This window comes from Carassius carassius, chromosome 48 (assembly GCF_963082965.1).
Source record: "Carassius carassius chromosome 48, fCarCar2.1, whole genome shotgun sequence".
Taxonomy (NCBI): Eukaryota; Metazoa; Chordata; class Actinopteri; order Cypriniformes; family Cyprinidae; genus Carassius; species Carassius carassius.
The window spans coordinates 7,720,444-7,787,520 of record NC_081802.1 but is presented as its reverse complement, the minus strand read 5'-3'; the positions used below and the strand labels follow the sequence as shown (position 1 = coordinate 7,787,520).

General features: G+C 35.6%; 4 protein-coding genes and 1 long non-coding RNA gene across 7 annotated transcripts; 4 read left to right on the top strand and 1 right to left on the bottom strand.

Annotated features, from left to right (window-relative positions):
* Positions 1-21,003: 21,003 nt before the first annotated feature.
* Positions 21,004-22,699, top strand: LOC132131179 (large ribosomal subunit protein mL54-like). Its single transcript, XM_059543171.1, has 3 exons — positions 21,004-21,381; positions 21,618-21,774; positions 22,239-22,699. Exons 1-3 carry the CDS (start codon positions 21,261-21,263, stop codon positions 22,369-22,371), a joined length of 411 nt encoding a protein of 136 aa, XP_059399154.1. The 5' UTR covers positions 21,004-21,260; the 3' UTR covers positions 22,372-22,699.
* A 204-nt stretch (positions 22,700-22,903) lies between these two features.
* On the top strand, positions 22,904-31,906 carry LOC132131513 (mucosa-associated lymphoid tissue lymphoma translocation protein 1 homolog). Its single transcript, XM_059543556.1, has 18 exons — positions 22,904-23,102; positions 23,204-23,274; positions 24,558-24,709; positions 24,870-25,036; positions 25,193-25,323; positions 25,402-25,552; positions 25,632-25,819; positions 25,905-26,001; positions 26,101-26,145; positions 26,229-26,270; positions 26,363-26,566; positions 26,698-26,875; positions 26,959-27,033; positions 27,109-27,236; positions 27,394-27,543; positions 27,655-27,812; positions 29,840-29,977; positions 31,413-31,906. Exons 3-18 carry the CDS (start codon positions 24,573-24,575, stop codon positions 31,842-31,844), a joined length of 2,421 nt encoding a protein of 806 aa, XP_059399539.1. The 5' UTR covers positions 22,904-23,102; positions 23,204-23,274; positions 24,558-24,572; the 3' UTR covers positions 31,845-31,906.
* An 832-nt stretch (positions 31,907-32,738) lies between these two features.
* On the top strand, positions 32,739-41,926 carry LOC132131848 (scaffold attachment factor B2-like). 3 transcript variants are annotated; one of them, XM_059543984.1, is made up of 21 exons: positions 32,739-33,041; positions 36,028-36,115; positions 36,401-36,459; positions 36,563-36,790; positions 36,869-36,922; positions 37,008-37,053; positions 37,820-38,261; positions 38,614-38,660; positions 38,736-38,833; positions 38,920-39,069; positions 39,402-39,499; positions 39,585-39,628; positions 39,718-39,800; positions 39,889-40,034; positions 40,144-40,440; positions 40,624-40,758; positions 40,848-40,890; positions 40,974-41,074; positions 41,170-41,228; positions 41,308-41,362; positions 41,469-41,926. In XM_059543984.1, exons 1-21 carry the CDS (start codon positions 32,889-32,891, stop codon positions 41,587-41,589), a joined length of 2,547 nt encoding a protein of 848 aa, XP_059399967.1. In that variant the 5' UTR covers positions 32,739-32,888; the 3' UTR covers positions 41,590-41,926. The 3 variants fall into 3 exon arrangements, with proteins under 3 accessions (XP_059399967.1, XP_059399966.1, XP_059399965.1); XM_059543983.1 differs by having other exon boundaries at positions 37,005-37,053; positions 38,617-38,660; XM_059543982.1 differs by having other exon boundaries at positions 37,005-37,053.
* Positions 41,927-42,231: 305 nt separating this feature from the next.
* LOC132131849 (uncharacterized) lies at positions 42,232-45,738 on the top strand. Its single transcript, XR_009428959.1, has 2 exons — positions 42,232-44,053; positions 44,509-45,738. It is a non-coding gene; the product is annotated as an uncharacterized LOC132131849 (long non-coding RNA).
* Positions 45,739-60,160: 14,422 nt separating this feature from the next.
* LOC132131191 (lipoprotein lipase-like) lies at positions 60,161-64,727 on the bottom strand. Its single transcript, XM_059543189.1, has 10 exons — positions 64,540-64,727; positions 63,315-63,499; positions 63,043-63,222; positions 62,839-62,950; positions 62,528-62,761; positions 61,900-62,142; positions 61,383-61,503; positions 61,093-61,299; positions 60,610-60,705; positions 60,161-60,507 (listed from the first exon to the last, which is right to left on the bottom strand). Exons 1-10 carry the CDS (start codon positions 64,640-64,642, stop codon positions 60,483-60,485), a joined length of 1,506 nt encoding a protein of 501 aa, XP_059399172.1. The 5' UTR covers positions 64,643-64,727; the 3' UTR covers positions 60,161-60,482.
* Positions 64,728-67,077: the final 2,350 nt, after the last annotated feature.

Sequence of the window (67,077 nt, the reverse complement as noted above, 5' to 3'; positions counted from 1 at the left end):
GCAATCACTGAATTTTTTATTTATTATTATTTTTATTTTGTTCAATCACTGAATTTTTTATTTATTACTGTTATTTTGTTCAGAACAGTTTCAATTGTTTTTTTTTGTGCTTTATATTAAATATTAGTTTTAAATTAATCAAGAAGCGTCCTTCTCAAATGCAATATGAAATATTTTTACAAGTTTAACTTGTGTTGAAAAGTCTCAATTTCTTTTATATTTATAAACATTTTATTAATATGTTTTAAATGTAATTTAGAAGCCTCTTTCTCTAAAGCAATTGCTGAATCTAATATTAAGATATGTAAAAAAATCTATTCATTATCAATAATGCGATTTTAAAATAAATTCATACATTATTTTTTTTTTTACGTAAGTCTTTCTCTAAAACATTTATTTTTATGTAATTTAATTTATTTATTTTAGTGTAAGCAAGAAGCCTTTTTTCGCTAAAGCAATTACTGAATGTCTGCAATGACTGAAAATAACCCAGAACTCCTTTGATTAAAACGTTTGGACCACCATCGTATCAGATTTATCTCCAGAGTCATCTGCTGAGCTATAAATCGCACTGAACCGCTTCATATGTTCCCAATGTATTAAGCAGTTACTGCTAACCTTTGCAAAATGGATCGTTTCAATGTTTCAGTTTGATTTATTCCCTCGTGATGCAATGTTTTGCAGTTGTGAAAGGTTAAAAACTTTGCAAATCATGTACAAGGTAACTAACTGCACATTGGAGACTGGCTCATCCTAAAAAAATACTTGTGATAAAGACGGTTGGCAAGGCAAGGTGAGTTATAACGGCATTTATCCTCTGCAAATGTTGCACAATTCTTGTGTAAAATAATTTTAGAAAGAAAAGCCTGCTGTTTCTTGGCCCCAAGTACTTTTCGATCTCCAAATAAGATCGAAAGACTTCACCTAACATTTGTTAAAACCGGCTCATGAAGAATTCCCTGCAGTTAAACAGCCAGCCTTTTCATCTCCACTCATGACCTGCTTTAAACTTGCCTTTTTCAAGAATGATTTGTCAAAGGCTGATGCTGGCCAAGCTTTTCATTTCTATCCTCAGGACGGCCCATTTCTTTCCTGAAGTCAGCCAGCCTTTTCATTTTAGCCTTGATGCACTGACCACACCGCTCGTGTGAGATTTTCCTTCAAATTGCAGACTCCGTCAATATGGATGGATAGATGGATGATAGATGGATAGACAAACAGGTAGATGTATGGATGGATAATGCATAGGTAGATAGATGGACAGACAGACGGATGGATGGACAAAATGAGGAATGGGTAGATGGATGTATGGATGGTGTTCGTCGGATGTATGTTATGGTTAGTAGGATAGATAGATAGATAGATAGATAGATAGATAGATAGATAGATAGATTTGACTGCTCCTGACCTGCTTTAAACTCATCTTTTTTAAGAGTGATTTTTCAAAGGCTCAGCACTGGTCAAGTTTTTCATTTCTCTCCTCAGGACGGCCCTCAACTCTCGACTGTGACATCAGCTAGCCTTTTCATTTCAGCCTAGCGCAGCATGGCCTAAATGCACCGACAGCACTGCTCGTATGTGATTTTCCTTCAAATTGCAGACTCTGTCAACGCTTCAGTGGCAAGTTACTAACCTAAAATGACATGCTTGTTTCAAATAGTGTAATTAGATGATTGGGGGGTTTGCATGTGTTGTTTAATGTGTGGCCTATGAGTGTGACAGGACAGAGGGGGATGCTGGGAGCTTGTGGTCGGCTGATGTTGACATGTGGCGCTCCATTATAGAGAGCCACCATCTGCCGCTGCCTGCCAGAGCAAGAGCGCTCGTGCTGAAGCTCTTATTCACTCCCACATGTCTTGCTCAACAGTGACCTTAAGCCGGCTGGGATGAGTCGCTCTGGAAGGAATGCAGGTACGGCACCTTCGTCTAGACAGCAGGTTCTGCTGATCCCACGTCTGCTGCTTTCCCAGATCTCCTGCAAGGCTTTCATTCCTGAGTCAACTCCATCCTCCGACGGATCACAGACAGGTGTTTTACAGCCAAGATAAGACATACAAGATAAGTACATACAAGAGGGGTGCAAAATGTCTTTAAAATTATTTTATCTCTATAAATGTATTTTATATTCATTTATTTTAAGTTTAACTAAAATGCCAACATCCAAATGCCAATCATAAATTTTTTAATTAATTTTATATTAATTATCATTATTTATTTATTTTAAAATATATGTCATATTTTTATTTATTATTTCAATTAATTAAATTAACTAAAAGGTTACATGTGCAGCATATTTCTTAATCTGAAAATTATCTAAGAGTTCCCCAATGGCTTTAAAGTAAAACATTTTACTGGTTTTAATTAAAATGTTAAAATGAATATTTAAAAAAATATATTTATTCCCTTTTTATTATTTATTTTATATTACAGTTTAAAAAAAAGTTATTAATTTATTTTCAATTAACATAAATTAAAATCTTAATTTGTAGCATCATTTTATTCAGGACCTTGCCAAAACGCCTTTGGAATCCAATAAACAGATTTGTTTTAGAGATTTATAGAGCCAAATAAGTAACCTAAGAGTGCACTTTGTTTTTGTAATGCATATTACATTAATAAAGAAAAAAAAAACAGCTTGAAAACAATGTTTTTGTAATTTGCGCAGACTTATGAGACGTGTAGTAGGGCCTTTGAATATTGATCTTGGCATTACAAAGTTTGACTGTCCCACAGATAAATATTGGATTATTGGATGCATATTAAGAATCTGTGCTAATCTTTAAGATGGACTGTTATGGTGTGATCTATGTACTTTCATGAGACATTCTCAGTCTTCCCACTGCATCTTTTATTTTAAATCAGAAACGCTATGGGCTGTTATACGTCACTGAAAGCTATAGGTGTGCTACAAGCACGAGGCATTAAATCGAAGCATTTGTGTAAAAATACTTCGCAGATCATGTGTTGATTTGCTAAGCCTGGAGGAATTCCAGAACAGGTGTTTGACGTGCAAAAGTCAACAGGATGATAAAACAAGCACAATGCTATGAATATTTGTAAGTGTATTCTTTGGTTGCTGGCCCATGAGATTAAGGTAGACTTTCACTGGAAGAACCAGATCGAGAACAAACAAACGTAACAGTTTCTCGTGGGAATCTTCAACACGGCGGCGGCACGTTTGTTCTCTCAGCCTGTCGTGTAAACGAGCTGAAAATCATACTAATATGGTTATCGGTTTGTGCTGAGGGAATAATATTAGTGTCTTTGGCTCAATAAAAATCAGTTTGTTGTTTCAGTGACGTAAGGTGAGGTCTTCTCGGTCAGATTATGTCCCGTTCTTCATAGAGTGTTCTTTTGAAGCATGCAATTTTCGGAGGGAAAATCAAACACTTGCGGAATGTTCCTCACCGCGCCGCGTTATTTTTCCATGTTCTTAGCGAGAGCTCATGTGTAGATCAAACTGGAGCTAATTCTCTGCTTCAGATTGTAGTAGAATTTGAAAAAACCAAAACAAAACAAAAACATATTGGAGCCCCCTCATACCTACTGTTATATTCTTGGTAGCAGGTCATATGCCCACGAGAGCCGCTGGATGTTGAGGGCTTTGTGTTGTTGCTGTAATTGAAGAACTGAAGGGTCTCTGAAATAACAGGTGCAAGATGTGTCCATCTTTAACATCTATTTATTTTCAGCAGCCTTGCACCCTGCTAGTCTGGTTTCTACTTGAGAAAGAAAAAAAGAAGAAAAAGAAAATCAGTGGCGCACAGCTATTACAGGACAGGCGGAAAACATGTTAACTGGATTACTCCGTGTCAACATGATTGTATCTTTTTTGATGTCTGAGATTGATTATGGTGCATAAAAAGAAGACGGCATTCCAAGCTGACTGGCAGACATCTGGTAAACAAAACATGCAAAGCTAATCCGAGACAAAGCTCCACGGGGAACATCAATTTGCAATATTCGAGAGTTTGCCTTTTCTGATTTTGCAAACCCAGCTGTGTGTATGCACTTCATTAATAACCGTGTTACCGACCACAAAATCATGTTTTCATGACTATGGGCTGCTTTCTCTCTTTCTCATGATACTAACTGGACTTTTCCATTTATATTATATATATATTTATTAACCAACTTTTGGTGCTTTTGGCAGAGTGGGCAGGTGCCAAATCCTGAATGAAATCGGTGAAATCGGTATGTTCACAAAGTTACTTTTGACTGGACTTCTAGCAACTTGGGCTATGAGCTTCTCCACCCTTCCTTCAGACTCTAGGACCTTGGTTTCCAAATGAAATACAAAGCTTGCTCTCATCTGGGACATCTCAAAAGAGGTCTTTGGACCATTGAGCAACAGTCCAGATCTTCTTCTCCTTAGCCCAGGTAAGACGCTTCTGGCGTTGTCTGTGGTTCAGAAGTGGCTTAACAAGAGGAATAAGACAACTGTACTCAAATTCCTTGACACGTCTGTATGCCTTGACCCCAGCCTCAGTCCAGACCTTGTGAAGTTCACTCAAATTCTTGAATTGATTTTGCTTGACAATCCTCATAAGGCTGCGGTTCTCTCGGTTGGTTGTGCATCTTTTTCTTCCACACGTTTTCCTTTCATTTTTCTGTTAACATGCTTTGATACAGCACTCTGTGAACAGCCAGCTTCTTTGGCAATGAATGTTTGTGGCTTACCCTCCTTGTGAAGGGTGTCAGTGATTGTCTTCTGGACAGCTGTCAGATCAGCAGTCCTTCCCATGATTGTGTAGCCTAGTGAACCAAACTGAGAGACCATTTTGAAGGCTCAGGAAACATTTGCAGGTGTTTTGAGTTGATTAGCTAATTGGCATGTCATCATATTCTAATTTGTTGAGATTGTGAATTGGTGGGTTTTTGTTAAATGTGAGCCAAAATAATCACAATTAAAAGACATTTTCCACGACATTCTAATTTATTGATATGCACCTGTATATATATATGTATATTGTAAATTGTAAATGTTTATGGAGAGAGAAAGAGAGAGAGAGAGACGAATAGATAGATATTACTTTTTTGCTATGTTTCTTTTTTTTTAAACACCACAAAAAGCTGAAAACATGAATGCACCACTATAAAGAATTGTCAAAAATGCTGTTAAAACTTTTTTGTGCTTTGCATTTTTCAGATTCCTTATTCCCAGAGAGCCATCTCTGCAGTGAACTGTGAGAGTTTTGTCGTATGAATTCAGGTTGATGTTGTTTTGTGCACCTTACGGCTTTGACAGCTGCTCACCCAGAGGGAGGGAAAGACCCGCTTTCATCCTTGGATGTTCACCTGACCCTTTTCGTAATGTAATAAAGCCTAGTAATGTTTACAGTATTGGTTTTGCTTCAGAGAATCCTAAAAATTTGTCTTCCAAGCGGGAGGTTGTACTTTTGACCTCATATAAGGTAATATGCTTTGATTAGTTTCACATGTGCTCTTTTTTTCTTCCCCTCTTTTTGGGAACAAAATAATTGAAGAACTTTAGAGGTTTTAAATTCAGAGACTGTTAAAAACAGTCTGTTATTTCTAACAGGTGATTTTTGTACTAATATACTATTTATAATGGTATAACTATCTGGTTTATTTAGACATTTCTGAGTTTACAGGACCAGAGGTTTTCCTAAAGGCTTTCCTAAAGCAAATCATATGGACCACAAGGGTAAACCTAACAGTGAACACTGGTTTGGCTCTTAAACTCATGGTGTTTGTTAAATAGTCGAGGAGTCCTGTTTCACCCATTCTCGTGATATTTTAAAACAGACATTCCGTTAACGTTATCAGGGTGTTTGACTTCCTTTAACACAGTAGGTTTGGATTCAAACGATCTGTTTTGGTCGAGATGCGGCCCACATCACAGACTATCACATCCAATCTGAAACTCCAAGGGCTGATTTGTTGCCGGGATTCACCAGTTCTCAAACTAGCAGCTCTTAAAGGGACAAAAGAAAGAAAGAAAGAAAGAAAGAAAGAAATAAAGAAAGAAAGAAAGAAAAACAAATAATTAAAAATACTTACAAATAATTATTATTTTAATTATTAACCCCCCCAAAAAGGTTTTCTAGAGGCTTGGGATGGCATTAGGGTCAGTAAATAAATAAAGTTGCTATATAAAGTAGAAACAATGAATAAGAAACAATGTATGTATAAAATATTTACTGTATGATATACATACACCTACTATATATATATATATGAGATAAAGAGGGGAAAGAGAAAATTAAGATAAATATCTCTTTTTTTCATCCATTTTGGAGATATTGTAAGCAGCTAGAATAACTTTAAAATATCTCCTTTTGTTTTCCACAAAAAAAAAGTCATTAGAAGTTTGGAACGACATGAAGGTGAGTAATTAATGACAATTTTCATTTTGGTGTTAACTAACCCTTTATACTGCAGGTGTTTGATCTAATAAGGCAACTGGACTGGTTGTCCAAACCAGACAGTGTTTCCACTCGATTGCCACGTTTATGGATCACTGAAAAGCTGCACCCTAAGTGACCCGCACATACTGTCTTTTGATTGTTCCCAGCCTCTAAGAACTTGTTTGGCGAGAGGATGAGTTAAGATTAGAACAGGAATTGGAACGCAGCCACCACGATTACCTGTCTCAGGTAGGAACTGTCTGTACGCAGATTCCACAATGGCCTGCGGCATCCGTGGCCTCGTATGATCTCTGCTAAAAACACAAACCGCATGGAACAGGATGTCCCTGCTTTCTTTGAGCTGAATACATGAATGAACATGTCAGGCATTATGCGAACAAGTCCATTGAGGTTTGTTCTGATCTTCTGTAGCCTGCATGCCAAATGTCCAATGCTATTTGAAAGTGAAGTGAAAGTGACATGGCGTGTAATATTGCAATATTGGAATTTGTGCTTTGCATTTAACCCATCACAAGTGCACAAACACAGTAGTGAGTGGTGAACATACACTGTGAACACACACCCGAAGCAGTGGGCAGCCATTTTTTTAGGTTTTTTGAGCCTTGCTCAAGGGTCTCACCTCGTGGTATTGAGGGTGGTAGAGAGCATTGGTCATTCACTCCCCCCACCTACAATCCCTACCTAACCTTTGGGTTACAAGTCTGAATCTCTAACCACTAGGCCACGACTGCCCCTTATGGTATTTTACTAATGGATACAAGTGTTTTAAAAATTAATGGTAAATATGAGTACTTGAGTGGTTTGAGAAAACAAACTTTAGTGAACTGATTATGCCGGAACAGCGTTCCGGATCATCCTGGCCTAGTTTAACCCTTGGCCATATGTCAGTACACATTTTTGAGAGGTTATGTTTACACACCATTTGTTTAATGGCAATGCATCAGATGGGAAACAGTGTCTTCCCTTAGAATACCATAAAGCTTAATCATTAGTAGTTAGGTGGAATCTACTATCACTATGTCATCTCTAAATCCCCTAGTTGGCGTACAGCTTAAAGATAAGGCATGTTCCCTCCTTAGTGCAAGGATATTGATTAAACACTTAGTTTCTTTATTTGAACAGTGAGTCACCCGTGGCCAAGATAAATGTTTAAAGCAACAATGTCAATATGCACTGCAACATTTGACTTGAACATGAGATAACAGTGTTTTGAAAGATGAATCGATTAGCAATCCCTAACTGCATTTTATTAAATCATATCATAATCGGTGGCTGCTAATGCGCTAATAGTGTTGTTGAAACTTAAAGTGCTGAACTTTGTTGTGTAAGTCAGACTTATGATTATACTGAAGAAGCAAGCAATTGCTCACAACACTTTAGCAAATATCAAGAACATTCTTAGCATTACAACTGTGCATAATGCTTTTGGAAGTTAGGGTTATATTCTATAGCGTGTGTGATATTTATAGGAATGCAAAGAGGGTGTGTTTTAATTAGCATGTCATTTGAATCTTTTGACAGAAGTTAAACATATGTACTGTACGCCTTCCATCTGATGTGCTATACCATTGGTTTATATAGGCTATTTTGAGCTATCTTTATGTGGCAAATGTTATATTTAAGTTTTCTTTCATTAAAAACCCCCCTCTCCCCCTCATACACTCATCTGGGGCCCTTTCTTGTGTCGAACGTACCCTCTTATTTAAAGGGAATAATCTGTAAATTGCATGCTGGTTTAGACTTAATCATAACAACTCAAAGTAAATAGGTCACAATAAGTGCTTCTTTCTTTCTTTACCACCCCCCTCACCTCCTCCTTTGAGTTAAATGGAAAGCACATGTGTCTCCAGGGTTTATTTTTACTCCCCTTTAAAGCAGTTAGAGGGCCTAAAAACCACTTCATGGCTTTAAAGGAGAGTGGTCGCTAAGCAGAGGGGACGAAATTACGGGACAGAGCGCACATGTCACCCTGGTGGTTTTCTTGCATTCCACTGAGGGAAGTATTAAAGGCGGCAGATGGGGACGTGGAGCTGCAGAAAGCATGAGGAATATAGACGTGGTTAGCATTAGCATTAGCGACATCCCTCAGGTGCGCGCATGGACTGTGACCTTTTATTTGAGCCAATCTCTGTAAACTGTTGTCGCAAAGAACACAGCTAGAAACCTTTATGGCTACTTAGAATAGGCCATGAAGACTGTCCCATTAAAATATTTGCAGATTAGCTTCGCTAAACATTCCTAGCATGCAATGACTTTCAGCTATTTGTGTGTTAAGTGTGTTCTTAGTGTTTGGTAGTGTGTTCTGGGCAATCGCAAGGTGGTTGCTAAAGTGTTGTTTTGCTAAGGTTTATGGTTTCTGGGTGATTTAGCAACTGGGGATTATGAGTAATTTTTAGCATGTTTAACACTGGAGGAACATTTTCATTCTTATAACTATTGATGAAAGTACCAGCTTTTTTTTGTGTTCACACCTAAGGAACCGGGAATCATTTTTGTTATAGGAACGTCTTTTGGGGTAACTAAATAAGCTCCTACTTCAGGTCTAGACCAGCACAATATGAACCACCAGTGACGTAAGTGTATGTTGATTTGCCAAACGCAGGGTTTTCTTGGTGTTTGATAGGGTGTTTTAGGTGATCATTAGGCGGTTTCTAGAATATTCTGTAGCCTATGGTTTTTACCATGTTGCTATGGGTGTATTTGATGTTTCCTAGAGCGTTGCTACAGTGTTCTGGGTGATTGCTATATTTGCTTTAAGCTGATGCTATAACAAGTTGGCTTAATACCAGTATCAACATTGTATTTTGAATTGTTGACTCATTTCTCACGGACAGATAAATTCAAACTTGCGTAGCTAGAAGCTTTTGTCCTCGCATATTTGCACACAGTGTGTTTCAGCCTTAAAATGCACTCTGAAATTATAAAATAATCTTACTTTATAATTTTATCTTCTTTATTGCTTCTCTTGAAGTGTCTTCTTTTCACAGGTCTGTTGCAGTCATGTCAGGTGAAACATTCACCTATTTGCTATTTTCCAGTAAATAGCTCCAGGCTAAAGTCTGAATTCTGAGCCTTTAACATTTTCCTTTACAATACCTTGTAGAGTCACGCACATCTATGTCATAGATGAAATATTCAAATAGGATCTGTTTTAAAAAAAAAATCTTGTTACTGACATCAGTCAATACCACTGTGCTGCTCTTGTTGAGGAATGGCTGCCTGCTTGCGTCACAAAACCAGGTGTGCTCACACACAAGGATTTCCCTAAAAAAAAAAAAAAACATGGTTGCTAGGCAATGTGTCAGAGAATAACAAACAGCAGGACTCCCAAGCACACTATAGAAAGCCAAAAGGCACTTGATGTCCCATGCAACTCAATACGTAAGTGATTGTAGCAAAAGTAAACACAGGGCCATGAGAAATACCAGCACTTTCGTAACTGGGATTTTATAAAAAATTTTAATCTATTTTTCTTTTTTTGGTTTCTAAAACAGACTAATGTTTTCTGCAAGGCTGGGTTACATCAACTAACCAAAATGATATATGCTAACAAAAACAATGAAAACTGATAACTTCAAAAGTTGCTGAAAAAGGAACAAAATTTTTATGTCGAATTCAACCCTGAAATTCTTTTGTAAACATCCAATGTAGCATCTAGCTCAAGGCCACGTGGGATGCTAACATGCTAGTAATATAGCATCATAAATGTTATGCTTAGCTTATAAGCAATGTGTGCTGCAGTAAACGACAATGCAATTCAATGCATTAAAAAACAAGCAAACTACCTTAGCCTCTTTAGCTCAGGTATTTATTTCAAGCTAATTTCTTTTGTTTTTGGACTACACTAGGGAAGTCGTAATTTAGGTTTGAGTGTTTAGTGTTTTTTCAGTCATTTCATTCACACAAACATTTTTCTTGGGGTCTAATGTGCCTTTACTCGAAAGGTTAATCTTACCGCCAGCTGCTAGTGACCAACCTGAGTAAGAAGGAGATTTCAAGTAGTGTGTGGGGAAGAGTGACCTCTACAGGACTGTTTTGGTTATGGAATGTTATTCTGTTTACTGTTTTTCTACACAGATATTGGACATTAAGTGTGCAAACCTTTTATTGCTAAGTCTTTACTACTAAAAACGAAGCAAGATAAAATGCTATTGTCTTACGTGTGGGCAACCTGGTGTTGGGAAACTAAACGTGTCTCGCCATAATCCCCTCATTACTCTGAAGTATCAGACAAGGCGTTTACTGAAAGCTCTTCATCTTGTCTCGCTTGTGAAGAAACATGGCTATCTGTGCATGTGTGATACAGCTGCATTGACCACAAGCACCTCACATACCGAAGTGAGCCGCTGAGATTAGATAACCACACAATACTTGGGGGAAACGTCTGCTTGACAAAGTTCTACTCAAACAATCACAATCCCAGTATCAGACAGGCAAACACTGGGTCCTGACTTCTGAGATTTTCAGTGGTGCTCCTCGGGGAATATTTTAACAAGGTCAAAGTGTCAAGTGCAACTTCGACTGCTTTAAAAGAATGGTTAAAAAAATTTAGTTTTCAATATTGGATATTTAATTGCATAATTATTTCGCCTGTTTTTACATTTAGATCGACTCTAATGCCATTGAATATCCATTGTTCATGCTGTCTATAATAATAATAATTTTTTTTATTAATGCTTGAACAACAAACACAAAACAAAAGTGCCAAGGGTATACACACACACACACACAAAAACATAAAAAATACATATTAAGTATACATGTATATTTAAAACCAGCAAATAAATTAAAATGAAATAATGAAAGGCCTTACTAAATCACTATAACTTATATATACTTATATATATATATCAAATAAATACACAGTTTTTACACCTTTTTTTGTTTGTACTCTCCGTAATGGTGGTATATAATGATGTTGTGATGCCCTAATTCACTTGTTTTATGTAAAACTAGCATTTAAAATGATTTAAGTTGTTAGTTTTTTCTATTATTTATTTAGATTTTTAAAATAAATAAATAAAATCCAAGTATGTTTTATCGATTTTAATGGCCATGATACATTTTTTTTGTGTGTGTGTATGTTTCTCCTCAACTTTTTGGTACTTTTCAAATAATTTTGCATATAATGTTTTTAATTTATGAGATTTTTAATGTCTTTGTCATCACAACACTCACATGTGACTGTGTGTTATAATGTTGTGATGCACAAATGCACTTACATTCCTTTTACAATGAATGAATGAAATAAAATATTAATACTTATTCATAAATCATTATGTTTCAATTGATTGGTTATCGGCCGTAACATTTCTTTGGCATTTTCCCTCTACTTTTAGGTGCTTTGCCATTTTTATTTGCAGATTTTAGTTGTTAGTGTTTCATTTATATTCTTTTAGATAACTAATAAATGCATTTTAATGCATTTTATTGTTGCAATTCATTGGTTATTGGTCATAGCATGGTTTATAATAAATTATTATTATAAATTATGGGTTTATGGGTAGGGATTGGGTTAAGTCTATAGTCAGAATAAGTCAGAATATGTTGATCCAGGAACATATAGAAAGACATGCAGTTTGTTAGCAATACCATGTGTAGAAGATGAACCAGGTGAATTCACACAGAAACTTGCTAATTTTGACCCCTTTGTGTTTGGACCGTACCCTCCCAATCATTGTGTCCTGTCCTTATTTTGTGTAAAGAGAAGAGCCTGGCAGACAGTAGTTTTAAGCCACTTCCTCAACCACATTCCAGCACTGCTAAAAACGCCACTTCAGAGCGCAGGAGGTGACATCAACTGAATGCGGGCTGCTGACCTCAGCTCCTGAAATAGCCCTCCATGGTTAGCTGGAAGGAAAGGCGCTTGTAGGTCATTTTCCCCCAATTCATCCTTACATATTTCAGCTTGGATTCTTTCTGACTTAAAGGGATAGTAGAATCAAAAAATTTAAATAGATGTTTATCTGCTTACCCCCAGGGCATCCAAGATTGACACTCCTAATTGAGATTGTAGATAGAGTGTCAGTGGTCCAGTTGAGAGATAGGTGGCGATAATGCTCTCATAGATTTTGTTACCATTTGCCATGCATTGTACAACTGAGAGACTGCAACGACTGAAGCTAAAAATCATAGTTTGTGTTCTGCTGAAGAAACAAAGTCACCTACATCTTGGATGCCCTGGGGGTAAGCAGATAAACATCTAAAAAAATTTTGGGGTGAACTATCCCTTTAAGCAAACTCATTTGGTGTTGCACAGTTAAGGATGTGCGAACTGATTCACCCATATAGAAAATATTTCTATTAGGGAAAAAATATGTGTGTTATGAATAATCCACACATTATCTTGCTATGATTTCTTTGTTATGTATTAGATCTTGGCTAGGCCACAGCTGGCTGGCTAATGCTTTTAAACACAATGTAAATTGCAGTGGAAGGATAGATTGGGGAGAATCAGAACATTATTTTGGATCCAAAACATATGTAAATAAGAAATTAGTGTGTTCAGCACCTCCTCAAAGCCCAGTGCAACAATCAATCTCACAGCAATCAAGCCAAAATGAAACAATGCCCAGATGGAGTTGAGCAAAGGCCATTCATCATGTAGTTAAAATCCAAACATGTCATTAGCAGAGACAATAGCTAGAAGTGTCAAAAACAAGCCAACTTCTATACCTTTAAATACGTTTAAATGCAACATCTTGGGGTGTTAACTAGTTAACTAGTTGATAAGAATTTTGAATAGCTTTAGCAATATGATTTTCAGCTAAGCTGGTCAGGCTCATCAAGTTTATGATGATTCTAAAGGGATTTTAGGCCCTCTTTATTATTGTTTGTTTACTTATTTTTAGTCTTTCCACTTCAATACCAGCTAGCGTAACCAAGACCATCAAACCACCTTTGTCTACATTAAATTATGATTAGCAGGATAACCTTTGGGATTCATTTTTAGGTAACAAGCTAATTGGAAATGCGATCCTCTACCTACAATTTACCAAAACACGAATAAAATACCTATACACACAATTTGCTTCAGTGTCCAGCTGAAATGAACACTAGGGGCACATAAATTATGAAATTATAAATTACCAAATACTTATTTTCATTTGTTTCCTTGTACAATAATATGTTATGACCTAAAAACACTTAATATAGTGCATGATTTCTTATGTCTATGGCTTTTTTAGCATAGTAAACTTGCTCGGTAGCTCACCTGGTACAGCACTGTATAAGTCACACTTAAACAGCAAAGTCTTGTAGAAGCTAGATTAAATGATATGATTGCTTCAGCAAATGTATTTTTATCTCACGTTTTGCTAATACTGTCGGTTAGGTTTAGGTTAGAGTTTACTGTGTTACAACATTTTCAAACATGATGAACTTTTAAGCATTGACATTTAATTTCCAAACTGCAAAACATACAAAGATCAACTGCCAGATTCATGTTCATCTATTTCGGATAAAACTGAAAGCGTTTTTTGGCCACTAAACATTTCACTTTTTGTCATTAAATATGCAAGAAGCAATGTAATATCTTTTAAGCGAAATGTCGGCACAATCCGCCTGGATTCGTTTTAGGATAAACAAGGGACTTTCTGTTTTTCGAAGCAAGCATATCCAGATGTATACATTAGTATCTGCATTCTCATGCTCACTAGCAGGCTAACTAGTCTAGTAGACACAGAAACCACATTTTCATACCTGGCTAACAGTGTAACAACATCTGGAGATTTTATTTTTTACATATGCAGGACACGCAGGGCTCTTATTTTGTATCATCTCATAATCATACTTGAAGACATGTTAACAAGATCTGCTGGTAAGAGTTGGGAGGGAACAGCTGTATTGAATTTCAGGCTTTAGTTTCGAGCCAGGTCGTTAGAATTATCTGCATTGGGATCTGGAGACCAGCATTGGAGGTGAACCTGATGTCCGGCCCAGGCTCAAACAATGGGCCACGTGCGCATGTTTGCCATTGGATTTGTCACAACGAGAACAAACCAGCTGTTGGAGGAGAGCATGTGGGGAAGGTTATATTAGATCAAGTGTGCAGCTTTTGCCGTGTAACAATAACAACGAAAGTTTACCATTAGGTTTTAATAGCGCTGTAGTGTGGAGGATTATGTGTTGACAGTTATTCCCTTATAGGCTTAAGGATATCTGGCTCTCGTTTGCTTATAAAATATGTGTGTTTGAGAACAATTAAGGGCATATGTGGACACTAATGCTATGGAGATTTTAGAAACAACTTCATTTTATGTTCATATATCCATCATGTTCATAGAATTACATCAGTTATTGGGTACATTTCTAATAGATGATTTTAAACTAGGCATTTTTCCCCGTGTGTCTAGACAATGGGTCTAAATTGCTGTTTCCTCTAAGGATCCTCTAAAATGACTGTCTGCTGAGCCATCAAACAATCCGTCTTCCTGGAGGGGTTGCGAGACTATAACATTAAAAAGGGTCAAATAGGATGGTTTAGTGTGCAGGGGGTTTGTAGCCATAATTGGTAGGTAGAGTTTAGGAGCCTCAACTAGATGATGGAGGAAGGTTTGTAATTTGGCCCCATACCACAATCCTCCCCGCAACCCAGTACAAAGCTTTTATGGGGAAAATGAGGGATGGGTCAGAAAATGCACATGCAGATGATGATATCTTGTGTTTGCATTATTGCAAGCAGTTTGTAATGTATTAGGTGCTATACAGTTGGCGTAAATGCTGTAAGGTCACAATTAAAGCAATAGTTCACCTACAATTAGAATTCTGTCATTATTTACTCACCTGCATGCAGTTTTGGGGAAAGTTACTTTTAAAAGTAATGCATTACAATAATGTGTTACTCCCTAAAAAAGTAACTAATTACATTACTCAGTTACTTTTTATGGAAAGTTATGTGTTTCTTCATCGATCTGCAGTGATTTGTTTTGTGATTTGTTTACTTTGCAGTGAATAAACAATTAACAATTTTAGCGTGACTTTTCGCTTTAATGCAAACAACCTGAAGCTCTGGCTCAAGAAAACCTGTTATTCTTTTAAAGATTTAGATTTTGCAACAGACTGCGACAAAATCACCATAGCGCAGCTGACTACAATATTAAATCAAGTTCTGTCCGCCTCAAGCTGCTCTAGGTCTGCGAAAGATTTGAAAACATGTGGCGGTCGTCCTCGTTTTTATTGAATTAGCGCCGACAGTAAATCAAAAACAATTTGAGCCATAAGCTGTTGTTTGATTGTTACTTGTTTTGCCATAAATTAAAGCATGATAAGCTTTGATTTTATGCCTGCCAATGTAAAATAACTTTTCACTGAGCGTTTTCTCATATGTGTATTATTATCATATCACAATTTCAGTATTACTGAGGCATGAAACTGGAACATAAACATTGAGTCGTGTGTTTAGAGTCCCACAGGGCCGCACAACGTTCGTCATCAGTGACCCTTAAGTTGTAAAGTTCAATACTATTGGCAGGTTCTCCATCTGCATGAAAAGGCTCACAATATTACGCCCTTATTCCCTTCAAGCTTTCAGCATTTTCTCTCCATTGTTTTCTTCGCTTGATGGTTATTGCAAGAGATAACATCAACGTCTGCTTTTTGAGTGTTTTCTTTTTCTGTAACCATTTGGTCTCTTCGATACAGTCCTGACCTCTCTCGCTCGTTGTCACAGGGCAAACGTCGACTCTGGTTATGAATTATGTCCGTAACTCACCGGGACTTCCCTCTCCGGTCACTTAAATCAACTTTTATCAAAGTTAGACTCTGACAGGAATTCCATTGGGATTAGTTTGTCAGTGAAAAAAAAAAAGAGCAAAAACAAGCAGAGACTTAAGTGCCAGCAGTTTATCTACAGTGTGCTGTCCTACCTAACATAATTAAAATGGAAGAAATGTCGGTGAATCAAATTAGATTTATAATTAAATAATAACTGTATTATTTTAATTATTTATTCATATTTATTGGATATCAGTTAATAATACATTTATAAATAAATGGAGTAAACATAAAATTATTTGTAATAAATATTTATTACTTTATGAACTACCGATTAACTGTAAATAATACATTTATAAATAAATGTATGTTTACATTTTATTTATTTCAAAATTACACTTATTTATGATTTATTGCCTTATTTTATAATAAATTAATAGATGTACTGAATAATCATTAGTAAAGAATACGTTTATAAATAAATGTATGAATACAAAAACATGTATTATGTTCATAATTATTTATTACTTTCGATTTTACAATTAAATATATTTATTAATCAGCAAATTCATAAACAAATGTATTTATAAATCATGTTATGTATAACAAAATAACATTGATTATTTTAATAATTATTTGTTAATTAATAATAAATTGATAAATGCATTGATTATCAATAAATACATTTAGAAAATGTTATCTATAGCAAAACCCCACCTTATGTTTTTTAATACTTTTACTTCATAATGAATTTAAAAAATGCATTTATTTATCAGTAAACAATATATTTAAAAATAAATATATTTTTAAAAATCATTACTTGATTTTATGAAACATTAAAAAATTCATTATTTATCAGTAAATAATGCATTAATTTATTTATAAATGTGTTATTTATAACAAAATAATATGTATTGTTTTTAATACTTATATATTAGATTATTTTTATTCGTTTTATTTACTGATGTGGATCCTGTTCTGAAACCCTTCTGTTTTCCACTGAGGCTTGTATCTCAGTTACAGCACTTTCATTATGTCTGTGGGTTCGAGCTCTGTGTTTAGCCCATGTGGCCCGTAAAGGCAGCATGCTCATGATTACAGACCATCTTGGGTGATGAGTTTTGTGGACTCATCAGGGGGTTAAGACTGATCCTTGAATTGCAAAGCGGGACAGTAGAAGTGCCCCCTTCAGTACAAAAGAATAGTATGCTGAAAATGTCAGTCATGCTTAATGTATAACAGCATTTCATAATTTTTTTCAGCAGTTGTGAAGGTAACAAACAGCTTGGGTTGTACAAATTGAAGCACATGCACTTCTCTCTACTTTCAAACTGAAATCTTGCAGATATATAAAAAAAGCTGAAAACGTTTCCTAGGATCTAAAATTAAAACTGGCAGCTTCTAATGGGAATTTCCATTGTGACATTCTAGACAGTTGCATAATTTAGTAATAACTGAAGTAATTGCAAGCTGCCTTCAGCTCTTTGATGTATTTAATTGAACTGAAAATTAAAACGCCACAAACTGTACTAGCCGAAAGCTAACCTGTGTATTAAATCTTAAAGATAAGACGAGCACAATATAAGACAAAGAGTTACATCAGCTTAGCAGTTGAACCTTATGAAGTCAGACGTTAGATAACATCAATACATTCTCATCAGAACCATATGTGACATCATTGCAGTGTCACAGACCCAGAGAATCCACAGCAACGGTAATTTATGACTAGCGTCTAATTAAGGTGCAGCGTCTGGGGTTTTGTGAATATTGGCTCAGGGGAGGTTTAGTGCACGGAAAACCTCAAATAAACAACACCAATATAAAGTAACACAAATTATGCAATTGATATATTAGAACAGTAATTTATGACTAGATTTCTAATTAAAGTGTAGTGTCTGAGGTTTTGTAAATATATTGACTCGAGAGGAAATGTTGTAAAACACAATTCAATTACATTAATAAATAAATGTATTTTTCTATTAAGCCATCAAAAAGTGTTTTACAAAAATAAACAAATCAAACAAAAGAGCACAAGAGGATGAAAATAAGAACCAGCAATAATTATCATAATCTATCTTTAAAAACAAAAATGTTTTTAAATGCTTTTGAAAACTGCCAAGAAACTGTGCTTCCCAAATTTCATCTGGAAGTTGAACAATTTAGTGAACAATGAGACTCACTCTGACTATGTTTAAAATGAATATACATTTGTGTGTTGTCGGCATAAAAGTGATACTTGATATCCATTTCATAAAAGTTATTGTTTAATGTTATAGTAAGTTTGTCATTTTGTAAATAATTCACAAACACAGCCAGTCAAATATTTGTCTTGCATGTCCACTCAGCAGATTGCGGTGTTTACTATTTTTTGACGACTCATTAATGTATTATAAACAGCTAAATAATCTTGCACATTGCAACATAGGCCTTATTTGTGAGTATATCCTGTGGTGCAGCTTTGATAGGCTCGGTTTATGAGGGAGAAGCCTAACTAACAAGAGGATTGTGTGGTTTTCCGTGTTTCATGTTTGTTCAGAGCACACTCACAAATCGCCCGACCTGCATAAGAGCTGGTAGAAGATCCTTATGAAATAAGATTTCACTGACTGAACATACCTAATGGACTAGGGTAAAAAAAAAAAAAAGTATTCTGTTGCCCACAAATACAGACTAGTAGATGTACATTAGATCAGTTCTGCTAGACTAGTGAATGTCTCAATTAGAGGAAACTACAAGAAATCAAGCAAAGTCACTGGCCACGGGTGAATAAAAGAAAAGGAGGAGGGACAGGAAGACACGACTGAAATGTAAAATACGTGATTGCAAGAAAAAGCCACTATGCTTCAGTTCAGGCACAACCTGTTTTTATACAGTCTATGGTTATAACCAATCCAACAGTGCCTTCTGCAGGATTTTTGGCCATACAGCATAATACAGCGTTTATCTGCTATTATACTTTGATTATACTTCATTTTATTCTTTTATATTAAAAATTGCTAAGGATCATCACTATAAAGGACGTCCCATTGTTTCTTTAAAAAAAAGAAAACACAGTAGGGCAAACGACCAGGCTAGGAGTCAATGCTGATTTAATGGTGATTCTGTTATCATGGCATTCGATTAAAATCATACACTTACACAAAACATTGTTTTCCAGTGCATAGGTTGCACGCTGGTTATGTATGTTCTGACTATCATTTCCTTCCATTTTAAAGTTATCCTTGTTCACTAGAAACATCATATCGTTATATGACACATGAATGTCTTTTTCTCCTTTCTTGGGCGACCATATTACACATATCTCACAGTTCTTACGTTTAGTAATGTAATAATCTTTTCGTTCATCCTTGATAGAAAAGGCAGTTCTACTGATGCAACCCATTCCAAGTAGCTGTTGAAATCAGTTGTGCTCTGGACAACATTTGTAGCATTTTCTTTTTTGGCGTTATCAGATTTAGATTGTGTAAAGTCAAGCTGCAACTGCAAATTCTGTCAGGTACTTTAAAAATCATAAATGTGATTTACATAGTTACAGGATTCCATATTTTCCATTTAAGAATTCCATGCTTTTCCAGACTACAAAACCTTTTGTGTGTCATCGGCATAAAAGTGATACCCAATTTCGTAAGAAATGACCAATCAGGAATAAATAAAAACTAAAAAGGGCCCTAAAATTGATCCCTTGGGAATGCCAGTAGAAACCCAATATCACACTTGTATTCCCCTACAACAACAAACTGTCTGTGTCCGGTCATATATATATATATATATATATATATATATATATATATATATATATATATATATATATATATATATATATATATATAATTATATACTATAGTATAATTATATTATATATTAATACCTGTTAAACAGTGTGTCTCCAGACTTCTCTTTTTTTCAGACCATATTTCATAGTAGAAAACCAATGATAATGGATAGTAATGATTAAAGTTCTGGTTATCAGTGTGACAATAATCGCAATTTTGGATTCAGTCTTGCATTTAAATATTTCGCGCTCTTATGAAACTCCTGTTAAAATCAAAGAATCTCTCTATATTGCACATTTAATCATTTCGTTACATCGTGTTTACATTTCATTGGTTATAATGAAAAGATTCATATCCATGCAAAACTCTAAAGCACTGTAAATTTTACATTTGTGACTAACAATGTCACAAATGATAACTTAAACTTGACTGAACAACAGTTGCACATTTTCATAATCTGATTACACTGCTGAAGATGTAATTTGTAGTAATCAATTACTTTTTTTTTTTGCATATCTTAACACTGATCCACTGTTGTTGATTTGTGAGCTCCTAGCATGCATTGCAGCATAAATAAATGATGCCGTTATTTTGTGCTGTTTGCTGACTTTATTTATATGTGAAACAACCAGTAAACCAACAGTGCCTTGTGCTTTTACAGAGTAATATTTCAAATGTGTTTTGGGGCCACCATAACAATTCAGAAATATTCAGACTAAATGCAAAACATAAAACACTTGGACTGTTTATTTGGCGGTCAAGCCTTACAATAAACAAAACCCAATCAAAATCTTAAATAGTTTAATCAAAAGCTGCAAAATACAAATTTTAAATCGAAATATACAGTGAATAATTTCAGTACTTATCAAATGGAAAATGAAAACGGAGCAAAAAAAATTAACCCTGGACTTTGTTGAAGAGTAAGCAAGAAGCATGTATGGTAACATCAGGGCAGATGATTTTGCTCTGAATGCACCCAGTCGAAAATCCATAGATATTTATTTCGTCCAGCTGACTTTGGGAATGTCGTAATGCTCTGTCAGTGCATCCAGGTGTCTGTTGAAATCCTGTAACACACAAAAAAAGATGTTATTCTCCCCCCCCCCCCCCCCTCCCCAATTATGTGTTAACTTTTTTTATTTCATTTCTTTTATATTTTACATCTTCTTGGTTCAGATTGTGTAACACTGTATGTTTACAAATTATTATTGTGCTGCTTGATATAGAGCGCTGATGGAAACAGTTAGGTTTGAGCCAACAGGCCTCCATTTTGGATCTAGACTGTGTGTAAAGTGCGCATGCGTGTTGCAGTTTCACCCGGAAGGACGTCTTACATACATGTACAGTTCAGACAGCATTGTGGAATAGCTGAAGAGGCACAATGGCAAAAAGCGTACTTCAATGTTTTAAGAGGATAAACTTGCCTGTTTTTAATGCTTATAACGATCTTTTTGGTAACACTTTACGGATTCAGTCCCGTAGTTACGCTAGTAAGAAACCAGGTAAGATGTGCTGTCTAACGCATTTTTTATTTGCATTCATACAATGTCAACTTTACCCTGCAACTTCTGACCTTGTAGAACAAATTTTAAAATTATTAAGAATCTATTTGTCTTATATTATATTATAGAATGTTGTTATTTTTTTTATTTATATTCATATTTCATATGACATTTTAACATTATAAAATATGTAAATAGCAATTTTTATGAAGTATTATTCTTGCTTTTTTTTAAAGTAACTAAAGGCAAAGGTAAAGGAATGGTAAAGGAAGTTTTTAAGGGTCCAGAAGTCTGTAAGGATCCAGTGAGACTTTGCACTCATGCAAGTGGAGTCAACATCTTCAAACAAGGAGAGGATCCTCTTATTAAACCCAAGGAAGAATATCCAGAATGGTATGATGGTGTATTTTACTTTGTGCTTTTATAATGCATTTACTTATGGAAGCTTGTTTCCACACAGAAACAAAATACAAATAAAAATATATAAATGAAGTTTTTGTATCTCACAATTCAGACTTTTTTACTATCTCACAATTCCAAATTGACTTTTTTTTTACATCTTGCAATTTTTTCCCCCTCACAATCCTGAGTTGAGTTTACGTCTCACAATTCAAATTTTTGTTTCCACCACCGAATAAAAAAGGTCATTATGAATTTTCTTTGTTTACAACTGCAGATGTATATCTTACAATTCAGACTTTTATTCTCTCAATTAGGAGGGAAAAAGTCAGAATTGTGAGATAAAATAAAAAATTGCCTTTTTTTATTATCCAGTGGTGAAAACAATATTTAAAATTTACTGCATCTCAAGCTACAAAAACACCATGCTTGTATCTCAAGTTGTCCTGTACCTTCAGGTTGTTTGAGTTGGACCTCGGTCAACCCAAAAAACTCAACGAACTGGAACCAGACACTCGCGAATACTGGAAGCTTTTAAGGAAGGAGCATATTTGGAGACACAATAAACTGCATAAAGGCAAAAAGATGTAGAGACTTTGGACATAATCATGCATATTTGAGAGCAAGGCCTGGGTGAACCTTCTGCCTTCCCAGCATTCACAGCGGACATTACCTGAGGTGCATTTTCTCTGCTGAGTGGACTTCAGATATGGAGAAGTTAATCTTCTTTTCAAGTGTAACAAACAAATTAGTGCTGACAAAGATAAACACACTTTTTCAGTTTTACTGGTGTGTTGGTACTTAGTCTGAGGATCAAGTGTTTGTATTTTTGTTGTCATTCTTTGTATTATTGTGTTATAATTATTTTCTCACTTATGTCACATGAAAAAATAAATCAATTCTAATGCAAAATGTCAAAGTGTATTATTTTTCTTCCAAAAGTTGGTAATTTCAAGGTGAAATTGTTTGTTATAAGAGTCTACCTGTCAAGAAAGTTGTGGAAATCTTTAATGATACAGAATGAATGTAATCTGTTTGTCTGTCTGTCTACCTGTATATTTGGCCAAGTTATGCGAAGTTAGGACAGGAGGAGTGAGTTATGTGAGGTTACAGCAGGAGTGACTCGTCGGCTTGATGATGGCTTGCTGCTATAGGTCGAGAGAAGGTGAAAGTAAAAAGCTCTTGCTGCGCGTGGTGGGAGTGCATGCAAATACATGTTAGAAAGAGGAACTGCTGACTGAAAAAAAGACCGAACTCCTGCGGATGTTTACCATACTGATTTACCGAGTCTGATAAGCAGTAGTCGCAGTGACTGATTCAAAGTGAGTTAAACGGATATTTAGTGTCCGATTGAACTATTATTGGTAAATCAGATTGCATACAGTGATATCCTTTTTTTTATATAATAATATTTTTGCTGCAGTCGCTTGACAAGTTACGTTTTACGAAGCCGGGATAAACTCACTTCCTGGAGTCTAAATTACCGTATAACAGGTAAGTGTTTTTTGTCAGGTTAAGTTGAATTAACAGCTTTTCATTTTATATATATAAATCGAACATTATAATAGTTTACTTACTGATCAGTGATCTAAATGCAACAATCTATATCGATCTTTTCTGATGATGGTGGCAATAATGTGACAGAAAACTAAATGTTTTAATTAACTACATTTTGGTTGGTTATTTAAACATACTTTTCCTAAAGCATTGACAAATGTGTCGTATATAGAACAATATAGAGTGCATTCGGTTCCGCATTTTCATGGTACTATAGGCTTGTTGGGTCTTTTAATACAGGAACAAAGTCAGCGGTAATATAAAACTCGTATTAAGATTTGTGTCTGTGTGTTTATGTAGTGTTTTTTTAAATAAAGAAAATAATAGTAATAGCCTATAGCTTTGTAACAATTGCAAATATTCTTAGATGATAAGAAAGATTAGTCTTTCATACAAGTCTAGATTGAAGCACGTGCTCATGTGTACAGAAATGTAATTTTCATATTCAAATTGATAAAAAAAAATAATTATACGTTTTTGAAAAACGGCAGTAGCATTGTCTACAAAATTTGGATTTAATATATCTATATCTCCATCTATATCTATATCTATATCTATCTATCTATCTATCTATCTATCTATCTATCTATCTATCTATCTATCTATCTATATATACCTATATATATATATACCGATATGGAGTAAGGTTTGTTTTTAATGGTTTTGATATTTGTTAGCCTACGTGATATTGGTTATTAAGAGGCTAGACATTAAGCACATCTTCCTCTTTTGTGATAGGGTGAAGGTGTTAGAGTAGGGTAACATTTGTTAGGAAATTCATGCACTGTGACATAGTTCTGTAAATGTTTGTTTTGGGAAGTTCACTGATAGTTTGTTTTGAAAAATCACAGAAATAGAAACCACTGATAAAGAAATCACATTAATGCACCAACTTTTTGTTGAACAACTGAAAACTAAATCTTACATCTTACATTTACATTTATTCATTTAGCAGACGCTTTTATCGAAAGCGACTTACAAATAAGGACAGTGGAAGCAATCAAAAACAACAAAAAGAGCAATGATATATAAGTGCTATAACAAGTCTCAGTTAGGTTAACACAGTACACGTAGCATGGGCTTTTAAATAATATAATAAATAAAAAGAAAACAGATAGAATAAAAAAAAAAAGAATAGAGCAAGCTAGTGTTAGAGGTGTTGAAAAAACATTGCTGTCTGACGAAAATCTTTAATAAACCGCTTGTCATTTATTTCTCAGATCATTTACCAAGTTATGGAGGACAAGAATTTGGGTGTAGAAACCCTGAGCGAGGCAGTGCTTAACAGACTTGGTAACATGCTAGACAATCTAGAGTGTGGTTGGAAACAGCTGGCAAAGGCAGTGGCCGAACAGCCACAGTTCTGCTACAGGTAGGACATATATAGACTCAATTGTGTGAAATAACTAAGCGATACTGTGCATGGTTGTGACCGATTCACAATTACAGAATCTACTTTTTTGTAGTGACAAAGAGCTGATACTGTGCATGGTTGTGACTGATTCACAATTACAGAATCTACTTTTTTGTAGTGACAAAGAGCTGATTGACTGCTCACTCAAAGTGCTAAGTCCACATGGCAGTCCTGGCCGATACCTGCTTGCCCTCCTTGCAGATAGAGGGTGTACCTTGGCTTTCCTGCTTCAGTGCCTGAAGAAAATTGAGCACAGAGAGGCCGTTGGATTTCTCACTACACATGGTCTCTAAATATATATACAAAATGATTATGATCTAATCTAGAACAGTTCCTCTATCCTCACTGTGGTGTGCCTTTGTGGTTAGAGTTTTGGTTTGGTAACCCAAGCAGAAGAAGGTGAGTCATATCACTTAGGTGTTATTTGTTGTTTTTGGGTAGTGATGGAGCAGATTGACATCAAATTTCAGCCACAGAGTCAGCGGGTACCAGAGGGAAGGCCCGTGGTTCTGAGCTGCAGAGCAGTCGGACCTGTGGACCTCACCTACCAGTGGTTCAAGGGCAAAGATGAGGTCTAAATTTTTAACTGAACCTACTGAATATTACTCTAAGAATATAACTCTAAGTCTGGTTATTTATGTTCTCGGTAGGTGCCAGGAGGCAATGGCCCAGAGCTGGTGCTGAATCCTGTTAGTCCAGCTCAACAGGGCCCCTACATCTGCCGTGTAAGTTCTGGGGACAAGTACGTCTTCTCCAACTGGGCCCATGTACGTCTAGTGAGGTCTGGAGGCACAAGTGCAGGCATGTGAAGATTTCTCTTTAAGCGGAGTCTGAAATAAATCACAATTCCTTCATCACTGACAAATTATGTCAATTGCAGGTTCCAGCAGTGACTATTTCCCTTCGTCAGCTAGTGGGGTATACATAACTCGGCAACCTAGGCCTCAAGTGTTGATGGAGGGAGACACTCTCTATCTCGAATGTACTGCTCAGGCCAACCCGCCTCCCAAGTTTCAATGGTATCTTAACAAACAGCCAATGCCAAACTGTACTAGAAGCATCTTAAAGGTACTAATCAAAGTCTCACAGTTGAATGTGTGGAGTAATTCACTTGAAATTACTTACTTGGGCATCTGTATGTGCTTGTCCTCAGATTCAATGCATAACCACAGCAGATAGAGGTACATATACTTGCAAGGTTTACAACCTCTATCATGAAGCGTGGAGTGATCAGGTCCAAGTAAACATCGGTAAGATGCCCAGAAAAAAATATTATAATCATCCCCTTAAATATAAATGAAATAAATAGATAAAAGATTTTTTTTATAGCATGGCCTGTTTTCACTCAGGTCCTGGTTCCTTTTCTGATCCCTCATGGGAAGTGCCTAAAGTAGGTAAGCACAGTCAGTTTAATTGCATGAATTAACACATCTACTGATGCTTTCTTTGTCACTCACATGCACCTTATATTTTACAGGTGTTCCTGATGCAGGTCCAAGGCAAATGGGTGATTGTTGCGGTAAGTGATAAGCAGAAGTGTGTTGGTTGCTCTTGGCATTTATTGTATTCAGAGGATCTGATATGTCAATCTTATCACTTCAAAAATGATAGCCACTGATAAGGTAGCACTGCTTATTGGAAACATGAACTACCTGCATCACCGGCAGCTGAGAGCTCCCATGGCAGATGTGCACGAGCTGACAAACCTTCTACGTCAATTAGAGTTTAAAGTCGTTTCTCTGCTGGACCTCAACTGGCAGGAGATGCATAGTGCTGTTACCGAGTTCTTGCTGCTGTTGGATCGAGGTGTTTATGGTTAGTTCCTTGTTGCATCATTTGGACTTCAACAATTATAGAATGTTAGGACAGTTTCTAAGTTCTACACATCCTGATTGTTTGTTTATTTAAAACATTTGGATCTTTTCATCCATGTCCACCATTTCAAGGGCTGTTGTACTTTGCTGGTCATGGCTATGAAAACTATGGGAACAGTTTCATGGTACCCATCGACGCTCCAGCCTCTTATACCTTCAAGCAATGCCTCTGGGTGCAGGATGTGTTACAGCGCATGCAAGCGCGCCAGACGGGACTTAATGTCTTTCTATTGGACATGTGTCGGAAACGGTGCAGTTTGATTCATAAGTGTATCAGAATTATTGTGCATAAAACTTTACTTGAAACTGACTTCAGTTGTGTTGTTAATTCAGAAATCCAAATGACGAGAGCATCCCACAACCTGGTCCCTTGAGAGTGACAGCAAACATAGTGTTTGGCTATGCAACGTAAGTCTAATTCAATGACAATAATCTTAATGACATCTAAAAATTGTGATTACAGTCTCCACCTTCTGGATTCAGGTGTGTTGATGCCGAAGCATTTGAAGTAAATAAAGACGATCTCTCTAATGGAATCTTCATGAGCTTCCTTAAGAAAAGACTGATGGAGCCAGAGAAGGTTACGGTCATACTTGACAAAGTAGCTGAAGGTTTGGGGTTTAAATCATTGTTGGTATTGACAACTACTTTTCCAAAAACCTTTTTACAAATGTGTTATTAAGCCACATCTACATGATAGGCTCCTATAAAAAAACTGATGACAGCAAGTGTGACCGCATAGTTTTACAGAGTCCGTGTCCATTGCAGACATGGGAAGGTGTGAAATCACTCGTGGTCGGCAGGCTCTAGAGCTGCGAAGTAATCTCTCGGAGCGTCGTGCCCTGACAGACAGCATTCAGGCTCCTGCATGCCAAGTCACAGCGTCAACACGAAACTTACAGTGGGCCATCGCTCATGGTTCGACCTTTCATTAATAAAACCTTTTAAGTTTCTATCCTTATGCAAAGCACTTTGGCTGTAGATAAAATTATGATATATATAATGACAATTTTGTGTGAATTGTTCCAGTCCTCCCAGAGAGCTGCTGTCTTCAGTTTGAATGTGGTGTCAAGGTACAGCTAGGTTTTGCTGCAGAGTTCTCCAATATCATGATCATCTACTCTCGTATATTGGAGACTCCTAAAGACATTGTGTCCTGCTCTGCTCAATTCTTGGACTTTACAGAGGTAAACTGACTTTTTTGATCTGCAAAGAATGAATTGAATTAGTCCTGAGAAAATATAACATAAAGATGTATCATTAAAGGGTTAATCCACCCCAAAATGAAAATTTTGTCATAATCACTTGCCCCCATGTAATTTCAAACCTCTAAAAACTTTGTTCATCTTTGGAACACAATTGAACATATTTTAGACGAAAACCGGGAAGCTTGTGACTGTTCCATAGACTGCAAAGTTAGTTACACTGTCAAGGTCTAGAAAAGTATGAAAAGCATTGACAGTAGTCCATCTGCCATTAGTGGTTCAACCGTAATGTTATGAAGCGATGAGAATACTTTCTGTATGTGAATAAAACAAAAATAACGACTTTATTCAACAATTCCTCTCCTCTATGTCTGTCTGCATAACCGTAGCACCATTTTTGAGAATATGAATTGGACGCAGACAGTTTACACTCCTCTGTGTCAGCCACATCACAAGGATTCATTTTCGGTGTATTTACGCTGTGATTTGAAAGAAAACAGCGCATCCTTGTGGCACGGCTGGCTGCGTCTAACTCATATTCTCCAAAATGGCGCTACGGTGTTCTGAACAACAAACAAAGCTTTTACGGGTTTGGAATAGGGCTTGCATAGACTAGTCGAGTAGTCAAGTGATCGACTACTTCAACAACTAGTTGGTGCTGTCAGAAACAATCGACTACTTGAGCATGCACTAACCATAATGCATGCACAGAGTTTGCAAGTACGACGTGAATTTTAGGATTACAATATTGCATGTAGCTGTTACTTTCTATGACCTTATCTATGTTGCATGTAAAATTAAAATATATAATGTAATAATTAGTGTCTGAAGCTAGCTTATTCGGAATGGCACTGATAATGGCTTCAAAAACGAATAACGGAACAGGAATAATTCTGCCTGAATATTCGGCTGAGGCTAGCACAGTCTGGTGTTTGCTAGATAACAGATGAGCCAGGTTATCAGTGCAATATTATACACAGACCTATAAAGACACGCAATAGAGTGTGAATTGAATGAATGCAAACTTTATGAGTGGAAAAAGCGCAAATCAAATGCCACATTGCTGTTGCCTCTCCGTGCATCTCTCAGAAATCAGAGCTTGGCAAGAATAATATCACCTATTATTATACATCATACACGTTCTATTATTTGTATATATTTAAAAGGCAATGATTTAAACCTTAGGCTACGATATGAAACGAATAAATGGAACAAGCACAGCACACTCACCAATCCAACAGCTGCGTTGCGCATCTCAGTTTCTCAAAAACCAAACCAGTTCTCTCTTAAGAGTAGGCTAATAATCAACTTGGATACAGATACATTTTCTATTTAGCCTACATGTTTTCATCTTTATCTTTTACTGGTTTGCGTAACGCTTATGTGCGCATTGAATTGATTCAGTCGGAAGTTCAAATGATCACTAAACGTTTGTCATGACATCTCTCTGCTTGCATTATAAATATTATTTTATTACTAAAATATAATTATTTTAGTTTAACACGACATACTTGTTCAGAGATAACTATGAAAAAAAAGTCTTAATGGTCTTATCAAGTAACTGTACGACATTGTATCTGAATGCAGATACGAAAAATTTTGTGATTGTTACAGAAACAAATACTGGCTGTTTGTTACATATTTGTTTTATATTTAATGTCATAATTATAAAGTTTTTACAATTTATATATGTAATTGTTGCATAAGGCTATGAATTAAGAGTTTATTGATAAGAACTATTTAATGTCTTTAAATTTACAGTAGCATGAACAACGAGTAGTCGAGTAACTTGAGTATTTTTTAATATAAGAAATCGACTAGCAGAAATCAGTAGTCGCGCAAACCCTAGTTTAGAACAACATGGGGTTAAGTAATTAATGACAAAATCTTCATTTTGGGGTTGAGTATCCCTTTAATTGCTTTCCTATTAATTAAATACATTACCTTGTCATGGCCTGCTTTAACTTGGTGCATCTTCTGTAGTCAGTTTGACAATGATATAATTTCAGGGTCCTGAAGTAGACCTGAAGCACAGCAATCAGGAGAGTCTTCTCGAGGCTGGCAGCTTACTACTGTCCATGGATGATCTACTGCCTCTGGAACAGCCTCAGCTCTTCACTCGTATTAGTGCCCTGCAAAGGCTCAAGGTACAGTATGTGCACAGTATAATACAGGAATTGGTCGAAATGAGGGAACACCTTGAAATAGGCAATATTTATTTATTAAAGGTAGCGTAGATGATTTCGGACAGGCTAGCAATAACAAGTTAACTATGAAAGCAAGATCCCACCCTCCCTGGATAATCGCTCTGCAAAGTCACAGATCTTCCAAAACATACGAGTGCGTTTAGGTAGTCCGGTGGCTAACCATCAACACAATGAGAGACAGTGCTGGTGGAGAGTTGAATGCAATGCTGTCAGATTACCTATTGTCTCATTTACCAATGAGAAAACATTACAGTTCAAACGAAGTGTATAATATTACAATAATAATGCCTTCCATTCTTGCTCTGTCTGCAATAGCGTAACGGAAGATGCAGATGACTTATCATGTCTGCGTTAACGGTGCACAGAGGTATCCAAATACAAAAGTTTTTTGGATCGAGGAATCTGATTGGATTAACTTTTTATGGTCCTATCCCTTCCACAGAGAATATAAATTAATATAAATACATTTAGACCTTTTTGATTGCTAAAAGGATGTGAAGAGACTTTCAACCATTATAACAAAAAAAGTTTTTGAAGCAAAACACCTACCTTGCCTTTAAGGTGTTTTACCACTATGTGCCTTTAATACAGCTTCCAACCTTCGTAGAATAGATTCACACAACTTTTAAATAGTCTCTAGTGGAATGTCGTCTATCAGCCCCTTATTTCAGAGAACTTGAAGAATAGATCCTGCTTCTCATTCTTCTCTCCAGACTGTTCACAGTGGTTTGTTAGTATTCAAGAAAGGTGATTTTCAGCCGATTTGTCTGGCCAAGGCAGATGTTGGAAGTTTTAAGATCACACCAGCATTGGTGATTAAAATTTGAGCAGGTACAGCTCTTTCATGGATGTTGGCTTTGTGAAGTTCTCTGTGGTCAGTAATTGTGGAATCTGTGTATTTAAGGTGACTATTGAGGTTTGCTGTCATTTTGCAGCAGTAGTTCTGTGTTGATGGACACAATCATTCATAGTTTTCGACTGCCAATAATATCCCCTTTTTGGTTTTCGCCTGCTACTCTTCTTTGCTGACAGAATCTTGCCATGCTTTGGTATGTAGTCAGAATTGTAAAGACTGCTGTTCCTAAAACACTGAACAAATTGGGCTGTTAAGGTAATGGATGTTCCTGTTAAACAGGCTTCAATGAATTGTCCTTGTCTTTGAAAGTCTGGCAAATCACTTCACTGAGTGCTTGTATTAACACTGAAAAGATAAATAAAAGATAATCAACGTTTGTTTTTCATTGTGGCCTACACAAATTTTATTAACCTGTATAATAATGGATGTTAACAATATTTTTTCCAATCCCTGTATATTTAATGTATTGCTTATAAAGCCTGTATATTATAAAGGCATATCTTGTTTTCCCCCTTGCAGAAAGAGCTCTCGTTCACTGTTTGTCTACACTACAAGTATACTAATCTGGATGAAGAGGTCTTGGAAAAGCAAAGAGTCAGTGTAGGCAAACCATTAGTGTCAAAACTCAACCTCCATGAGCCACGACTTTCTCCCACCTCCTCCTTTGACCGACAAATCTCCAGTATAATGGATTCTTCATCCTTCAGTGAAAGCTTCAGAGCTAACCTGCCCGACATAAACCCGTTCTCCATCAGATCTGAATCTACATCATGGTCCTGCTATCAAGGACCCATGGAATCACCCACATTTTCTAGCTTAAAGAATGAACCAGAGGAAACCACATGTCCTGAGTTCCTTGAATCCAAAGAACCTCCCGCCATCAAGAGTTTGCCTAGCGCCTCTTCTCAGGAGCTCCCATTTAAATTTAGCAACTTACCAACTTCCATTTAGCAGGAAAGTGTTCAAAGCTGTGCATCAGTGTATGGTACAAAGCTGTGCAGTTTATGGTACAGTGTGATTTTATATATATATATATATATATATATATATATATATATATATATATATATATATATATATATATATATATATATATATATATATATATTTCACCCTGACTGCCACTTTACAAAGGCTTATGAATGTAATGTAACTGAGAAAGTTAGTGTACTCTTACAGTTTACAGTTATCTTATTTGCCAATGCATTAAATTATCCTATTTGTCTTCATTTTTTTCTTCTTCATTAAACTACATCACAAATGATTCTATCTGTGGTAATGATTGTAATGCATCTATCGCCTGAATTTCATCATACTAAACAAAATACATATCTAGCAATAAAACATATTACCAAAAACAAATCCCCCAGCAATTCCCATGCTCCTGACAAACCAATCTTTCCAAACATTTTGTATTGTAAATGACGCAAATATGCAAGTCATATAGGCCTACACTATGTTTTTACCCTCTAAAATATATCATTACCCAGTATGTTAGGTGACCTTGACTTGTGTAATTACAATCTGCTACTCATAATGTCTTTTACTCACGAAAAGACCAAGTAACATTATTTTTGGACAGGCAAAATATTACAATCAAGTTCCTGCATTCCTTTCAAAATGCCTTTAAATATTATCATCACACATCAGCTGATGTAAAATTGTATCAATAACTGACTAAATAGACTATTTTTGTATAATATTGGATTCCCATTCCCACCTGTAATGTATCTTATTCGCAAAAACCTTCTTGTACAACAGTTGTTCCCGCGCTCCTGTCAAACCGACCTTGACCATGCTGACGCTGTCGCTTGCGCGCATGCGCCTAGAATCCCAAGGCAGACGCATGCGCAAGACGCTAGTGGACTTCGCCATTTTGTTTTGACTGAGAATCGCTGTTTATCGCACTCTGTCTAAAATTCGGTGAGTGTGCGCGGGGTAGAGAGATAAACTCGTCCTTCTGCTTCCATCGTAACGTTCTTACATCCTGAAAACATGTCAGACTCGTCCACACCAGACGTGGGGCCTGTGGAGGCGGGGGTTCGTAAATTATCGGAGCTGAGAGTGATCGATTTGAAGGCCGAGCTGAAACGCCGAAATCTCGACATCAGCGGCAACAAGAGCCTGCTTTCAGAAAGACTCAAAAAGGCAAGAGATATAACACCAGATTTAAACATGTCTAAGCATTTTACAACTCCCTGCTATATATTGGATTAAACATGCTTTTCATGCATACTGGGGTGGATGGTTACTGTAGTAACGGTAACGTTACATGTGTTCGTTCTCCGATTTTGCTGATATAGGATGCATTGGATTACTGGTGTTAATTTGTAAAATGAATAAGGTTATATGATACCCTTTTCTTTCTTTTTGTTTCTTTTTTTTTTTTTTTGCATTAGGGGCTCAATCTCTAACTGGCTGGCTGGCAGTCCACAGTCCAGTCCACTGTCAGGAACCCTTGATTTATGGCAGAATTAATGTGTTTTGCTCTACTTCCATTTTAGCTCCGGAAATTATAATGTGTGTGTATATATATATATATATATATATATATATATATATATATATATATATATATATATATACACACAGAGCTGGGCAGATTACTTATGAATTGTAATCAGTTACTGATTACAGATTACATGACAAAATTTGTAGTCAGTAATATAATCTCTTAGATTACACATTTTTGGTAACGTGATCTGATTACTTTTGGATTACATTTAGATTACATTTGTGCTAACCCTTATTTGATATCACATATATTGAATTAGCCTACTTCCCCAAAATATATTTAATTCAACCAACAAGAGCCACAATAGGTTCTTTTTCAAGTGCAATGTGAGGTAAAGTGAATACTTAAAAAATACTAACACTAATGTACCTTGCTGTTAGTGTTTGCTAGTAACACTGAATAAAACAAAATCGCATCTTATGAATTTAAAGCATATTTACTTGGAAATAAATTTTAAAAAAGGTACATTACAAAAAACAATATAAAAAAACATGAAATTAACAGCAATTTCACTGCTAGGTCAAATATAAAAAAACATTAAAAAAAACACTAGAAGTGTATATGACTCTGTCTATGAAAAACATCAAACAATAGCTACATTGCAAACATGAATTCTGAAAAAGACTAAATTCACACAGCAATGGCATTTCTATCCATCTCAAAACATTTTAAGTTCATAGTAACAATGAGGAAAAGACACAAAACTATGTAGTATACATGCCAGACCAGCATGTGGCGCTGTAATTCTGTCACAGAGACACACTAAAAACGGAGAAGACATGGACTATGCACATAAACCTTGGGTGCGGTATACACACAAACATGGAACAATACATGTATTAATCTGTGTTAATATTAGTTAACAAAAAGACCATCGTTCAGTGTTTGTTCATGTTTTTGTTGCTGTTACGTGACGTAGCAGTGTTTAACTAGGGGCGAGACGTGGACTAATGACGTTTCAGAAAATATACGGATTCGCTGTCCACACGAAAATGTAATTTATCAACTCTGGGACCCGGTTTAAAAAAATATCGGTTTCACTCTCCCAAAACGCCGGATCCGTGTGGATGAAACACCTACACGATATAAAATGTATTCGTATAAAGCAAAACGCATCTCCGTGTGGACGAGGCCTTGAAGTGCATAAGGTAGTGACAATGAAGAAAAATCAATATTACAAAAAATATTTTAAAGAACATTAAATTCCCAGCAATAACTTTGCTAGGTCAAAGCTTTCCGTGGACAGCAAATTAATCCGTGGTAGGCAGAGTTAACACTGAACAGTGACATTTTCCTGTGACTTTCTTTAAAAATTAAATCATGTCTGTACATCCAGTGATTAAAGGCTGCTTTCCCCATTATTGTCCATTATCTTATTGCTGATATCTTCTGAGAGCAATTCTGACACCCCTCCCCTCTCCGCCAGAAAAAACAGAAGAATCACGAACGTATATAAGAAGCAGGTTTATTAGGAAAAAATATAAACGTTAAAAAAGGAAACTTACTGTAGGAGAATCAATGAATTGGGAACAATTTATTACCATTGTGTAAAAAATATGTAATCCATAAAAAAGTAACTGTAGCCTGATTACGAGTATTTTAAAAAGTAGTTTAATTACAAGTACTTGAGATTTGGAATCTGATTACGTAATCCAGATTACATGTAATCCGTTACTACCCAGCTCTCTCTCTCTCTCTCTCTCTCTATATATATATATATATATATGAGTATGTTCATATTACTACCTCCCTAAAATGTCGATCATGTAAAAGAACGGACCCTTAAAAGGAAATTCATAATCATGCAATAATACATTTCCTTGCAGAGAGAGTGATGGGAGACCATAGACTGTATAAAAACAGTAGGAGACACATTAAACTAGGAGCTCAATAACAGCTGGCTCGATTGAATCGTCAGTAACCCACCAGTTGAGATCACAGTTATTTGGCTACTTTAATCTGGACAAACCTCTCTTCAATGTCAATGATACAAAAAGGTAGAATCCTAAGAATACATTAATTATTAAAAACAATGATTTTAATTGCAGTAAGAGTCGTAGTGAACGCCATAAACCTGCAGCTTAATAGCAGCTGACTGGACCAGAAGCAGCAGCAACCAATCAGTCGGGATCACAGCCATTTGAATACTTAAGTATGGATAAACCTCCTTAAAACCTAGGCTATATCATATTAAAGAATAGATTCAAAAGAACTTATTCACAATAATAAACATTTTTATTTCCTTCCTTGCAACAGGAGTTGTAGGGAACACATTGCCAAGGCATACTTTAGCTTAATAAAGGCCAGCTGAAGGAAGCTGTCATAAGACATAAATGCAAATAAATATATTCATTTATTCGAAGTAATAACAAAACATGACTTCCAAATAGGTAGGTCTGTCTTGCCTAACTGGCTGGAGAGGCACACAACTGTCTGGATGTTATTGACATCTAACTTGCTTTGCAGGATGTTTTGAATTCAATGCTTTCGTAATATGCATTGAATGAAGTGTAGGTTGTCATTTTAAAAGAATTATGGATTGTTGTGAAACTCTAAACAGTAGGCAGACGGGTGACGTTTATGCTTGTATTTGACTATAAATCATACTTTCATTTTTAGGCCATTGAAGAAGAGGGCGGGAATCCAGATGAGATCATTGTACATCTAGAGATAACTCCTAAAAAAACACCTCGGCGAACTCCAAAAGGTAAATGTTTGTGTGTGTGTGTGTGTATATATATGTGTGTGTGTGTGTGTGTGTGTATATATATATATATATATATATATATATATATATATATATATATATATATATATATATATAAATATAAATATATATATATATATATATATATATATATATATAAATATAAATATATAATTATTATTTTATTTTTTTTACTCATTTTGTACATTATCATGTTCACAAATCTAGACAAATCTTGCTTCAAGTTTAAAGTCTGAAAACATATTTTTCTGTTTCGTTCTATAGGAAAGAGACCGGATGAACCTGATGATTGCAACCTTGAGGAGGACTCTGTTGATGGCCAGGTGCTTCGTCATATAAATTTGTTCATGAATGTGATCTATGTAACTGGGTTGGGTTATTTTGCATAGGTTTATCAGAACTAAGAGCCGCCTTTACTTCCTTTAGGAGGACCCGGATGCTTTTCCAGAGAACATACATGAGATGGATATTATGGACATGAATGTCCTAGATGAAGCTGATATGGGCAACGGAGGTGGGCCTGATGGAGATGAATATGACGAGGAGGTTCTAGACACTTTGTTGCACGAAGAGAACACGGGCAGCCTGAGGGAGGATGATGCAAATGACCATGACGTGGAGGATGTCTGTGGTGTTTTCATGAGTAAATCTGAGGTAAGGTTTTAAAATTAACCATTGATACTGCGGTTCTGTTCTTATTGCACATTGTGTGACGCTTTCTTTGGCTTTCAGGAAATGGATCTTAATGACGCAAATGTGGATGAGAACCAGGAAGCGTCTTGTCAGGTATGCAAGTCAACAATTTTGAGAGTTGTCTTTTTTCTGATGGTTGTTGTGTTTCTTTTATTCATCTTATTTTCCATCTTTGCAGGAGGATGATGGTGAGCATGGATGCAAGGACACAAAAAATGAAAAAGGTACTGTATGGGGTTGTCTGGAATTGCTCTTAAGGTCAGGGTGAAGCCTTAAAGTCCTTTTAGTATAAATGTATCCGGTTACTCAGGAACAAGAGACTGGAAATCCAAAGTTGATTACTGGCTTAATGCATTGCTGTCAGTAGACATTTAGCCATTTGTATTGATTTAGAACCACTTTATAGTCATATATGCTTTTTTGAAAGGGGCAGATATGCAAAGAGCCAGTAATCTGTTTTAGTTAGCACATAGGTTGGTTTAAATGGTTGTTGCAGATGCAATTTAGTTTTTCTAGGTTGCCTAAAGAAGACCACGAAGAGAAGATGAGAAGAATTGGATCATGCTGAAGCAAAATATCTTTAGGACTCAAAGTTTGTTAATTGGAGATTTCACTAATGGACCATTTGCTTGTTTCAAAAGAAACACAATTCCTGTAAAGACAGCACAAGCTGCTGCTTCCATATCATGGACACTTCAAGTACTAAAGTTGATGATGGACACTCGGATGTGGTGTGGGTCTTGTGACTTTCGCTAGTCAACAGCTTGCCCTTTGCTTTGGGGTGCAGGTGAACTGAAAAGAAATGGCCTGTTGTCTGGAAGCTTGTTGATTGTTCTCGCTTTGGTTTTTCCAGTCTCTTCACAGGGTAGCTTGCCTTTGTTTGTGTATGAGACGGCAGAGGGCCACGTCCTAGTCCAGTTCCACGATAACCATTGCAATGTCTCAGAAGTGATTAAACTCTGTGCCATTCTATTCCTGTTAAATCCGTAGAAAGTGAGAAAGTAGCCGGGTCTTGTATATCAGAGCCACTTAAGGAAGACACCACGGAAGAGCGGACTGAAGACGAGAAATCTTCAGTCTGGGATTCTCACAAAGAGGAAGACAATGTGCAGGACCTCACTAACACCGAGGAGGCCACCAATTTGGAAGCAGAATCGTCCGCCTGTGAAATGGACATTGATAAATCGAAGCAAAGTGAAATTGAATCAAGAAGCAAGGACCAAGAAAACGTTCAGGACAATTTGGTGGACACTGAGAGCACTTCTGCTCCGGCCGCTAATGCTAGCGAAACAGATTTGTGCGATATCGAAAGCGCAGTTGATTCGGAAAGGGCATCTAAAGGAGAAGCGGTCGAGGAATGCAAGAAGACTGAACCTGCTGAGTCTTCAGAAGTCAAAGAGTCCTCTGTAGAGGGTGATGATCAGAAAAAGAGGTTTGTTGTTTTCTGTCTACTAGAACAATGGCTTTCTCTGTTTCATTGGCTCCTTTTTTAACAAGTATGGGTGCTCTTGGGAGGTGTAAGCAACTGCGCATTTCGTCTACCATTTTGTCATTTCTTTTCTACCTTCAAAAAGTAATGTACCAAAAATTTGGTCGCCATCTTATTCCAAGGTATGTTTTAACATAATTGGGCTTCACGTGACTATTTAAGTTGTAGTATCCAAATCATTGTTCATTGCTTGAGGTTGTTTGTCCTCACTAGGTGTGTATTTGTTTATCGACACTGGTAATCCCGTTTAAACGGGCCATTCAATTTCTCATAATACCATATTGTTTTTCTCTAGTAGTGATGAGGATGCATCAAGCAAGCCTGACTCGAAAGATGATAAAGGTGGGTGTCCGGTGAACTACTTTTAAACAAGAAATTGTTTCTGGACTTTTCTAAATTGATTATGTGTCCTATAAGGTAGCGCAGCTGCTAGCGGAAGGAACCTCTGGGTCAGTGGACTCTCTTCAACCACCAGAGCGACAGATCTAAAGAGTCTGTTTAGCAAATATGGCAAGGTTTGCAAAACTAGACATTGGAAGTTTGGTTTTACTGAGGTTAGACCGTGTCCTGATCCATTATTACATGCCCGTACTTCTTGCAGGTTGTTGGTGCTAAAGTAGTAACAAACGCACGAAGCCCAGGTGCTCGCTGCTATGGCTTCGTTACGATGTGCTCTACTGAGGAGGCAACAAAGTGCATCAGTCATCTGCACAGAACTGAGCTGCATGGCCGGATGATTTCAGTTGAAAGGGTACCTGATGTAGTTTATTATTAAGGTGCTAACATGCTAGAGGAAGCCAGAAATCACTGCAAGTGTTCCTTGGTGTGTCTCATTCACCAATGACAATTCCAACATTTGGATAGCCAATTAATTTGATTTGTTTTATTTCAAAATGACTTGACTCTCACTTAAAATGGATCTTTCCTTGCAGAGGGTTTCTCTAATGTGTAAGGGCCTTTATTTCTACACTTTCAATTATGAATTACACCGGTATATAAAGTTATCAGTGTTGGGTGGCTGTCAACATTATTGATGCAAAGTGTGGACTCAAAGCCAGTTGATTGACCTGTATCTATATTTAGGCTAAAAACGAGCCTGCCGGAAAGAAGCCTGCTGACAAAAGTGATACCAAAAAGTCTGGCAGTGACAGAAGACACTCTTCAGACTCTAAAACAGAAAAGTAAGTTGTAGATCAATAGTTTTTGAAGACATCTCTGCATGCCAAATAAGTGTATTAGTCTTATCATACAGATTCATTTTTACAGATCTGAGAACAAAGAGGAGAAGCCTGAAATCTCTGATGGAAAAGGTACAAATATTAGCTTGCATTCACATTTTAATACCTTAAGTAGTATCTTATGGTGTCCAGATCTTAATGTTTCAATCCTGCCATTACAGAGCCAGGAGGAGAGAGGACTGTCGTGATGGATAAGTCAAAAGGAGAGCCAGTCATCAGCGTGAAAACAAAAAGCAAAGAACGAGTATGTTTCATAATTGGAGCCGTTTTAAATCCAACTGCCTTGTGCTTTTGGAAGTGTTGTTGAAGTGACGTGCCAATTTCTGTTTTAGAGCACTAAGAGTCGTGACCGTAAGTCCTCCAGCAAGGATAGGAAGGACATTTTGTCTTTTGACCAGATCAAAGAGCAGAGAGAGAGGGAGCGTCAAAGGCAGAGAGAACGAGAGATTAGAGAGGTGGAGAGACGCAGACACTCTGGGTAACTACTGCCTCCCATCATCATCTTCCCATCAACCTGATCTAGTATTGTTCAGAAATCAATTGAGCAGTTTTTTCACTGATTTCTCAACCTGTAAATTACATTCCAGTGAGCGAGACCGCGACAGCCGTTCGGAGCGAGAGCGTATCCGCCTCTTCAGGGAGCGGGAGGAGAAGGAGAGGTTGATGAGAAAGCGCAATTGGCTGGAGGTGGAGAAGCAGCGACTGAATGCCGATCGCATGGAGCGCGAGTTTCTGGAGCGCGAACGTCTCCAAATAGAGTACGAGCGGCGACGTGAACAGGAGCGCATTCATCGTGAGAGAGAGGAGCTGCGGCGACAACAGGACCAGCTACGCTTTGAACAGGACCGACGTTCCCTAAAGAGGCCTTTTGACATGGATGGCAGGTACGCATACAGCAGGGTTGAAAAAATTAGCAAAACCAGAAAAAGACAAGGTTTCCACAACCAACTTCTAACTCTACCTGCTTTCTTTTTTGGAAAGTTCACTGACTAGGAGCATCTTGATTTGTCAGTTCTAACCCTGCAGGAGTGTCTGGGTTTATCCTCTTTCCTTTTTCAAATGTACAGGAAAGATGATTGGCAGATGAAGAGAATGAACATGGATGATCGCTGTGGAAGGTCGGATTTGGGACGCCAAGATCGCTACCAAGACTTTGACCACAGAGACCGCAGCCGCTTTCCGGATGACATGATGATGGACAGGTAACGCCAGCTCTATCCAATGGCGCCCAAATTTATTGTGTATAGATTTTGCTACTATACTGTAATAATTTACATGCCTTTTCAAACAGGAGAGTCAACCGAGGTGGTATGCAAGGAGACAGAGACAACCAGGTAAGAAAAGTCCTTCGCAGATCTTAATTAGATTTGATTCTCAGGTATCGGACGGCATCTCATCATATTTTCTCCCTTCACAGCACTTTTCAGATCGGGACCGACATGGCAGGGACAATCGTGACAATTGGGCTGGCAGCTTTGACAAGCGTGGAATGAATCCTTCGAGGCCAGTGGCAGGCGGGTAAGTTTTTTTCTCATCTCGTCAGATGTGCTGCTTGATTAAATGGTAAAGACCTCACTTTGTTCAGTTGTTATGCTCTGCTTCCTTTTTTAAAGTCGTGACAACAGAGACTGGGAGCCTGGACATAAAATGGACGGGGACAGAAACTGGCAAGGTTTGTCCAATTAACATCTATTGAGTTCAGAAAAGGTTGCATGTTCTCATCCTTTCTGACTTACTACCTTTCTTTTTAGGAGCAGACCGAGGTGTCCTGGGACAGGGTCACATAGCACGGGGTGGAATGGCAAGGTAGCGAGATTTATGCTTTTATTGTCTTGTTTGCCCTGTAGTGGTTACCATGGTACCGTTTTTTTGTTGTTGTTGCACCTGAAAATTTAATTTGTCTGCTCTGCAGCCGAGGTGGATATATACAGACAGGGACGTCCCAGTCACTCTCTGGAGCCTTAAACAGACCAAATCAGATGATGCAAGGCAACGGAATGCAGGGAGGCGGAGCATTTGGTCGACGCTATTAACTTAAAACCTCTTCCCTTGTGTACCAGTTGTGTGTAAAGAAACTTTGCAGCTTGTACATTGCCAATCAGGCTTTTTAGTTGTATTTTTAAGTCCTCTTTTCTTTTCATGGTGTAAAGATGAACAGATACTTGGTTACATTGTGTAAAGAGAGATTTTATTTCAATATTTTTTTTTCTCCATTCCACATCTTTATATTTAAGTCATTTTTGTTGTAAGTGAATGCTCAGGAATGTTTTGCTCAAATGAAACCGTATACTGTCTTTGACACCATGGAATTGATGTTCACTTGTTTTTGATGTGTTTCAATAAATTTATTGTGGATTTTTCTTAGGTAAAGGTACTCTTGTTTAATTATGAGGCACATGTTAGTATCGTGTTGCCATTAGGTGGCGCTCTTAGTCTAAGCATTATTAAGGGAATTGAAGACTGCTGGCAGAGCTATGAAAGTGCAAGTATATATATATATTTTTTTTTACATTTTCAGAAAGATTATGCTACAAATTAACAGTTGCATATGTTAATTTCGTTATTGAGGTTTATTAGTAAAATTGACATTTGCATTATCAAGCACAGCTTAATAATATGTGGCATCTCTCTGTAGTCTTTGTTAGAGTGCTAGATGTATTGCATTGCTAAACTGAGCAAACCGATGGCATTACCATTTCCACCAAAAAATTGCTCAATACATCTTGATTATTCAGAGCATGATGTAGGATGGCTTAGAAGGACTGTGGTTTTTAATAAACCATTATAAATAAATGCACTCTTTGCATGACTTTTAAATGTCAAAAGATCAAATGGATGCATTTTGTGGAAGTCTAATCACTGGAGTATTAGATCATACATTTTTCTAATCATAACCCTCAAGTTTCCATATTGCGAAGGAATCCATTTCCTGAATGTTTTATTTGAGTGTATATCTAGAATCACTCTGCTAGTTCTTCATGGTTCGGATTTTGCTATGGATTACATTTATAAGTTAGGGGGTGCCATTGTCCCCACTCTGAGCATCTGCATTCAGTCCTGAATCTGTTTTTAGTTAATAATTATAAATAAACTACACGGATGTTGGGTTGTTTCAACCCAATTTGGGTCAAATATGGACTAACCCAAATTTTTAACCCAAAAGTCGGTGTAGTCCATACTTGACCCAAAGTTGGGTTGAAACAACCCAGCATTTTTTAGATCGTGTGCATTGGTAGCTTGAAATTATCCATGGTAATTTATTGGATTTTGTTTAATATTTCAATACAAAGCACATTAGTGCAACTTTTGGTGCAAGCAGGAGTTTGTAATGGTCATCCCATATGTTTGAGTGTTTAAGAGTGATTACAATAGCAACAACAATATCGATAAAAATCAATTAAACTTTGGTTTGACCCCAGGGACTCATAACATATGACATCCGGGCTGGCGGAGAAATCAATGTATGATGTTTCAGTTCTTGAGTGTCCTAAAGTAATGATGTCACACTTAGATCAGATTGAGCTTAAATGGCCAATCACATCCAGGCAGGTTTTGGAGGTCAGATTTTCATTCTTAGAAAATGTCATGCTGTTGAAGTGTGCCAAGAAATTGTTCATAATGCTCCCTACAATCACATCTGAACTATTATCCAAAAACTGCTGGATGCCTTCAGTCCTAATGATATTGTCCATTGTTTCAGATCTGAACATTGTTCGGCTGTTTGAATTGGCACATGTTCTACTCTGAAAATACACTGACAAGTAGACCAAGCCATTTGGAGCAGCACCTGAGCAAGGCTGGAAATTCAATTACTGTGCAACACACCCATGAGAATTTCTGTTCTCCCCTGCAGTCGAGGTTTCTGGAAGTTTCCCAGAAGACAAAATCCTATTTAAAGACTTGGAAGAACATGAATGTGGGGGACGCTTTTGCTTGTGTCATTGTCATGTTTCCCTGAGCAAAACTTATTGAAAATTCCCATTATATTTTAGCAACTGGATTCAAATTGTGTTCCTCCTTCAAAACAGATAAACAAGTCTGTATATGCCTTGTTAGTGTGGTTCAGGCATGCAAAAGCAGAAACATTCCTCAAGCACCTTTTGAGTTAAGAAGATTTTTCAAAGATTTATCTGCTGATTTTTATTTTATCTAGAGGACATTTTACAGGTAAGAGATATGCGTTTATGCTTTCTCTTGCAGGTGGTGGGTTTATCTGAGGTAAATGAAAGTACATTTGTGTGGATTGTTGAAGTTTTTTGGCCCCTTACATTGGCCTGCTTAACTTAAGTTGCCTGCAGTAAAATAAAACACTCTTTCTTACTCAGACAAAATAACACTTGAATCATAATTAGTGCTCTTGCTAAGGTAAGCAACACTATTGTTGTTAATACTTAAGATTAGGGATATGACAAAAAGACAATTAAGGCAAAATTAAGATGACTTTGACATGAACAAACCCCAAAGTATTTTGTTTTGGTGTGTAGTTTGACCTGCACCGTTTGTGCTACAGCCATGATTTATGCGTCAAAATGACTTTTTTGGAAGAGAGGTATGCTACTACTATTAAGCAAAATAAGTTTCATTTGATATATGATAAACATTTTTTTAAATAGCACAGGGTGCTTACAGCCAACAGCTGACAGACGTTGATATAAATGCAGCTAAAAAAAAAACTTAAACCAGCCCAGGTCGCTTTCGATGGTCTCCCAGTCTGTCCAAGTTGGTTTTTAGCTAGGTTTTAGTTTCTGAAAATGATCTTATATTTTGTAATTTACTTACTGTATCTTTGTGGTAAATAAATGTATTTAACTGGACTCCAATTTAACAGAGTATCCTTCGTTTATATATATATTCGTTTATATATACTGTATATATAGATAGATATTTCAGAAGCTTTAGAAGACTTTAGCAAATACATAAATCACCATGAAGGCTTGTCTTATGACCGAGAGCTCATAAAACAAAAGCACCAGTGCATCATATGTGAGACTTATCCAAACAAACAAGAGCGTCTTCTAGACTGGAATATGCACATATGAACTTTTATGAAACACTTATATATATTTTAATTTTTGTAGGGAATTCCACCTGCGTCTCAAGCCAGATGTAAATAGCTTCACAGAAGATTTCAATATCTAGTCAGAAGATGAAACTCAGATGGTGGATCTATCTCACATATACTCAGGAGTACTAACAGGTAGAGTATTTTGAAACACGTTGGCCTGGTTTTATAGTCAGGGCTTAGACCAATTCAGGATTATGCCATAGTTCAATTAAGTACATTTTTTAAAATACATTTAATAATTTTTATAAATATGCCTTAAACATGGTGTGCATCCTGAGACAAAACTAGGACACTGACATATTTTAAGATCAATCAGTGCAAGTTTCTTTCACTTGAAACAGCTCAGACCTACATTTTAGTCTGAGACTAGGCTTAAGCCTGGTCTGTGAAATCAGGGTTTTAAGTGTTTTGGATGCCACAAAATTATTATATACATTTTACTGAAATGAAAACTGTAAAAAAATTTTAAGAAACTGTAAGAAAACTGAAAATCTTGTCTCAAAGATAAGAGGGAATCCTCATGTCAAGGGTCAGTTTAGGGACTCCCTTACAACAGCCAATGGGATGTTTTACATCAAGCCCACTGAAAGATACACCACCTCCAACACTGACCACCATTACATTATTTATCACTAGGATGATGTGGGTGAGTGTCAAGTGATCATAATGTATTTCTTTTCTCACTGAGTTAAGGCTGTGATTTAGTCCCAACCAAATACTTTCTTGTGTTTACTTTCAAAAATCAGTATTTATCACTGTTAATAAGTGGTGTAGAAGTTGCATGGAGGAACCAAACGTGTTTCACATTAGATTGATTGTTCAATTGATAGAAATATTATAAATCTCATAAATGTGTATATTTCTACCACAAACTTCAGTGATGAATGTGAGAAGGTTGATAATGACCGTAATGCATTTACTGTTCAGCCAAGCCTTTTTTCAATCCTGATAATCTTTTTTCTTTGTCAACTGACATGGAAACGATTGCTTTAAGTGGCCAGTCTATAGAGGATTAAAGATATGTGTCATTTACTGTAATAACAGTAGATACACAGTAGATTTTCTCAGTGTGTAATGGATATTCTTTCTAAGGCCACATTAAAAATATGATAACTTTGCCTCTTTTAAGGAAGTTTTTGGCATTAAGCATGCAAACTCTTTTGTACAAAAGTTCGGATTTGCTCCAAATGAATCTCAAGATGCTCAATATTTAATTTTTAAAGTGCATTTTGAGTAGTGGTCTCAGACCTTTGTATCCTGAGCTGTTTAGATGCAATTTCTGGAATTAACATTTGTGTCTGCGCACCTCTTTCACTGGGGTCCTGAAAAGACACGTGTTCCTGCCTTTGTATAGCAGGAGGTAAACATTGGCAGAGAGACAAGTGTATGTATAGTCTTTGGATACTGGCGGTCATGTGATCTCATGATTGAAGTCAGACCATTTCCACGTGTTTTCAAGGTTACTGTAGAGCATTTCTCATGAATGCAGAGGCTATTTATTAATGTATTTATATATATACAGTATACCTTCCTGCCCTGGTCTCTCTCTGTGTGTGTGTGTGTGTGTGTGTATGTACCAGCATATATATATATATATATATATATATATATATATATATATATATATATATATATATATGAGATGAATCACTGTTGCACTGTTGCAAAACTACACTTATAGTTGCTCAATATTAATTAACTGTAACTTATACCATATGGTGAGAAATGATATAAGATTAATTTGGATAATACATTTAATCTTATCCAGTTTTGTAATCTGTACTAAAATGTTAAAACATAAACCACCATAACATTTATGGTGAAAAACCAACAATGTAATTTTACAGGAAACAATATTAAAATATATATATATTTTTAATGTTAAACATGATTATCCAAATGTACTGTGTATATATATATATATATATATATATATATATATATATATATATAGTTGTGTTTTTACAGTATAATAATTTGCAGCAAGTGTTAGTAACGGATTTTCTGTTTTAGTTGCTTGATGACTAAAGCTGATTGTACGAATCAGATCTGTTATTTAAATCTCATTTTTGGACAACGCCGTGGTTTGTCCGACATCTGGAAGTTAAAACTAACAGGAAGAGGACCAGCTTTGATTAGGTTTCACCGCAGATGGCTGGGTAAAGGAAACAACCAATCAGTGTTGACCGCATGAAAAACATACAAACACAGATACAAAAGATAAGATACAAACACAAAAACAGCACAGTTTAGCAAGCATTGAATTTCACCATCAATTCATTGTCATATCTCAATGCTAGCAACACCAAAGTCTTGGGTTCAATTTTCACGGAAATAATAATGAATCAAGTGATGTAAATGTCATTTAATAAATTGCTGCTGCTTGGATTTACAAAAAATACAAGATCTGTTCTAGGTTAGCATTTGATTCTGCATGTGTTCTTGGATAAACATTTATTTTAATTTCCGCTCCCCCCTGGTGTGGATTGTTTCTGGATAAATTCAGGCCTATTTTTTTTCTAAACAACTCCTGAAACCTTTCTGCCCGTGTCTCCACATGCACAACTACTTGAAAGAGATGCACGCAGGATGAAGCCAAAGTCTGGAAGTAATTCTCACATGCTCCATTTCTCTCTACTCAAACTCACCAATCCAAGAAAACGACTATAGCCTTTTTATTTTGTTCCAAAGAATGATCTGAAACCAGTGGTGGGACCTTGCTGTCCACTTTATTTACTGTGAAAGATTCTAACTGATTAATTCTTGGACACCCGGATGGTGTGATTCAATCACTTTGCTTCTCTATTCTAGAGTCAACTTGACATTTATTCCCAGCTAAACTCCCAGTCATTGATTTTACAGTGTAGGTAAAACTTAACCTAGCTGCTGTGGATGTCAACCACCTGACTTTGCATGAGCTTGTTTTTTTTTGCCTCAAATTAATGTTTAATCGGATTTGTGTCATTCTTGTGACCTTCATGAATGTGGATTCATAATGTTAAACCTTCTCATTGAAGTCTGAGTTTTAAGGTCATATCGTCTACATAACCCAGCTATGTTATGTCTAGTTGGGGTCACAAAGCACTGCTATCACAAACAATCAGTGCAGCTGTATTTGTAGTTGGTTGAAGTTTCCATTAGAATATTTTCAAGTTATTCTTTAATAATCAAAACAACATAATCGGTGTGTTTTATTTGTTGAAAGGCTTAAGAAGCAATGCAACTTTTGTAGGAGCCTTTGAGTGAATTTTTTTAAGAACAAAAGTGTAACATTGAACTTTTAGTGTCAGATTTGAAAGACTTTAAATATAATGTAATATTACTTTTTGTGGTGTGTGAGATTTAAACTTTGTGCCAACAATTAATTATGGCTAATACTTGGTGTTAAAGCCAAAAGCAATAACTATAACATTATCTATATTAACATCCACACCAACGCACTATATCATTCTGTAAATCCTCAAGCTCAAGATCAGTTGGGTTCTCTTTGGCCATGTCTTTGTTCATCAGCTGGAAAAAATTTGTTCTGAAAGTGATTCCATTGATACTGTTCCCCTGTGTTGTTATAGTAGTTATAGTAGTGGTGTGGACTTCCCTGGAACAATTATTGAAATCCATGGTGTACAGCCTTTAGGCCCGAACGTCCTAAATGACCCATATTTTACACCTGTTTGATTTTATATTTTTATATAAGTTTTCAGTCTTTTTTCTTTCTGGCAGATGATAAAATGGACGAAACAACAACAACAAAAACAATCCCATGACGTATATGACTTTTATATTGTAGGGTAGATTTGTACTGCACTCTTAAAAGTCAAGGCTCCAATAGAATAGAAGAACCATTATTGGTTCCCCAAAGAATCTTTCAGCCGAAGGTTCTCAAAATAACCATTATCTTCTTAGTGCAGAGTACATTTTAATAACCTAAAGCACCTTTTTACCTTGTTCTTTTTCTCCACTATAAAGAACTGTTTGTGTAATATAAAGGTTCCATTGATTTTTAATGGTTCTTCATGGAACCATGAATAACTATAAAGAACCTTTATTTTTAAGAATATGGGCACTTTTGAGTTGGGCCATTTGGCAACCACCAAGAACACCCTAACAACCAGCAATACACTGAAACCACATTAGCAGCACTTTTAAAACCACCAACAACACTTTCTGCATTGTGGCAGTGACTTCTGCAAGGTTTACAGAAAGTGTACTTTTTTTCTTCCTTTAAAATTAAAATAATGATAAAAATAAATAATATTCAGCCTAAGAGAAATAAAACAACATAAAAGGTTTGCTATTTATAAAATGTACTCTCTTTTAATTTGAGACACAAGTAAAAGTCAAGTCTAGTTTAGCACAGTTAGAAATTATGTTACAATGAGGTTTTTCAGAAAAGATAGAATCGCCAAAGTCCCAGTTGAGCAAGCATGTCAGTTTTGAAATTAATTCATAATTTCAAGATTATACAAAAGGGTCCAATATTTTTGGACCCTTTTATCGTTCTTTGTCAGAATGTCTGTGGACATTAATAAGTCTGTAATTTGGCATCATTCATAAGCCACAAACAGAATGTATTTTTATAGTGCATATGGTTCATAAACCATTCTTACATCATTTGTACGTATTGTTAGACATTTACATATGTGCTCTGTGTTAACTGAATAAGACCCAATGAGTTATTCATGAAAATATACATATTTTTTAAATTATAGAAAAAAAGCTTATTTTTTCTGAGAAGAAAAACTTCAGGATGGCCAAAGAAAGCATTAAAAGTTTTAGTACATTAGCTTCTTATTTTCAGTTTAATTTAGTGTAATTTAAGTTTTAGTAATTTTATATGCTTTTGCCTTTTGTTATTTGTAATTTATTTGAGTAATTTTACTAAAAGTAAAAAAAACTAAAACTAATAAAACTAAAAATTTCAGTTCCATTTAAGTTTAGGTTTTTATTCTAATATATATATATATATGTTTTTATTTTAACTTATTTCAACTGTATTATAGTAAATGAAAGCGATTATATTATTGTTTTAGTTAACATTAACAACACTGTAAATTTCAGCATTCTTCTTCTGTGTTTACATCTCCATAGTAGTTGACTCCCATATTATAACATTTTTTTAACATTTTTTTTTGTTGTTTTTGGTTTCTGTGTTGCCGAGTGGCTGCAGCATATTGTCCAAAATCACCAAAGGCTCAGACGTGACTTCATCTCATTTCCAGTTTTGTCCTGTACAGTGTGTTCTTTACAAAGCCAAATAATTTCTTTAAAATGTACGCTAAATGTGGAAATAATTTAAAAAGAGATCTTTAGAGCTTTTCAGAAGATCGCACATGGAAGTGGCAGACATTACATCAACACTCGGCAATGTCACTCAATAATTGTTTTGCCCTACCGCATTGTCCTTTTTTAGGAGGTGTCCTACAGCATGGGAAAGAGTTCTATCTGTCCAATCTATCTATTGTTTGAAGGTCCTGGTTGGGTTAAAGCCATTTACCCAAAATGAGTGCAAGGACAACCTGCCGCGTCTTTAAATTAGATAACATCCTAGCGTTATATTTTAAGCTCATATTTACTACAACACATCACTTCCACTTGTACGGTGGCAGCATTGAAAAAACAGATGTGAGCTTTTCCCTAAGCTCTCCCTTGACTCCTTCTCCTTCTCTAAGCAGAAGGTCGACCAGTCCAAAACCAGCTGTCTTCTGCACTTCCATGCAGACCACCGCTTCTTCAAATGCTTTGGAAGTGTGGAAGCTGTTGTGGCTCAGGTGAGTTCCCAAGATCTAGTACTCAAAAGATGCATTCATTCAATGACTTATAAATGGAGCCCTGCATACGGCATACAAGAAAAAATAAATAAATCATGTGCACGATTGACTAATTCTTTCTCTCGATTTATAAATCTTCTGCATGATTTTTCAAATCGAGGGAACAATTTAGTAATTTGTGCTCACAATTTATAAATCGAGGGAACAAATTAGTGAATCGTGTGCACAATTTAGCATATTGAGGGAAGAAATTAGTAAATTGTGCACATAATAATAATAATAATAAAAAAAAAAAAATTAAATCGTGCATACGATTTAGCCTACAATTTTTTTTTTACCGCTCATGGCTCCATGCAAATAGGTAGATAAACACCACATTTTTCCTGTTGACTCTAAAGTTTTGCACCTCTTCAGTTTTGAGTCTCCACGAAGTGGGATTCACAGCATGTTCCTTCCTTGATCCCACTGGAGACTTCTTTGGGGTTATATGTCATCAATGGACTAAAGCCAAGTTCGTTACTGTGAGAAACAAAGGCCTTAAAGCTACTTTAGTACAACTTTATGTTATGCAATCTTTGTTTGCTGAAAATAAAAAAAACAGGATTTCCACAAGTTAAAGTAACCATTTGTTATTTTTTATCCGACGAGTTTTCCAGATTGGTTTGTTGTGGGGGCTGGACTGCCCTGAGCTTTTTCTTTAGGGGAAATTCCCATTGTCTGTGTATAATTTTTGATGGTTACGCAATGTTTTTGTTTTACTCTCCACAGCTGGTGATTTTTATTGTTTTACCAAATCAGTACATCTACAAGATTCCTAAAAAGCAATGTTTCTGCCAAAGAATAACTGAAAAGACCCTTTAAGGTCCTTTTTTTTTACTGGTTTCTAAGCTGGAATTTTTTTTTAACAAATCTTTTGTATTTGGTTTTGTGCCCAGCAAAAATTATCAGTACTCCAAAAAAAAATAAAAAAATAAATCAGAAGTATGGGATTAAAATGTAATGTTTTTAAACAAAGTCTCTTGCTGCATTTATTTGATCAAAAATACAGTAATATTAACAGTAATAGTGCTAAATATTATTACCACTTAAAACTATTTACATTTTTTTAAATGTAATTTATTCCTGTTATGCAATGCAAATTTTTTTAGCATCATTACTCCAATTTTCGGTGTCACATGTAATGATGAATATAAAGTTCAAAAGAAAAGACATTTATTTGAAATAAAAATCTTTTGTAACATTTTAAATATTTTTGCAGTCTTTTCTGACACATTTTATGCATTCTTGCAGATTAAAAGTATTCTTTTTCTTTAAAAAAAAGATAGATACATAAAAATAAATTAAGAAATATATTAATATATTTAATGTGTTAATATGTAATATATATATATATATATATATATATATATATATATATATATATATATATATAAATAAAATAAATAAATAAACCAAAAATAGTTTTTATTAGTGATGAAAATCTAAATATTAGAATAAAATATAATCATAATATATATACACTGTAATATCTTGAGTTGTGATATTTCTTGTTTTATAGATTCAGAAGTGTTTGTGTAATTGGGTGTAGGTACTGTGTAATTGCTGTGTGCCATGAGTGTTATTCCACATTACCATATTCACCCGGTGCCGTGTGCTAATATGTTGGTCTTGGTCTGCTCAAAGAACAGAGGTCAGATTGGCACTCATATTCCTTACCAGGCACTTTTACCCCAGAGTTTCATTTCATTGCTTTCATTCCCTCTCGGCCAAAATGTGCCTCAATCCACTGACAGTGACTGGAGCAAGAGACTCTCTGGAGGATTCACTGTTGCAACTGAAACTCTGTAGAACATTGTCTCAACTGATCAAATAATATGATAAGATTACTTATATATTTATATAATATATATTCTAATGATATATTTTGTTTACTATCTCTTTTTGTCAATTTAACACATCCTTGCTGAATAAAAGTATTGATTTTATTGAAAAAAAAGAAAGAAAAAAAATACTGACCCCAAATTACTGACCAGTAGTGTATATTGTTATTACATAAGTATTACATTACATAGCTAACACATAACAGATTTACTTTTTATTCATCAAAGTATACTAAAAAAGTATCACATGTTCTGAAAAAATATTAAGCAGCAGAACTGTTTCCAACTTTGATAATGAATCATCATATTAGAATGATTTCTAAAGGATCATGTGATGATGATCCTAAAAATTCAGCTTTGCATCACAGAAATAAATGATAATTTAAAGTATAATAAATTTAAAAATTATTTTAAATTGTAATAATATATCACAATATTAAATTTTTTTCTGTATTTTTGATCAAATAAATGCAGGCTTGATGAGCAGAAGAAACTTCTTTCAAAAACATTAAAAATAGTAATGTTTCCAAACTTTTGGTCTGTACTGTATATATATATATATACATTTTTCCATTAATTTTATTGCCTCTAAATTTTTGATTTATTTAACTTCAACCTGAAAATCCTCACCATAAGGTCATTTTTTTCTATTTTTCACATATTATTTCTGCGATACAATGTTCTGCTTTCATGGCTCCTGATGTAATTCTTTTTCCATGTCAATGATTTAAATGCACAGCCAGGTTGCCATATATTTCATGTGATCACCGAGGAAGATCCCAGCAGTCCTCAGGTCAAGACTCACATTGGGGCTGAGAAACTGTTGAGTCTTTTTACGAGATGAACTGGAGCAACTACTGCTTTTCTTGTCTCCTTGGTCTGGCCTGGGAAGGAAAACCAGGTATTTTCAGCCCATCCCCTCTATAAGGATCGCAACACAAGCGGCCTCAATGACGGCCACAAAAAATGTCGCATGGAAAAATATTATTATACTCAATGGTGTGTGACTGTGCTTATGCACCATTTAGACCTTTGGTATGTGACCCCTGTCCTTGACATGCAACATGATATTGAAGCAAAGCTATCTGATAACATCACTCAAACCCTAGACACCCTATTGAAAAATAGCAGAGCGGATGGTGGGGGTCTGGGTGTGGAGTGATGGTCTTTGGGAAGTACTTCTAGAAAAGAATGTGCTCCCATGTAAAGTTCAGAGAAACAATCTTCCTGGAAATTTAATGAGTTTTATGAATTACAAATGGACATGTTTGCTAATAAGGAACTGCAAGACTTACAATGCCTTACAGTAATTGCATGAGTAAACCAGAATACAGTTTAATGGAAGGACGTTTAGAGCCTTTTGAAATGTTTTATTCCCTCCCCCCAAATTCCATTTAAATTTTCCCCAATTATATATATTTTTTCTCAGATTGAACTTTTTCTAGATCCTGTTTAAATGGTTAAATTAGATTTTAGTACTATTCATTTAAATTATATATATTAATAAAGTTGTATAAATAATTAAACATCAGTTTCTTAAATGTAAAAAATGTTTTTAAGGCACTATAACATGTTTTATTTTTCCAAAAATTCTTTTTTTCTGGTTTCAATTTGAATGTTTTATTTACATTTTTATGATCTAAAAGCATGTCTAATCAACTAAATTCACAAGACACATTTTTTAAATAAAATAATAAGACCCTGTTTATTGTTATTTGTTTCAAAGTCTGTTATTTCTTTAAAAGTTTTCTGGATTTATGATTTAATATAAATTTGTTATCAAAAACTGTGGTAATCAAATGAAGGCATAAAACATTAACAATTTAATTAATAGTTTAAAATGTTATCTAATTAAACAATTCATTTTTTAAAGTACTGGACAAAATAAATGTACTTTATTTTTATAAAATTGTTTGATATTGCTAAATTGATATTATTGTTAAATAAGGGAAATACACTCTACTGTATTTCCTTGGTTGTGTTGTTGGTACATTGTTTGTAGTACTGCCATAAAGCTGACCTCATAATTAACATTCATAATGAATGCTGCATTCCACATTAACAACTTCCTCTGCATGACAGGACTTGACCTTACCTGTCGCTCCCTTTTAATCTGGACATCTGCAACATCCTGAATGTTATAAATGGGACATCTCCTGCCTTTATTGATGAATCATTTTTTCTACTTGGCTGAAAAGACCAGCTTAGGCCAGCATTAATTTTTATAGTCATGCTGTTTGATCCAGTGTTATAATGAAACTCTTGCTGGTTAAGCTATTTAGTTAGGAAGCCCACTGGGGACACCATGACAACTTAGTCAAAACTTAGAATAGTTGTGTGGCATAAGTGGGCATCAAGTTACAACTTTCATGTACTAGATATTTGTGCATTGCACCATTTAACTTTTTCTGTGATAATGATAATGGGATAAATAGCAAAGTTGAGGTCCAAAGGGTTGTTTATTTTGAGCAGGTGTGCAAATTGTGCAAATAAATAGGCACCAATTAGACTGCAAGAGCCTATTGGTCTTCCTCTTCTTGGACAGAGACACAAACAGAAATAGAACAAAAGGGACATAACTCTACAGTCCCAACATAATCAAGAAGACATTGCATATGGGCAAACAAACCGAGCAAACCATCAAACCACTGATTCAGTGCTGGTCTTTTTTACAGGGAAATTACCTCATCTAACAACACATTCCTTAGATTTTGACCCACAATGACTCTCTCAGATCAGTCAGTTTTCACAGAGGTAGTGCTTGGTAAATGTACACTATCATTATTTTGGTTACAGTATCTGAATGTCACTTTGATCTCATATGGCCAGTAGACTGAGCATTTGGAGGTGGAGGTGCATGCCACCAACTGAGATACTAGAATGTTGCCATAGGATTGACCGCGGTGCTTGCTGTGTTTGCCTAGGATAGGGGGTGTGGGTCCACAGCAATGGTGACATGTGACCAGAGAGCTACTGTATGCATGTATGTTATACCTTTGCCCCCACCACAAAAACTGGGACAACTGCATTCCTTTTTCCGCATTTGTCTGCATGGCGAAAAGCTCACGTGAGGAGATTTCATTAGAGGCACATGGGTTCCTTCATGCACATTAGCATTTAACTCCCATGCAAATCCAGTATAATGTTACGTTCAGTTACATGTGGGATAGGCCTTATGTTTAAACTTGTTAATTCAGGACTTTTTTGGACAAGCATAAAAGCAGCAATAACTTTGTGACTTTTTAGCGCTTTTAACACCTAAACATGTCAAGAAACTTGATGGATACTAGCACTAACATCTTGCAGATGTCTTGATTAAACTTTGCTAAACTTTTGGCCAAACTGTAAATCCTACAACAGCCCAAAGTCTTTTGGTCTTATTTTTGACTGGGCTTGTTGTCACTCACTTTCACATCTTGTTCTAAGATATAAATACAGAGGTGACATGTTTTTAAAAGCTTTTACTTGTCTTGAAAAAGGCAGTTGCTAACAAGTGGTTGAATTGCTAATATAGAGTTTGTCTGGGACATTAAACATCATAATGCTAAAATGCTCAAATTTACGCACTAGTCCATTTTACTGCATTGTGTTCATGATTGCGATCTTGCAAACAATTCTAGCTCAAACTTTCATGTAAAATGTTGTTTAAATGAAGAGTCAAAGAATTGTCTAAAGCTTAATATTGGTGACATTGAAGTCATGTGACTGCTGTAGTTTGTTTATATCCTACACTTAGCTTTTTACTTCTGGCAATTGTATTTAGATTTCAAATTTCATAAAAGTTGTTCATTTCTGAAGATTAATCATGATGAACAAAACTTGCAATGGTGAGGTCACATTAGCGAAACACATAAGCTAAATGTGATGAACCTTGAGAATCAAACTTTTGTTGGTCACAGATTTATTTATTTATTTTAAATTGAAAAATCATTTTGGTTTTATTTATTTATTTATTTTAGGAGAACAAGGTGATGAAAACTTCTAGATTGGCTTAGCTTAGCTATTGGCCTGGCACAACAAACCCTTATTGAAGCTTTGGTCTAAAATATTCCTCTATTGTTAGGTTGTGTTTACTCTTAAATATTTTGTTAATCTTCACTATTATGGTTGTTTTGAAACTTTTACTTATTATTTTGAACAGTAATGATGGCTGCTCTCAAATGACTGTGTTGTGGTGCAAATCAACAGCCTCATGCCCTAAAAACCTTGTGACAAAAATGGCTCCATGCAAGTCTAGTGGAAAAAGAGCCTGATATAGCAACTGTGAAAGGCAACGATGTCCCTGAGGCACCATACTGGTCACCTTGCATGTTGTTGAAAGAGCTCCATATTCTGTAAAGATGCCTCTGACCTAGAGTACACCAGGGTAAATGTTTCACCTTCATTTAATTTGGTTCTCTTCTTAGTCGGAATGAGTAAACTCTGCCATCTAATGCATTTATATTCCATTGTCTAATTGAATATAGCTTCCAGGCATTGGAATGCATTTAGCATTGGCATTTAGACATGTTGTGCAAGACCTTAAAATTTCAAAGCGTAGAATATTTCTTAGCTGCCTTTAGGAATTTTTAGACATTTGCATTGAAAATTTGTGTTTAGGATTATTTGAACCACAGTGAAAAATGACTCTGCAATTCCAAAAATGAATATAATGAGAGACAGGTGATGACCATAAAGCCTCTATAAATCCACCATTCACATATGTTTTATCTGAGTCAGTTTCTCCAACCTCAGTGTATGATTCTGGTAAATTTCCCACTGAAAGGTATAAAAAAAATGTGAATGAGTTCTTGATGTTTTGGGTCTGAACACAAATCTCACAACATCTGAGGAGCCTGACTTCTGATTTTGACGGACTAAAAGTTCACAGCCTGGTTTAAAACTATCCAGGACTTTGGACTTTGATGGACAAACTATCTTGACCAAATATAAGTCTAACCCTTCTTTCCACCCACCAGTAGACATTAATCAGCAATGAAGAAATTGGCTAGTGTTGTGCAAAAAAAGGCCAGCTGTTTGTGATCAGCAGTAAAATTGTCTGTTGGCTTTATATGAGCTTGAAACCAAGAGGAGCTTCTATATAAAAAAAGGATACTCTTTTAGGGATTCTTAGAGGGGTTAAGGGCTAAGGGTTCCTCTCTACAGTATGTAAACTATGACATGAGATAGTTTGGCCAACTGACACATCCATTTCCAGCAGACACAGTACCTTTACCCATATAGTCAAGGAAGCTAACATGTTTGTTGTATTAAAATATGAATTTAAAATCAAGATAAATGTCCTGAATTAATTTAATCTTTGTTCAGTGTTAAAATAAAATGTTCATTATTGTGACCTGATGTGTTTTAGTGTGAATGATTAACACTGGGATTGGAAACCAAATATGGATGCAATCTTGATTGGCATCATTTGTTTTATAAAATACATGCTGCTCCACTGTTGCCAAATACTAGCTAATTTTTGTTTGATTGCAGGCTTCTGCGTAGCAGAGTTTCTGTGAATAAAAAGCAACACAACACTTAATTGCATAATTTATATACTGTACCTACTTCCTAGATGTGGAAATATAGAAATTAATTAACGGCAGCAAGTAAATTACTTGTATTTATTGGGCCAATAACTATATAGTATTAAAACTATATGCTTGCACAATTGTTGTTGCAACTATTTAATTGGTCCACAATGGAGAACACCAAATAACTAGTAGCCCCCAGATAATTTTAGTCTGAGACTCCTGATCTACATTTTACTTTATGCATCAAATATTATGTGGCAGCACAACAAGGGTCCTGACTGTGGAGACCTGGAGGTCATTGGTGGCAAAGGCAGGTTCTTGATGTTCCCTCAAGCTTGACACTGTTCTCGAGGAGAACAATGACAAGTTCTCCCAATGTAGCTTGCGCTGTAATTTGGATTGCATTTGTCAAAATCAGATTTCATCATGAAAAAAACTGTATTTGAGTTCTACAATAGACAGAACATAGCCTTGAGGACATCTAATATGTAATACAAATATGTGATTTAATTGAAAACAGACACTTTTCTTAAGCCAAAGTCATCAAAAACATTACATATTGTCAAAAATAATATACTGTATACATTTGTGTGAAGAAGAAAAAACAAAGATGGGAAACCAAAATGATTTCTTTTGTCGGAAGTCTTATGATCAAGATATTTGGTTGGGAACTGAATACATGGAATCATTAAGGCTTAATGAGTATAGTAATCATGCAAATTGGGTATATTTGGCCTATTTTCCTGTTGTACAATATGATGTCCTCTTTAACTAGTGTGTAGTCTTGTGGCTTAATGTCACAGGAATGTGGCCTGTCTTTCTGCGCGTTGTATGCAATGTGACTGCCTGAGAGACAACAGCATAGAGAAGTGCCACGTGCTGCCAGCAGAGAGGTAACCACAATGTCCCACCACAACAGAATGTGTTTACTGCTCCAAATAAATTAGATGCATAAACAGCCGTTTGTTTTAGCGAACTGTTTGCACTGATATTACTACTCCATAAAATTGTAAATAGAGTGCACATGTTCTTGTATCCGAATTGTATTTTTCTACTTTGGTATTTTCTCTCCATAGATAAAATAATTTCTTCGGTTCTTTTGCACTACTTTCCTGGGGAGCCCTGCTATAGAAACCAAGGTTACTTTGACAGGTTCAAAATGTGCAGAATCCTAGATGCAGATGGCCCAATTGCAAGGCTTAAAAAAATCTTTCCTGAAACTGGATTTTACGGTACTGGTAATTTTGAGTTTGATGACCTGGCTGATTGGATGAAGGTTTGTTGAAAGCACTTGGTTTAATACAGTATGTTACCATCTTCCTTTTTTGCTTTTACTGCAGAGATGGCCTCCCTAATATTGTGTAAAGTAGTATGACTTAGAGTAGCTTTAACATTTGTAAATATTTCCAAGGATAGATATTTTTGCACCTAAACCAAATGGACCAATATGGAACAACCCAGAGCACCCTAACTGCATAACAGCAAACTAAAAATGCTTTGGATTTGGAACTTTTCTCAGTTTTGGAACTTTTCTCAGTTCAGTTTTTCAACTATAAATAAATGTGCTCTCAGTAACTTTGTACACAATGTTCACCTATGTTTATTTCAAAGAAATCCAAGAACATGACATTCTGATTTTGAGAAAGCCGGATTATCTCAAAATAGTTAATGACAACAGATGGCTATAGATACATGGAAATCTAACATAGCATGTTTTTGGGAATGACACAATAAAAATACAGTATATGTTAACATGTGAATGGCTTATTTATGGTTATTTATGCACATTTGTTTCCTGCAGAAATCACAGGTTCAGAAGGATATCAATTACAGTAAGTTTATGCAGTATTTTTTATGCATGGGTAAGTCGATTATCTAATTAAAGTGCAAAGACACGTACCAGTAATAAAACATTCAACACAAAGTAGATGCTTCATTTATGTGTTCATATGACTTTTTTAGGATATTAAATTACTGCAGTTATTATTTATTTGGGCTTTAACATGTTTTCTTTTTGTAATTGTTGCCCAAACAACATACTAAAACATTAAAGGTTTAGTTATTAATGTAAGTATTTAAATTTCCCTCAGAGAAAACGTGCCGTAGAAACGCCATCCATGTTTACAGATAATTCAGTCAAAAATCAACCAATGTGTTTTACCTAATAATATTTAATCTGGACGTGCTCAAGACAATAGCCGTTGGAATTCTTCTAATGTGATGTCATTTTAGGGAAGTTTTGCAGACTTAAAGGTCCATTGCTTTTCGCCAATAGTGTAGCAATGCCCAAACAAATATAACATTAAAACCGAGCAGCTTTCTGTTGGGTAAGATGATTCGCCATACTGACTTGAACATATTCTGAAATCTGTATAATAACGTATAATTTCGTTCAAAACGCTTAAATTGTTTAAAAGACAGAACAGATAATTTAAGACAATGCTTGAACAATGTATACTGGTAGCCAGAAGCATCGTTACAAATAATAATAAAATGAATTAACTAATCCAGTATTATTGAATACAATCAATCACATTTCAAGGCTTTTCAAGCATATGGCTTACCCTAGTACCAACGTTCACAATCCATTTTCATGAATCACATTCATAGCAACACATTAAATATTGAATACAGTACAGTCAGTGCAGATCAATAACAGCTGTATAAATACATCTGTTGAAGTGCTTCATTAAAAAATCACTTGTAAATCTTTCCATTGGCTCTTCAATTTAAGCCTGGGTTGGAACAAAGAAAACACCAGTAATCAGAAATATTTTTAATTAAATGTGAAGATGTTAGCCTAACTATAGTATGCTGTTGTCACCTTTTAGATAAAGGCCTCCATGGCTCCTTGCATTTCACAAATACAACATCCTGAGCTGAACTTCCCATTTGTGGATCTTTCAAGCACAAAACAATTCTAAAAAATTAAGAGTAAAAGCACTTAAATGTGAATGTCATTGCTTAAAAAATAAAACATCAAATCAAGTGGCTGCAACGAAAGCAAACTTTTCAACCAAAACATTTCACGAAAATTAGTTTGAAAGGATAAAACAAAACAGTAGATATGTTCAAAATGATGTTCTGGTTGTGATATTAGTTCATCGGTTTCTGAAATGGTAGTTCATTAATGTGATAAACTACACCTAGTGTTACTCTGCTAGGACACCTGTGTGAACTTGAGGAGAACTGACTTACTTGAGACCAATTAATTGAAGTCACCAAGCAAAAATGGTTTAGGAATGTGAATCTGAAATATATCAAAACTTTTTATGTTCACTATCTAGTAAAAATGTTAGAAACATACTTCTTTTGTGTCTCCCCGGTTCTGACTCTGATTTTATGGACCCGTACGCCAGAATTTGTAGGATCTCCATACCACCACGAGGAGAGCAGAGAGAGTAAAGAGGATGTGGACTCCTCCAACTTAAACTTCAGCATCAGAAGATCTCCAATGTCCTTCTCGTTTACCACGAGGAACGAGTATGTTTTATTAGCGGTGATCTTCTCCTGTCTGCTTGATGAAGTTAGTAAAGAATTTGACTGGTATGCTAGCTACATAGTCATCTTTAAAATATATGATTACTGATTACTCACATGTTCAACTTGAGAGCTTCTGCTTCGCCATTGGTACCGTAAAGTGAGACTGTCAGTGCTGGCTCCATCGCTAACTGATTTAGTTTACCAAAGAAGTAGATTTTCAGCTGATAGTGGAAAACTGAAAATTTTAAAAAATTAAAAATAACCCAACCAGGGTTTTTATTGTTAACTAAAACGAAGAACATTACTTGAAATAAGTACAATAAGTCATTTCAGCGCAAGTGTCAAAGCAACATTTCAAATTTTCGTACCAAAATGACTAAAACAACAACAACAAAACTGAAAAGTAAGGGTACATTTAAATGACAAATAACATACTCATACGTTCAAAAACTTATTTTCAATAGTTTGTTTTTTAAGTTTCTCGAAACACCATTATTATATAAATGAAAATGGTACTGTCTACATGCCCGCTAAAGCTTTCTAAAAACTATATAGACATAGTAATAAAACACAACAAAATGATTGTTTAAATTACGGTTGAAAAATTCCTCATCTGAAACTTGATACTGACCTCTGAATGGCATGGAGCCTCGTGTCTTGGTGAACATCTTGACGCTTCTTGCCTTATTGACTTTTCTGGCATCGTAGCCCATCATATTGCAGCGGTTCTTGTGACACTGGAGGCACATGCCACGGTCGAACATGTCATTGCTCCCACAGCTGTACGCTCTGCTAGCTTCTTCCTCATTCAGCAGAGAGTCGATGAACAGGTGGACGGACCTCTCATGCTCACATCTTATAGCATTATTTAAGGCTAAGGGTATTAATAACAATTCATATGATTTTGAACCAATTATGATTTAATTGTAGAAAGGTAGAAATTGTAGAAAGGTAGAATTGTAGAAATATTTTATTCATAGCAAAATTCATAGCATTTAATGTTTAATGTTTTAAAACACTTATATTTTTTTATATTTAATAACATAAGTCAAATTTCTATGATGCTACGGTCTTCTTTCAACAATAAACAATTAAACAACCAGTGGCCCCATGTGCATGTTTGCATTCTCTTCCCACATATTTTGGAAATATTTAGGAAATATTGGTGGTAATGGTGAGAAAGCATATAGATGTCATTGTGAAAAGTGCTATACAATTAAATTTGAATTTAACTGAATTTCCCAGATAAGGGTCTTTACCAAGTATTCCATAACTGGCAATTTTCTCTAGAGCTCCTCTCAAATTGCAGCCAGGCTGGAAGCTTCCTCCATTAGGGTATATATCCACATGGCCGACCGGCTGCTCGATACCGATACTGAGACCCAGAGAACCTCGGGTGAATGTGTGAAGGACATCTACAAAATGGGCATCATCTGGGGACAGCCGTCCTTGGGCGTGGACCCCTTCAAAGTCTGGTCCAGCTGGGTCTAGACCTGCAAAAAATTGTCCCATATGTTGTATTTAAGACCTGTTATAAGATTTATTTCCAAAAGAACGCCAATTTACCTACCTGTGATTCGTCCAACTTTATTGGTTGCATGACTTCCTGCAAAACCTGCAACATGGGCGCCAAGACTGTAGCCAAGGAGGTGCAACTTCTTCAGAGGAACGTTGGCAGACTCCTTATGAATTCAATATGGGCACAATAATGCAAATTAAAAACCTAGAATAGCAGTATGTGTAATTTGATTCGATTTGACTTGCTAACACAAACCTCTAACCAGTCTATGAAGAGTCCAATCTCTTTTCCCACCATCTTCGTGTTTTGCGCTGCAACCACATAATGGTTCTGCGCCAGGTCCAACCAGTCCACAATAATGACGTTAGCATCCTTCTCCCTGTTATAAAGTGCAGCAACCAGTTTCTCAACCCAGCTCTCAAATAATCCACTTACCTAGGGGAAAAGAGCTAATTTAACTCTAACATATGGGACAGCTTGAAACAGAATCAGCTGAATTTATTGAATGTTTGTAACTGTTGCTTTACCGTCCACCCATGAATGACCAAAAAGGTTTTTGAAGTGTTTTTGAAGTTGCAGCTGCTGAGAGTCTCTGGTTTTCCACGCAAAATGTAACACACATCATCATCTGGTTGGGACGGGTTTCTGAGAGAAAACTTGACATTGGCTTTGTTGACATCTGACAGGTCTCTTAGATCGTCCAGGAAATGATCTATATAAAGATGATTACCATTCAAAAAAATAATATAGTACTATTAAAATGTACTTAAAATAAAATACATTAAAAAGGCTGCAATATCAAATAAAAAGTTCAATATTTTTTTATAATTAAAAAATAAATGTTATTTTATAAAAAATTCTAAGAAACTGGGTGTGTTCAAATATAATATCAATATAAAGACATTAGTCATTCAAAAAAATTTTTTTACATAAAAAATACATTTTAAAAATATAAAATTATAAACGTAATAACAAAATCATTTTGTAATTTTAAAATATATATTATAGAAAAAATCTGTATTATAATTATAAAAGTGTGGATGTACAGATATATTAAGATATAATATTAAAATACAATTATTCTAAATTATTGTTATTAATTATAATTAAAACCTATTAAATCCAATTAAAAATAACATTTGAATAGAAGGCATTAATTGAGATTCTCAATTTTTTTCTTCGTAATTAAGAAAATTAATAACAGTGTAATATTTAGGTAAAAAAGAATATATACATAATATAAAATAAAATATGGAACAATAAAAATTACGTTTAAGATGTGACATACTTGGCATGTTTAGTAAAACAGGTTATGGGAGGACAATAAATAGTTGGGCTCAGCTGACATAATTGGTGGGCGGAGCCATAATATCCTTATTATAAACTATTATCGCACCTTTAATCGATGCGATTTCAGATCGCACATAAAGATTACCTTGTGATGAGTATATTAACTTGAAATGTAGGTACTTTTAAGGAATCCTCTTTTTAAAACAGCATAAAACATCATCTAACACAACACTCAGCTGACTCGAAGAAATGAGAAATAAATGTGCACCGGCGGCTTCTGTAGGCTAATTCATGGATTTATAGCTCAGACAGATGCCGGATATTATCATTCTACCATCATAAAAATGGAGGATTCGCGGTAGGACTTGAAAACGGAGACATTACAAATGAAAGAAACGCATAGCGTCCAAATAAAATAACGCGTTTCTCACGGCGCATCAACAAACATTTCAAACATCTTACCAAAGAGTTCGTTCGAGAAGATTTCTTTCTCCAGAGCAGTGACCAACAGACCAGTGAAGCTTAATACGAGCCACGAAACGCATTGGAATGATAAAATGTTCATGTCTTTTCTGCGTACACTTTGGGCGCTTGTTCTCCTTTACCTTTCTGCCTGCTATAACATATACTGAGAAAAGAAAATATTCGCAAACTCCTGGTGCAGCTTGAATACTCTCTTATGAAATCTGAGCTTCAGACTTCAGTTAAGTTCCTAAATAGTAATAGTAAGAGCCATAGTCTCAGCCCACAGGCGGGGTAATATAACCACAAATTTGTTTAGGACTTAGTCTAGAGCCTTGTGTCTCACGGGGTTCTCTATCACAATAAAACATGCAGTTTTCAGCTTAGACTGACCTTTCTTTCTTTCTATCTATCCATCTATCTATCTATCTATCTATCTATCTATCTATCTATCTATCTATCTATCTATCTATCTATCTATCTATCTATCTATCTATCTATCTATCTATCTATCTATCTATCTATCTATCTATCTATCTATCTATCTATCTCTCTGTCTCTCTGTCTGTCTGTCTGTCAGTCAGTCTATTTATCATTCTATTTCTTGTTCTATTTAAAACAATGTTTTTATAAATATGTCATGCATTTGTTTCACTTCAGATATTCCTGAGAAACTGCACAGGTCTGAAGTTTGTATCTAAAGCTGGTGTATGTAAAAGGGTCAGGCAAATTTTAGACCACTTCAAACTGACCTTTGGTGGCAACAGCCTGTTATGTCATGAAAATTGACATTACGGGTTATGTTAAAATTCATGAAAAACATTAATATTCAGCATGGAGGAGAGAGAAGTAGTCTCTTTACTTGACATTTGAGAAAACAAACAATTATAACTCATTATGTGCCAATACCCTCAATGCTCTAAGCTCTTTGCATGCATTGTGCTATAGTCATCCCGCAACACTCAGACCCTGCCAAAACTTTCAATGACGCCTGCACTGTGGTCATTCCTTCCATTTGTTATAACAAAGACCATGCATCAGAATTCCTGCTTTCATCCAAAATATTCTTAGAGAACAAAAAAATAATTAATAACCTGTCACATGCTCTTTAGCAGATGGAAATGCTTCTAGAAACCATTGTCCACCATACAAGAACTCAGATCTTGAATATTATTTCTAAGAAGAATTAGAAAGTGATAAATCAAAATCAGATTTAAATCTCCATATCTTATGTTTTTATTCCTTAATGTGATGATCTGGCAGAATTAGAGTATATTCCAAAAATTCAATGCTGAAATTTCACAACAGTCTTGCAGGAGGTTCTGACTAATGAAAGTATCAGAATGTTCTAATGTATTTTTATTCCAAGAACTTTTTCTTCCACGAAAAAGGGGAGTGGATCTAAAAAAAAAACAAGCTCCTTGTGTTTTGATTCAAGGTTGCTCCACGTGAGTCGCTTTCCCTTTGAACAATGTGAGTGAGTCAACACACATGTTGTTGTTATGTGAATGGATGATGCTCCACTCACCTAACATCTTATATGAATGGAGCTAACATGAGCAAAACAATGACAGGTGGATGTCTTTTAATGAATTTGTATTAGATTAAATTAAAATATATTTAAGCAACACATTTCTGAAGAGACCGAGGCCTTGCCAAATAAGTCAAGTTCCAGAATTCTGTTTATGCTGTGAAATTTACAAGATTTCAAAATAGTTTGAATTAGTTTAAGACCTAAAATATTAAGAACATTCAAATTTAATGCAGACATGGCATTTGTGGATAAAATAAAGATTTAAATGAAAAATGAAAAGCACTCGCATACCGTATCAATATTTATTAAAATGACATCATACAGTGCATGGCATATAGATTCATAATATCACAACTGATCATTTAATTTCCTTCCAGTGACTTCAATCAGTCAACTTTTGTTTATAAAAATAGAGAGGCTACATAATTCAAAAGAAAAGGCAGGAACAGTTCAGAAACATGGAATACATATATTATGTGCCTAATATACAAATATATACATATAATAAATAGGAAAAATGAACAGTTTTGGTGTATTTGTGGCTATTATGTGGGGCAGTCAACCCTGTCAGGCCTGGAAAACTGTCAACATTTCTTAGATCAAATGCATTTTGTTTTACCTCTTGGCTGGTTCATGTGTAAACTAAAGTTGCCATGAAGGGGGTTAAGAGAAACAAAACAAAAGTGGCAGAATCATTTGTTATTTTTGCTTTTACCAAACAAAACTGAATTAAACAGGTGAGAAGAAAGAAACAATTTAAGTGGGAGCATTGTTTGTTGATTTTGCTCTTTTACCAAACAATACTGAATCAAAGGGAGGCAAAGCCTTTAAAGTGACCTGTGCCAGACACAATAACCCAATAAATGAAAAAAAGGTAGACATATGAAGAGCTGTTTGTAAGAATATATAATAACAATTACAACTATTTACAGTTATCATTTCATCTTGATTCAACAGATAGAGGATTTGGTCCCATTTATGTTAAAGCAATTCATTCAGACTGA

Coding starts and splice junctions, on each gene's coding strand:
- LOC132131179 (XM_059543171.1), top strand. CDS start 21,261: ATGGCAAAAAGCGTACTTCAATGTTTTAAGAGGATAAACTTGCCTGTT. Junction 21,382..21,617: donor TTACGCTAGTAAGAAACCAG/GTAAGATGTGCT, acceptor TTTTTTTTAAAG/TAACTAAAGGCAAAGGTAAA. Junction 21,775..22,238: donor AAGGAAGAATATCCAGAATG/GTATGATGGTGT, acceptor CTGTACCTTCAG/GTTGTTTGAGTTGGACCTCG.
- LOC132131513 (XM_059543556.1), top strand. CDS start 24,573: ATGGAGGACAAGAATTTGGGTGTAGAAACCCTGAGCGAGGCAGTGCTT. Junction 26,271..26,362: donor GCAAATGGGTGATTGTTGCG/GTAAGTGATAAG, acceptor CAAAAATGATAG/CCACTGATAAGGTAGCACTG. Junction 27,544..27,654: donor ACAGTGGGCCATCGCTCATG/GTTCGACCTTTC, acceptor GAATTGTTCCAG/TCCTCCCAGAGAGCTGCTGT.
- LOC132131848 (XM_059543982.1), top strand. CDS start 32,889: ATGTCAGACTCGTCCACACCAGACGTGGGGCCTGTGGAGGCGGGGGTT. Junction 38,262..38,613: donor GGTGATGATCAGAAAAAGAG/GTTTGTTGTTTT, acceptor GTTTTTCTCTAG/TAGTGATGAGGATGCATCAA. Junction 41,075..41,169: donor TCGAGGCCAGTGGCAGGCGG/GTAAGTTTTTTT, acceptor CCTTTTTTAAAG/TCGTGACAACAGAGACTGGG.
- LOC132131191 (XM_059543189.1), bottom strand. CDS start 64,642: ATGAACATTTTATCATTCCAATGCGTTTCGTGGCTCGTATTAAGCTTC. Junction 63,223..63,314: donor TGGTCATTCATGGGTGGACG/GTAAAGCAACAG, acceptor CTTTTCCCCTAG/GTAAGTGGATTATTTGAGAG. Junction 61,300..61,382: donor GAAGCTCTCAAGTTGAACAT/GTGAGTAATCAG, acceptor TTCATCAAGCAG/ACAGGAGAAGATCACCGCTA.